Source organism: Oxyura jamaicensis, chromosome 2 (assembly GCF_011077185.1).
Source record: "Oxyura jamaicensis isolate SHBP4307 breed ruddy duck chromosome 2, BPBGC_Ojam_1.0, whole genome shotgun sequence".
NCBI lineage: Eukaryota > Metazoa > Chordata > Aves > Anseriformes > Anatidae > Oxyura > Oxyura jamaicensis.
Window position 1 is genome coordinate 66,009,409 of NC_048894.1, and position 60,441 is coordinate 66,069,849.

Consider the following 60,441-nt stretch of genomic DNA (forward strand, 5'->3'; position numbering starts at 1 on the left):
ACAAAAATAAACAACAAAAATAAACAACAAAAATAAACAACAAAAATCCTCCCCCACCAAACATGCCTTTTGGAACATGCTTACTATATACTCAAATACAATCATTTTCCCTCAGAGATGAGAATATATTTATCACAAGCTACTGCTATGACCTCTAACTGTTCTCCTCCTGCCCATTCTAGCTGTTGTGACGCCAACTTTTTTTTGTCCAACACAATATATGCACTCTGTAGAAGTCAAAGAGCTTGCAGACCTTTTGAATTTTAACAGATAAACAGTGCTATTAGTCAACAAACATTCTATGTTACCAAAAGTTTTGAAATCACAAAGAACTACAAAAATAAGATCTTTATACCAAAGAATTACTTAGGTAAGATACTTTGATAAATCAGGTGAATATCTTACCAAAGTCTTAGCGTTTCCTTTCAGTATTAAGGTGAGACAGCAGAAAGATGCACTGGCACTGTGTGTGAGGAGTATGCTGCAGATCTGTGCTCTGAGAGAATCATAGGTGTCAGAACTTCAGCAATCAAGAGTTCATAAAGTAACTGACGAAGACAGAAAAGGCTTTACAGGCAATGCTGATTTTGAGAGTTCTGTTTCCTGACTCTCACTTTTTATTTCTAACCTTTAAGTAGAACATTGTTCCCTTGAATATTGTGCCAAACTGACTGGGGAAGGGGCAAAAAAATAATTGATTATGTCTTTGATTCAATTCCCGTGGTAGTCCACAAATGACTTGTGGCAACAGAAAGAGCATTCTACTAATTCATAAAGGGGAAAATGCCATCATAATTCCTTACAAAATCACAGAATCACAGAATCACAGAATTTCTAGGTTGGAAGAGACCTCAAGATCATCGAGTCCAACCTCTAACCTAACACTAACAGTCCCCACTAAACCATATCCCTAAGCTCTACATCTAAACGTCTTTTGAAGACTTCCAGGGATGGTGACTCCACCACCTCCCTGGGCAGCCTGTTCCAATGCCTCACAACCCTTTCAGTAAAGAAGCTCTTCCTAACATCTAACCTAAAACTCCCCTGGCGCAACTTTAGCCCATTCCCCCTCGTCCTGTCACCAGGCACGTGGGAGAACAGGCCAACCCCCACCTCTCTACAGCCTCCTTTAAGGTATCTGTAGAGTGCAATAAGGTCGCCCCTGAGCCTCCTCTTCTCCAGGCTGAATAAGCCCAGCTCCTTCAGCCGCTCCTCGTAGGACTTGTTCTCCAGGCCCCTCACCAGCTTCGTCGCCCTTCTTTGGACCCGCTCAAGCACCTCGATGTCTTTCTTGTTGCGAGGGGCCCAAAACTGAACACAGTACTCGAGGTGCGGCCTCACCAGAGCCGAGTACAGGGGGACGATCACCTCCCTAGCCCTGCTGGTCACACTATTTCTGATACAAGCCAGGATGCCATTGGCCTTCTTGGCCACCTGAGCACACTGCTGGCTCATATTCAGCCGACTGTCCACTATCACTCCCAGGTCCTTCTCCGCCTGGCAGCTCTCCAACCACTCATCTCCCAGCCTGTAGCTCTGCTTGGGGTTATTGCGCCCCAGGTGCAGGACCCGGCACTTGGCCTTGTTAAACTTCATGCAGTTGACCTCAGCCCATCGGTGCAGCCTATCCAGATCCTCCTGCAGAGCCTTCCTACCCTCGAGCAGATCGACACACGCACCTAACTTGGTGTCATCTGCAAACTTACTGAGGGTGCACTCAACGCCCTCGTCCAGATCATTGATGAAGATGTTAAAGAGGACCGGCCCCAGCACCGAGCCCTGGGGGACGCCACTAGTGACTGGCCTCCAACTGGACTTGACTCCATTTACCACAACTCTTTGGGCCCGGCTATCCAGCCAGTTTCTAACCCAACGAAGCGTGCGCCAGTTCAAGCCAAGAGCAGCCAGTTTCTTGAGGAGAATGCTGTCGGAGACGGTGTCAAAAGCCTTGCTGAAGTCAAGGTAGACCACATCCACAGCCTTTCCCTCGTCCACCCAGCGCGACACTTTGTCATAGAAGGAGATCAGGTTCGTCAAGCAGGACCTGCCTTCCATAAACCCATGCTGACTGGGCCTGATCGCCTGCTTGCCCTTCAAGTGCCGCATGATGACTCCCAAGAGGATCTGCTCCATGAGCTTCCCTGGTACTGAGGTCAAACTGACAGGCCTGTAGTTTCCCGGGTCAGCCCTCCGGCCCTTCTTGTAGATGGGCGTCACATTCGCTAGCCGCCAGTCAGCTGGGACCTCCCCCGATAGCCAGGACTGCTGATAAATGATGGATAGTGGCTTGGCCAGCTCCTCTGCCAGTTCTCTCAGTACCCTTGGGTGGATCCCATACGGCCCCATCGACTTGTGCACATCCAAGTGCCGTAGCAGGTCACCAACCAGTTCTTCGTGGATGGTGAGGGCCACATCCTGCTCCCCATCCCCTTCCACCAGCTCAGGGTACTGGGAATCCAGAGAACAACCGGTATTGCCGCTAAAGACTGAGGCAAAGAAGGCATTGAGCACCTCCGCCTTTTCCTCATCTCTTGTAACTCAGTTTCCCCCTGCATCCAGTAAAGGATGGAGATTCTCCTTTGTCCTCCTTTTTGTGTTGACGTATTTATAAAAGCGTTTTTTGTTATCTTTAACAGCAGTAGCCAGATTGAGCTCCAGATGAGCTTTGGCCTTCCTAATTTTGTCCTTGCACAGCCTCGCTACATCCTTATAGTCCTCCCTAGTGGCCTGCCCACTTTTCCAAAGATTATAAACCCTCTTTTTTCTCCTAAGCTCAAGCCACAGTTCTCTGTTCAGCCAGGCTGGTCTTCTTCCCCGCTGGCTCATCTTTGGGCACATGGGAACAGACCGCTCCTGTGCCATTAGGATTTGCCTCTTGAAGAGCGCCCAGCCTTCCTGGACCCCTCTGCCCTTCAGAACCGCCTCCCAAGGGACTCTACCAACCAGTGTCCTGAGCAGCCCAAAGTCAGCTCTCCAAAAGTCCAGTACAGTGGTTTTACTGGTTCCCTTCCTGGCCTCGCCAAGAATAGTGAACTCCACCATTTCGTGGTCACTCTGCCCAAGACAACTCCCGACAATCATCATAAAAGCATCATAACAGAAGTCCTTTAAGTTGTAATAAATTGAACATGACATTACATATTATGTTCAAACAGAAAACACATATCCCTAAGGAGCAGGATGGGGGAAGGGGTGGAGGAAGCATCTCAGAGGGAGATCAAGAGGGAAAAGTAACAGTCCCAACCACAAACATCCTGGTTTGAGTGAGCAAACCTTCCTAAATAAAAACTTTATCAAGACTTTGATTTCAGTTACCTGACAACTTTCCTCAGTGGCTCTCACAGTTTATTTTGATTACAACTCCATTTTGCATCATTAAATATACCTTTTAAAACAGCACAAAAATTCAGACCAGAAGCTCTTAGTATTTCAGACTTATGAAAGATGAGGAATCAAATTTTCACCAGGTATATTTGCAAACAAAACGTGTTTTTTGTATTAATATTTACAAACTATTTTAAGTCTGTAGCATTTGTCCAGCTTGCAGATACCAATGGTACAACCCCTCCAATTCATCAGTACTGAGTTCTAAAGGTTTTACTTTAGAACTACTGAAAAACCACTTCTCATCCAGTATTTTTTTTTTCATTCAAGCAAATATTGAATTAAAAGATTAGTATTATATTTTCTTCATTTTTAAGACACAAGGGATCACAAAAACATCCACCGTTTTTAAGATCCAGGGTAGAATTAATGTAGTGAGCATTTTCACGTAACTACAAGTATTGTTACTCTCGTATCAAGTATTCTCTAGGGTAATGAAACATGAAACAAGAATTTACAAATATGGGGAAACAGAAACCACTTCCACAGATTATTATGGTTAGAAAATGGGAAACAATAATTATCACAATTCATCCAGCTCTGTCACTGCTGAAATAAAATACTCCTCTTTGAGGATGTTTAAGTTAAGACCTGAACAGAAACTGGTACATTATTCAATGGGAAGCATTTCATGATTGTTGTCATGATGCTAGAAAAATGATCACTGTTTAGTTTCTATAAAACACAAATTCCATAACACATTACTTACTGTTTTTCAACCAAGATTCAGCATATATGGCAACTTCATACAGGAATCCTCACATGAAAGAAGACAAAATTGAGGTTTTTGCCATGTACAAAAGCTTTATGATAACATAATACAATTAAAAAACAATATACATATATATATACATACACACACATATATATATATATATCATACAACAGATTAGTTAGTAGTAGCATTTGAGGTTTCTGGAGACTGAAGAAATTCATAAGGATCGTGAACCATGTCTTGTTGTTCTCCAACACTCAAATGAGAAGGACTTCCTGAAGCAAATGGGAAAAAAAAATCTAAACCTTAAAAAGTACGGAAAAATGTTATAAACAAATAGCATGGTTATCTAGAATGTTTAATTATATTTAAACAGAGATTTTAAAAAGAAACCACAAGATTATTTAGTAATTTAGATTCTTTTTGAAAAAGCAATTATTATTATTACTTTGAGTTGAAGAATTACACAAGATATAACTTAGTATATCCAAATAACATCACCTACTTTCTTAAAAGTGACACCAAATTGTTGTGTGTTACCCTGTCACCTAGTCGTTAAATTATTCAGTTGGCAATGGAAGGCTATTGCAAAATCCTACCTGTGACTTGTTGTGTATAGGTATGCCACAGTTACATAAATTTATATTGTATAATAAACATAACATATATAACATATTCATTAGTATCTCCTAAGAGCATAAAATGCAAGGGCATATTGTCATCTCCCAATCAGTATCAATTTACTTCATATGCTGTGTTTATGTGGCTAGGTTTTGGTAGCTGTGCAAAAAAAAGCGGTGCAAAAGCTGTAGGAAAAAAGAGTGAGAAGAATGTGAAAAAACAACTATTCAGACATCAAAGTCTATGAAGAAGCAAAGGGAAGAGGTGCTCCAGGCATTGGAGCAGAGATTCCCCTGCAGCCTAAGGAGATGATCATGGTGAACCAGACCCTCTGCAGGCCATGGAGGACCCAACAATGCAGCAGGGTTGGGTCAACTTCTGGCCCTTTAAGAAGTTGCAGTCTGTGAAGAGCCCATGCAAGAGCAGCCTCCTGTCAGGAGCTGCAGCCCTGCCAGAAAACCTGCTCCAGCATGGAACTGTGGCCCATGGAGGATCCCTGGAAAGGACCCACGCTTGAGCAGTTCTTGAAGAACCACAGCCCAAGAGAGGGACCCACGTCAGAGCAGTTTCTGAAAGACTGTATCTCATGGGAGGGACTCTGCACTGAAGAAGGGAAAGACAGCTGAGGAGAAAGGAGTAGAGACATGGACTGACCACAACCCCCATCCCCCTGTGCCATTCTGCAGGGATGAGGAAAAACTGGTGGTGAAGCTGAGCCTGAAAAAGAGGGGAAGGGAGGCTTCATTTTATTTCTCACTATCCTACTCTTTTATTAATTGGCAATAAATTAAATTACCCTTCCCAAAGTCAACTGTTTTGCCTGTTATGGTAATCACTGAGTGATCTCCCTGTCCTTATCTTGACCAATGTGTTTCTTTCATCATAGTTTTCTCCTCATCCTGCTAAGGAAGGAGAATGAGAGATGGGTTTGATAGGTAGTTGGCAACCAGCCAAGGTTAAGCCACCACACTTAATAATTATTTCCATCATGCTTAATATAAGTCTAAAATAAGTAATTACAACTAATGTGCTTAATTCTACAGACCAAAACTATGTCTTCTCAGTTGACTTTGCCATGTGTATTAAAAAAAGTTACCTTGCAGTCTGCATGCTTTATTTTATCAGAGTAGTTTCATGCTAAAGACCTACATAAATTAAAACACAAGTTTTAACTAGTTTAAATTATAATAGAAATACTGTAACTTCTATGATACAGTTAACTTTACCAAGATGATGCTGGTCTCTTTCAGAGGTATTGGAGAGAGAACTCAAATTGGATGAAGGCCGAGATCCCACTCTGTCAGCTTGAGCCTCATGAAGGTCCTGCAGCAGCTTAGTTGTTTCATCCAGGTGTAAATGGTTATCATCATGGTCAAGTTCCTTCTTCACTTTCCCTAAGGACCATCAGTTACCAAACAAAAACCTATAATTAGCATATGTGGATTGACTCATGAATTACCAAGTCATTGTAAATAAATTCTAAAGTAAATTAATGCAAGTGTTCTCTATTACACAAATACCTGAATATTGCATTTTCCTCTGTACTTCTAAAAGGCATCAGCTGCAGTTTTCTGTTTCAAGACATACATGTTGAAATGCATTTGGAGATATTGGAGGATGTAGGAAAGAACAACCATGGGAAATTGAAGTGATTCCTAGTATTTAAACAGCTATAAGAGTTAAATTTGTCTTTGTGATCTGTTAAAATCCAGACATGAAATAATAGGTCTAGTTTGCCCCAAAGGAAGGGAAGCCAGTAGGATTACTTAAATATTTGACCTAAAATACAGTTAAAATAGAACATGATTCAAGGAGGTGAAGAAAACCCCATCACAGAAAGTTTTAAGAACAGTATCTTATCCAGTTGCACTCATTTTACATGAAGCCAAAGAAAACTATGATGAAAACACGCTGTTCATCTGAAGACTTAAAAAATAAACTCTCTCTTCTTTTTGGACTGTCTTCAACACAGACCTTGCCTAACATTGCAAGAATTATGTGAAATAGAATATGTCATAATCTCTCTGCAGAAACTAAATAATTAAACTTCTTGAGTATGTAAAGAAAGACTAAAGCAGCAGCTTTCAATGGAGCAGATTCATAGCAAAATGGACACCCCTAAACATTACCTATAAAACAGGTATTTAATTGTGTTTCTGAACTGCTGTAGTATTAGTGTGTGACAACATAATCCAAGCTTACAATTGCTTTTCAGAGACTACTGCATATATGGGAGAAATCTGTAGCATTTTTCTTTATCTTTCAATCACCTCTCTTATGATTTGTAATAGGTAGTTTAACATCTTTCACATACTGCAAAAGTTATTTCTGATTACATCCTTTAAGACATTTGGCCACCTCAGTACCTCAGTAGCCTGCAGAAATGGGAACATTATTTGTAGTAGCATTTAAAGTAGGAAGCCTATACCAAATGTGGATTTGACACCATATCCCAGACCTTTTTACAGTCACCTTATTTGAAGCTAAAATCTTACCAATACCTGGAGTTTCTTCTGTTTTTTGTTGGTTTGTTTGTTTTGGGACATTCCAATTGGTGATATCTTTGAGAGCTTTGTATATTTACCTACCTACTTCTGAAGTTATTTCAAAAGACAGCATCTGAAGCAATAACCTTTCTGAGCCAAAGCTCCACATTAATTCCTAATACTTAGGATACTATGAACACATACGAACACAGGTAAAGCTATCAAAATATGGAAGTATAAATACTTTGTTTTCTTCAGTGGTACAAGAAAAGTTACCTTTGCTAGCACATGAATGTCTCAAAGGAAAAACAGACTAAGGTTTCATTTATGCTGTACCAGCCCTAGACGTTTAGCTACATTAACTCTAGATTTATTACTACTTTTACAGCACTTTTTCTTCTTAGCAAATCCAGCTGTTATTTTGCCTAAATGGTACAACTAAACCATAATAGATGGGTTACATTTAATTTCTTACCTAATGAACTTAACATGGAAATATCAAGAGATACATCTGAATATGGTTTCATAGAGAGAAAGTCCAAGTCAGAAGCGTTACCATCTCCAGCAGGTTCTCCAACCTAATTAAAACAAACAAACAAAAAAAAACAACATGAAAATAGGCTAACAGTAATGATAAGTTTCATAACAACTAATTGTTTAAGATTAATCCATACTCTCAGAAGTGTGCACCATCAACACTTGAAACTGGAACTTCTATAACCATCTTGGCAAACTTCCATGTCACATGCCAAATGTACCACCAGGACAGGTCCTGTCACATGAATGGCAAAAGGTCCAGAAAGAAACCTCCAAGGCAGTCAAAATATCTTACATCTCAACATCAAGGACTGTTGAAACTAATATTATCAGATCATCTCAAACTGAATTTCTTGCCAAATTCATCCCTATCCAGCAAAAGAACAGTGGGGGAACCACTCCCTCACAAACAACTCCCAGAACCCCTTTTCCCTCAGTGCAACACTAGATGTATTGAAAATTTCATTAACCAATAAAACCTGTAAGGTATGCCTCCCTATTCTAGACAGTATCAGCTGGAGCTGGACACTCTATGCTTTTGGATAATGAAACAGAGCCTGCATTTTGTTTCAACTGCAATACTTCTATTTGCTATTATATGGCAAAAAGCAAGAGATCAAAGTAAGAAACTCATTAAGCTTCAAAATACATTTCATCAGAATTCTTCGAGGTTGCATGGTCCAGCAGGAGGAATTGGACACGCAGGTATATATACGACCTGGTATTTCTTTTTTGTATTTCTAGAAAAGATAACATAGCAGTTTTATGAATTAAAATAACCAGTCACCTTCTAGATAAATAAAAACTCTTCCATAAAACTTAAGTTTCACTAGTCCTTATAATGTAATCCGTATCATTTAAATGTGAATTGCTGTGAAATACAATGCATATCTTATGTTGTCACAAATAATTGGCAAGGTAAAATTAATACCACTTAAAGATATATTTATTGATTAGTAGCTGTTAAAGCCTAGGATATGCATTATTTTCCCCTACTTTCCAACTTACGTTTTCAATGGATTGGGCAAAACTGATAAATACTACTTTTTTCCAGTTTTATGGCAGATTGAACTTCAAATATTCATCATCAGCAGACCAACTATCTTTCAGATTGCTAAGTGATCTTTCTGACACTAGAATTCAGCTACGTGTACTGTGTTTGTTTAATAAACAAGAGAATAGAAAAAAATTGGACTAACACACTAACTAAACTAAACAGTGTCAGATAATCCTTTTTAAATACTGAGCTTATTCTAGATACTGAAATTTTAAACCTCAACCTCAGAGCATGCACGTTCTTCCACTGAAGCACAATGAATGTACTCTGTACTCCCCATTTTCTACAAATCATTTTACCATTATCTGCTTGGAAGAATCTGGGCAGGTATTACGCAACTTGTGTTCTTCTTTTATGAGAACTGGCAGAACCTAAAAAAAAAATAAAAATAAATCATTTTAGATCTTAGCATTTCACAGATTATACTTATGTTTCCTAAAAATACTCTTAGCTTGTGTAATTGACTGGTTTGCCACAATCAGATCCTAAAAAGAAAGAGAATGCTGTCTTGTTTTGTGATGTTTGGATAGATCCTCTAAAAGAAATTAATAAATAAAGACTAGCCCTTCTCTAATGGATGACCACACATGCACATGAACAATTTAGAACTAGCCAGGATTCTAACAGATCATTTTTTCTCACAATAAAAAAAGGTTCATAAATCATAGAATCATAGAATGGCTTGGATTGGAAGGGACCTTAAAGATCACCTAGTTCCAAGCCCTCTGCCATAGGCAGGGGTGCCACCCACTAGATCAGGTTGCCCAGGGCCTCATCCAACCTGTTCTTCAATACCTCCAGGGTTGGGGCATCCACAACTTCTATGGGCAACCTGTTCCAGTGGCTCAGCACCCTCTGAGTGAAATAAATGGAGTGTTATTACACAGAATAGATGATCATTAAATAAATTTGAATGTTCACAGCCCAGACAGTATCATGTTCTCTACTTCAAAGACCAAGACATTTTTTTCAATTAAAAAAAAAAGCATCAGTATAACTTACTCTAACTTCATCCAGTGGTTTTATTGGGATGTTTCGTCTCTGGAGAGAAATAGCAAGAATTACTTTTATTCAACATAAGACAAAAGTTTCACTTTTGTACAACTTCAAGTATATTCAAATTTCTCATACAAAATAAAGCTAGAATCACGTATCAAGTATTTCAAGTATCTGTAACGAAATTACAACATAACTGGTATTGATTTGACATATTTTAGTATTATGCATTTTAACTAATCTTTGAGTCCTCTTATGAGTCCTCACATATTCAAGTGCAGCATTTTAGTCATTACTTCAGTAACTTCTGATTCTAGATCACTTAAGATTGCACTTTCAGAGATAATCATTATTACTCATATGTAGCAGCACAAAATACTCAAGCATAAAACACCATGGCATGTTGCTAATGAAACACATTTAATTGCAGAAAACCTCCTCATATTCATATCAGAACTGGACAGTATTTCTTAGTGTGAAGAACCACTGACCACTTGTTTGAAGTTTCTTAACAGAAAACTTATTCTTTCAATATTCGTACAACAAGGTAGCAAAAATGGTAAGGTGTGTGTTTTATTTTAAAGCTAAGTTACATACTTTGTATACATGCGTTTCCACATGTAGAATATTTAAAATACTATTTTAGAAGACTTTTTTTGAACTAATACTTTACATTTTCTTCCTGCTAGGGAGGTTTCATATACAAACTCTTTTTTCCAGTACAGACTGGAAAAAATACCCAGAAAATGCTGATGGATGTTCCATGTTTTTCATTATATTTTCTCCTTTTACCCCCAAATTAACCACCCTATCCTATATTCTAAGGCTACAAAGGTTTACCATAATTTTATTTTCACAATGTCAGGAAGTTGGAATACCTTCCACCTCTCCTCCCCTTCTTCATTCTTTACTTCTAGAATCAAAATGTCATCATTTTAACCAGCAGGCATTTATTTCAAACTAAGAGTGGTTTTATGAATGAAGGTAAGATGAAACAAGATTCTGCAATTTCTTGTAGTTTATTTTGCCTTAGACTAACATTCCCACTAACGTTCCCAAATGCAAGTATTTCCACTGGTATTATACATACACCTGAGAAAATTTCCTCTTCAGTCTTAGCATAGATCTTTACAGCAAAGTGCTTTTGGAAAAAAGCTAAAAGTTTTTCTTTCAGACATATTATGCAAATTTAAAAGTTAGCACTGTTAGGTAATAGGTATCAGTACAGTGGTATTAATCCATTCTCCAATACTTCAAATAATTAACCCTTCCAAAAAGAATACATTTTGCATTTAAACAAAGAAAAATAAATCCTTAAAACAACTTTTGCATTACAACTCAGAAGCAGAAACTTAAGTCATGAAATTGTGTGACAGGCTGCACACAGCCTCACTTTGTTGGTCTCGCCCCCACACTATGCTGCTCTGCTTGTTCCCTTCTGCAGTCACCTGGTGAACCACACCGGAGAATTGATCTAGCTGAGGAAAAGGTAGAGGAAGATCACTTCTCTGAGGAAAAGGTAGAGGAAGATCACTTCTCTGCTGATTAATTAATCAGTTAGTAATTTGGTTCACCATGTGCTTGTATGAACATCTGAACCTGCACTGCTTAAATTGACACTGGAAAACAATGCTACTCAAAGAATATTAAAAAACACATACAGGCCCATCCTTGTTTTCATGAACCTGTGACATTTCTGCACATCAAGGACATACCTGCTTTAGCTGATAAACAGTTTTGGAATGATCTCCATTAGTGATCTGGTCCAGAAGATCATCTACTATTTTCTTGCTGTAATTTCCAGCATCCTTCACAAATTCTTGTAAGCTAGTAGGAATTGAGATACATCATTACAGAGAATGTTTACTTTCATAAAAGGTAACTTGTATGTTTTTCTCTACCTATGGTTCATTACACCTACATTTTCCTTCTTTTACCCTTTCATGCTTCTTTAGAAAAGCAATTCCGGCGTTCAAGATTTTTTTTAACCCACTACCAATAATATTTCAAGAGAAAATTTGCTGGTAGTTATGAAAAACAAGTTTAGGTATTTATTTCCTTCCTTTAAACAAGAAACAGCAACAACAACAAAAAATCTAAGAAAACAAAACAAACTTCGAATTAATTCTTTCCCTCCAAGGCTGACAATTTAATGAAAAGTGGCATTTTCCTTTTCAGGGAGCTCTGACTGTTTTGAAACTCCCTGGAGAAAAAAAAAAATGTTTTTAAAGTTCATTGAAATCTATTACTTACATATCCAAAACCAGTTGCTCCTGGGTATAAAGCAAATGGCCAAATAACTAGCAACTAATAACATCCCGTGGTCAAAGACCCATAATAACAAGATCTTGAACAGTCTTAAAATAAATGTGCAAATTAGAAAATAAGTAAAAAATACTAGATCCCCCCCCCCCCCAAAAAAAAAAAAAAATAGGATAACAGCTAGAAAAGGAAGAGGATTTGGGGGCTCCCGGATGACATTTATTCCAAACTGATTTTAGTCATAAAATTGCTCTGAAATGTTAGACCTCTTAATAAGGAAGTGTTTACCTTAAGGCACACTGTATCCCAGTTTCATCACCATATGCTGTGTATAGGAGTTCCATTTCGTCTGATTTCAAATCATGAAAAACAGAGTTGTTTTGCATGGAAAGGGCTGTACTAGCACTGGTAAGAAAGGTAACTAGACAGGTAGAATTAAGAGATGACAAATGATTAATGCAAGTGTAAGAGATTACTTGAAAAGGAGATTTTATTTTTCCTGAAATGTACAGAATTGTACAGAAATTGTACAGGAATTGTACAGTACTGCAGTGCTTTTTTCCTCTAATAGAAATCAAATGCAATATCCAAAGGAAACTCTATAAATAATTTTAACCAAATGAAAAATGTACATATTACCACTAGAAAATAAATAAGTTAATTGAGTCCCTCCCTTTCCCCCTAATACCAGCAACCCCAATTTTACCAGATTTTATATTCCTGCACTTCAAAAGAGCAAAGTCACTGAAAAAAAATCAAAGTTTTTCTTCAGCAATCTTCTTCAGTTAAAATTTAACCAGGAAATTTAAAAAACAACACTTGCAAGGTTTATGTGACACGACAGTGTTAAAAACAGTGAGTTAGGCACTATTAGAAACGTCAGTGCTGGAAAAAAAAAACGCACATTTGAGTTTGTCATCACTCTTGTTTGTGAAATTCTTGTCACATGATACAACAAAGCAAATGGCCAAAGGTTTCCTTCTCAACTCTAAATACTGTTGCTCAGGAAAAAATGTTTTCCTCCACAGAAAATGGTATACCTTAACTAAAAAGCTTCCATAGTTCTTTCATTAATCAATAATCTCCTAACTAAATTATGTTTAAATATGCAAAAAAGTCATTATAATTAAAATTACATTCTGCTGCAAATGGAATAATTATATATTATAAAAATAACTAAGTGAACTTTTCTCTCAAAGACAGGTATAATCTGAAATTATCTTTTATCTAGAAATTGCTCAAATAAATCATCACAAAGTCAAAACATTCTTTGGCATTTACCTTTGTTTCTTCGTTCATCTTTAAAGCCCAGTGTAGTGAAACCAGGTAATAATTTGCTCGACAGTGAACTCAGATCCACTGGGTGAGTCTCTTCCTCTAAAAATTTGATTAAAAAGAAGATAATGATTTTTTTAAAAATCTAACGTTTAAAACTTACTTATGTTGAACATTTAGCTGTTGCTATTTGAAAAAGTTGTAGTTACTGTAAAAGCAAAATTATCTTTTACAGTTTATGTTTTTATTAAACATGTAGAATAATTTAGGTTCTCCATTTAAATTTCAAATACGTGCTAAATATGTTTCTATCTCCTACTTAACTAAGTAAGCCAAAGATCTTGTTATTTTACTTGTAAAGCATACAGCATCATATGAAGTTCTTTTGCCAGCTGATTCATAAACATCCAACATTCAGATTTTATGAAAGCAATAAAAACAACATACAAAATAAAAGCAACTACTAATCAGTAGTTTGCCTATAAAACTAAAATAATATAAAAAAACCTTTCTAACATAACTAGCACTATGGCTACAGTGATGTTCTTTTTTCTAAGCTTCTGAGAACTGCTTAATTAAAATGGCTAAAATAATTTGAAATATGTTTCCATGCTAAATAAATAAATAAAACCAAGCCAACTGATCTGTGTTTAGGACACTTCCAGTTACTTTAAAATCTCACTGACTATGTTATGAAATCTAGCAGTAATTATACTCAGTTACCGAATAACAGAAAGCAATTTTATCACTAGAACCTTAGAAAAAAATGAACTACAACAAAATTCAGATTATAATATTAGCTGTAAATCCAGTGTAACTACTATTAATTCTACAATCAAGAAAGACTATGGAGCATAGAAACATCAGGAAGCATTACAGTACTTTATAGTACAAAGTGAACATTTGCTCTCCAAAAATTACCATCACTACCTAAATTTTCAGTAGCATGATTTCAGAGGTATTAATCCCATTCATTTTATTTCATTTGTTCATAAATATGTGCATCATGGCAGCCAAAATGCTCAATTTCATTCCAGACCAATTTAATCCCAAATGAAAAAGAATGCAGACAGTAAAGGAAATACAGGTTTGCATCTCCTAATCAAAAAATCAACAGAAATGTGACTACCCAAAAGGGTTCATGCATTCCTGATACAGGTAAGCTGTAAATCAATTCCAATCTAAAAATGTAAAGAGAAAGGAGTACTAAAATCAACGTGACATATGGTAGCATAAGGACTATGTTATGTCATTCATTACAAACTTTGAAGATTTCTGTATTTTGAGCTCAAAACTAAAAAGAGTGGAAAGTGGAAGATAAATAATTTGTGGTAGTAACACAAACAAAAAACACAGAAAAGATTAAGGAACTACAGAAAAAAATAAGCAAAACTTAATTAACTTAAAACAGAAATTAAACCAATAATTTAGAACAGAAAAGCATTTACTGAATAATCTTTTACCTTTTTTGAATCTGTGCATAGCACATTCATGTACCATTATAGCATTTTCATTCACATTTAAATTCACATTAATTCACATTCACATAAATTCACATTCACATTAAATTTTAATAGTCTAGCTACTTGGAGCAAAAGCCTGTCATCCAAGTTCTCTGTAAAGTTGTAGCAATATATAATTGCTTATAAGGAGATACTATTTTACCACCCTATTAGCATCATTAAAACAGAGCATCTGAAAACTTGACAGGTAAAGAGAAACACCTCTATTTAGTACCTCCAAAATAAGCTGCTGGGGAAAACTTATGGGAGTACAAATTTACTAAAACCAAAACCCAACAACAAAACAAAACAACAACAACAAACAATTCATCTGTACTGCACAGGATCTGCATGTACATTTAAGACTACAAAATCTACTAGAACATTCAATATTAGAAAGGTTTGCTTAGAAGATTACACCATTTACCTTCTGCTTCTGGATCAGATGAATTTACTACACTGAATAATAAAGTTCCATCTCCTCTTTTTTTTAGATAACCGATCTGTAAATACAACCACAAAGACATAGGTGTAATCATTCAAAACTGCCCAGACTCAAAGGAGATGCCTGCTTACACAGAAAATTCAAAAAAAAAAAAAAAAAAAAAAACATTTTTAGCTGTATTCAGATCCTCCGAGCTAGTGTTCTAACTTCTATCTGCAATCTACTTTACTTCTTGTTTTCTAATCTAGACTGAAATACTTCTTTATGTATCTCACCCAAAACTTTCTCTAATTAGAAATACTATCATGAACACACTATCAAACTCTCAAAAAGGAAGAAGCGCTGTGACAGACCTATCAGAGCACACGTGTGATGGTAAGACAGAAAGAGATCTATCTGATCTATTTGTTCTAAAGAACAAACTGACCTGTAAAGATCACAGGTCAGTGAGATCACAGGTCTGTTTATTGCCACAACTGAGGCAACAAACTAAGCTGATGTCAGAAATTGACCACACAACAAATATTGTAACTCTCAGTAAAGACAAAAAGAAATGTATATTCTACCTAAATATTTCCAAGTAAGTTTAACAATATACCTCTGCTGTTTTTTGTTTTTCTTTTTGCTTCCTCTAAAAAGTTGAAAACTCTGTCCATACACAATGCCAAAGCTAATGATGGCATTTAAGAAAAAAGAAGCAACAATGCTGGAAAGAGGTATGAACAAGAATAATACCTTCAAGTGACGGCAAAAGTTAACAATAGGCGAACTCCAAGTACGTGTCAGTGTTGCCTACTGGGGTATGCAGTGTGTTGTCTAGCTGATTAACAGCCCAGAAATGGAGAGCTGTTTTTTTTTTTTTTTTTTTTTTTTTTTTTTTTTTAAAGAAGAACCACTCTTACTTTAGAGGTTTCCAAATAGCCTTCAATCCTAGTGAGTCTTCTTCCTAGCTTCAGAAATATACCAAAGAAGCTACACCTTCTCCCACTGTTCTATGAGGCTTCACTTCCTAATCCAGCTGAGCCTAAAGCGACTACAGTCAACAGCCATGGTTCAAGAAATATATTTAAGCTGGAAAACACAGTACTACCACTAATGCTTCAATGCAAATGTTTCTTCTACAACAGTAGTTAAAAGATCTGGTTGAAAATGCAGGATTTAGTAACATCCTGAATCTTTTTTTTTTTTTTTTTTGATTGCAGTGGTCACTACTGTATGTGACAATGAGAAATCAGGCCAAAGTATAATGGTGTTAATAAGACTCCACATGATGCGGAAACAGTTAACATACATACCTGAACACAGGCATGTAGGGAATGCCTGCAGCATTCACTCCAAACCCTAGCAGGAAGTAACAAATGAAACCACACAGCTAAGAAAAATAGAGCCTATAAACAGATCGTGCTGCAGAAAACATACTAAAACAATCACTGAGCTTTTCCTATTAGTTCCTGGAACAGCATAAAAAAATGTAATACTTTGAATAGTATCAGCATCATGTCCAAAATGATCAAACTTGTGGTAAGCACTGTCCAAAATTCCCACACAGACAACCCACTGCTATTTCCTCTTGGTCACTGAAGGATGTCTGTATTTTGTAATCACACAAGAATGTGTGATAGTTGACAGCAACTACTGGTAGGTACAAGACTAAAAGTGGTTACAGACTTCTCATTGAAAACAGTAAGTTCATACTTAAATACTTCTTAACTCTGTTAGGATCAGGGAGGAATCTTAATAAACCTTAAACCTATGCCAAAGTTTGTTCCTTCTGTTGTTGCAGCATTAAGAGAGTGCCATGTTATTTTAATAACTTTCAATACAAAGGGTTGCAATTAAGGAAACCAGATCAAAGACTGACCAATGTTCACTGTTTTCTGCAGGTAAATTTTTAAAGACGTTCAAAGCATGATACAACTTGAGATCCATTTAGGACACCCTAAAGTGGGCTTCAGTGGGAACTAAGTGATAGACAAATCACACATAGCATATGTTACCCTTCCTAAATGCTACAGTCTCACTGAAGTGCTAAAGTGTATTTTCCAAGATGCAACAATGCAATTAGGCACATCACAGAATTGTGAAGTTGGTCATGAAATAGACCTTGCTGTTGGGAAGATACCGATTGATCCTATCCCGAGCCTCATCTGCTGCATGTTCAACTAGTGCCAGGACATGTTCTTCAGCAGTGCTGTCTGTCAGGCTGCACGCATTTCCCTCAGGTTCAAATATGCAACTAAAGAAAGAAAATAGTAGTTGTAGAAATTAAAAGATAAAACAAAGGGCTAAAATTATGAGTTTGCTAAACAGGTTAGTCCCACTCCTTTCCCAGTGAGAGTCTACTTTAGCATTTCAGTAGAATTATAATCATGCTATGAAACTGAAGTTTTTCAGCAGAAGCTAGCTTATTAACTGTTTCTGTACCTTGATGAAAATAAAGGAAGAAATTCAAAACAGAACTTGGGATTAATTCTTTTTACATTATTACAAGGTGAATGCTATATGCATCCCTGGTCTCCCATATAGACAAATATGCTATTAACACGAATTCCAAAACAGAAAGATGCAGAAAAGAAATTACATGATGAGGGAATGGACAACCTGCAATTCTGTGGGGAAAATATACAAACAAACAAAAAACCTCAACAGATTGCAATTATGAGGATTATGTCATGTAGAATAGGACATTGCTCCCAGTCAATTAGAGATTCCTTTCAACTCCTATGTTTGTTAATATTGGCAACCAGTGTTCATACTCAGTCACACCATTGCTGTTTACCTTTGAGTAGATCACTCTTCATTACAGCACCAGAAAAATAAAACGTAACAAATAAGCACACCTCAAATGGAACAGGACATAAAATCTTCACTATTATATAAAAATAGAGAAAGGCAGTATTACAAGAGGGAATGCGAAAGTACCTATAGGATATATGGCAGTCTTCATTAAATATATAAATAAACCTCTGTACATCAAAATCTTTTAGGGTATTATGTAGAGATTACACACTAAGGGCCAAGCACGTTAGGTACTAGGTAAGTGAATGTAGAGCACCTCTACACAAGATCCATTTCCTTGTTCTGGGTTACCTTCTATTTGCTTAGCTAAGATTTTTCTTTCTATATAGAGATTAAGATCCAATACACAGAAAGTTTTGCTATTAAAGACAATGAAAAGATCACAGGGTCATGAGAAAATTGTTAAAGCTTTTTGTTCCATTGAAACTTAAGGAAAAGGTGATACAGCAGGAAACTCCTCAAAAACAGATACTTTCTATCACTTTACAAAATGCACAATAGACAAGAATTTTAAGAGAATGTTTGGCAGGTACACTGGACAAAATTTTCAACAAATTATATTTTAAGAATCGAAAGTTCACTTTCTAAACTACAGCACAGAGGTCTAAATTAACACTTTTTGAAAATATCGATTTCAGCTCTTTGCTTTTAACTGCGAATTGTGAAGACAAAAATATCTCCTACTATGTCTGATTCACTACCCAAAGTTCTTAGTGTACATCGAAAAGAATATTTATCACACTGATGCCAAAATACAATTGGTTTAAAGGTCAAATTAATTATCAAAGAAATAGTTCTGAGTACTAAAATTACAAAAACACTGAAAAGAACAGGAAGGTAAATTTATAGCAAAACTGATCCCAAAGAAACTGGAATGCAGGATACAATTCAGTCATACATTTCACATATTCTTGACTATGTGATTGCACATTAAGGTTGATTTTAAAGACAAAGCAGTACTGTGTTGCTTGGCAGTCTCAATTTCCTTTTCTGTTAGCTCTCTTTACTTGAAGACAAGCACACCAAAAGCAGCAAAGTACAAATGTACTTCTATAAGGTAGTTTACTTAAGAAGTAATCAGAAAAGGAAACCTATTGTTCTGGGTATCATACAAACCAAATAATGGTATCAAAAAAATAAATACACCTGTATGAAGTCCCATTTTACAGAAAGGTACATTCAATTAATTCCTGTATGTAAGCTATTAAATAAAATACACTTTGATCATTGCCTGTTATACAGCAACAGGTGTGTTTCTGTACGCTGACATCAGAATAGCCCCAGAATTACTCAGTTTAAAAATATTTTTAAAGATACATATTGCTGTCTCCTATTGCCACAAAAAAAAAAAAAAAAACAAGAAAATAATTTTCTTCCCTCAGATTATTATATAGGATTACAAAAATGTTCTTGTTAAAGTAAACATGTGACTGTTTAGAACTCTAGAACTTTTTTGTAACAAAAATGTGAGAGAACTTGAAATAAGAAACTACTTTTTTCCTCTGGATGTTTAAGAAAGAAGACTGCAGGACATAGCTCCATAATCAAATTATTTGATACATAATTAGCAGTGCTCTGTTACAGTTTGATTTTTATACAATTTTTCAATTAAATTCCAGTTCATGTAACGCTCTACAATCTATCCTAGGACATCTATGTAAGACGACATTCACTAAACAACGTAATTTCCTTCTAAATCAGGGTTTCTGGTACAATCTCCTCATAAAATAGAAAATAAAAACCTATTCAGTTTGTCCAAAATTAGGTTTTAGCAGTAAAGACATGATTTTGTGACAAGGGGGTACCTGTTGCTAGAAGACAGCTATTTACACTACCAATGTATTTTACAAAGAAGCTTAGTAAGATTTCACTGGGAAGAGGTTATCATCTGCTTTAGAAATAATCTTCAGTACACCTATACCCTGCCAGATAAAACTAAAGTTAAATAAAATTGTTTACTGATCTGGCCCACTTTGCCCTCTCACAAAGATACTGTTCAGATTTTGATACACACCAACACTCTTTTTCTTTTTAAAATGAACAGTGATTTTCCATCAAGTTTGACATTAACCACAAGATCAAAGCAAAAAAAATCAAAGTTATGACAAAACATGAAAGATTTATGTCTATGTTAAAAACCCTGCTTATTTACTGCAGGTGTAAAGAAGGATAAAATATTAATATATACACATTAACTGTAAGCTAGTGTTCAAAAGAATATGCAATAATTCTTTGAATTGCTTGTTTCAAGTTGGAATTTACTGGATTATTAAACTACCTCTAAGAAATAATAAATAAATTAAATTGCTCATTTATCCTACGGACCACAAGGAAAAAGGACACAAGGAGTCTATTCTCACTCAATTCTTTGCTGCTGTCTGATATTATAAAAACTGCAACAGACCAGTAAGCATGCCCGTTAAAACCTTTACCTAATAACTTCTTTACTTTGCTTTTTAGATTTCTTGGTAGTCTCTACTTGTACAGGAACAACTTCAGGGACAGGTTCCTCAACTGATGTGTCTTCATCACCCAAAAGAGCTGCCTGCTGAGAAAAATCCATGTCCTGCATAAACGACATGCTGCGCTTCAAAGCTAACAGCCGTTCCTAGAATCAGAAAGGACAGAGCAGCAGGGACTTAACCTTTCCCTCATAGCCAAGATGCTATGATAATGGGATGGGATGGGAATGGCCATGGTCTCATTTTGTTCTTAATGCCTCATTTCCAATGGTGATGCAACATGATTTGGTCATGGTAGCATGGCATCAAAATTTCTGCAGCCCAACTATCAAGAGAAAAACAAAAACCCATGCATGTGCAAAGACAGCTGCCGATTTTACACAATTCGTACCATAACAGACCTGCAACACAAACACGTTCACACACACACACACACACACACACACACAAGGAGCTCACAAAAATAATTCAATTTTACAGACTAAAAACTGCATTTGAATAAAAAAATGTGTCGGTTTGCACATGCAGATCTGTGAAATACCTGAAACCTCCCATATGCCCACCATCTTTAAAAAAAAGGGCAGAAATAAAACTTAAATAGTATCTTATTTTCAAAGTTGAACCCTGAAGCAATGTTTTATAGTTGGATTTTAGGCACTTAGATTTTAGGCACTTCCACTGATGTCTGTGGAATTAGCTCCTACAGACTTCAGTGGTGCAGATGAGGCTGATAAATAAAGGTGTGTTTATAATACAAATGTTGTCAAGCCTCTAAATATAGCAGCATAAATAGGTACTGCTATAATTAATGGCAGATGGATTAAATAACAACAATGTTATTAATTAGGTTCATTTTTTTAGAATGACCAAAAAACCAACAACCCCGAAACAAAGTATTTCTGCTTTTTTTTTAATAGGTCTCTTACTTTGCTCATCATCTTAAAGCCTGTGTGCAGAATCTTCTTGGCTAGCTTGTAGTAAACGGTATCTGGTCTGTTGTACGTCATTGCATTATCACACATAAGTTTAAAATCTGCCTGTAGAATGCAAAACAAAAAGCTGTTAAAATTTCAAACTCCTTTGTTAAATGTCTGCAAGTTACTTATAGGAAATCTAAGCCATGTTTTACTCACTTTGCTGGATTTTTCTGAGGAAGGGAAAAAAAAAAAAAAAAAAAAAAAAAACAAGCTAATGCTCGCAGCCAAGGCTATTGTTACATCAATACCACTCTAGAAAATAACACTGAAGGCAGTTGATGGAATTTCATGAACTGGTTAAATAAAACTCCTTTCCTTCCAAGAGCTGACATCGTGAAAAATAAATAAATAAATAAATCAAACTGTACTGTTTGTAAAACAACAATGCATTCAATAAAGTATTACAGAAATGCCAATACCCAAAATAGCTAAAACAAGTTGCCAATAACTTTACCACAAGGGGGAGGAGGGAAAAGAAGGAGGGGGTGTGGGAAGAGCAGCTAAAGGTTCCTTAAAACAACTTAATCTTTTGTAATATTCTTACTCATGTTTACATCAAAGTGCATGAATTCTATATAACTTCAGAGTATGCTCTTGGTTTCCGTGGTAATTTGCAGTAGACTAGTAGAATAGGAAACTGGGAAATAGAGAACTTCCACAGTGATAAATAAAGCAACAAACCCATTCTAATACAAAGAATATACTGAGTTCTGAGCATATGAATGCTAAAATAATTTAAGAAAGGCCTCTAAAGTTAATCTTTGATTTCTTCCTGAAGTGTTCTGAAATAACTAAATCTCTATCAATTCACCTTGAATTCAGTAACTGATTTGTATTCATTTGCTGCAATTTTTTCCTTCATAGTACCAAAATCCATGGGGTGTTTTATTATCATGGAATATCCAGGAGCAATGGCATCCGTGACTGGAAAAGCAAAAAATCCATGAGGATCTTTCCTAAAAGTAATAAAATAATAATTAAAAAAAAAACTTTTAGATTTATGTAAGCAAACAAAATGGTCATTGTTTCTATACTACATTAAAGGCTTAAAATGGGCAGTCTTTTAAAAATGACGGAAAACACTCTCCCAAAACAGAAAAATACTTGAAAAGTTCCCTGATGCAGGAGAAAATTTTGATTATGCATGCGTGGAATTTCTGAAAGAGATTCAGCTAGTTCTTGAATTACATAATTATTTCTTGTATGCTTTCTCTATCTCTATTTACACTCCAAACTGGGTCTTTTGGCTTCGCTGAGTGAAGAGGCTTCACCTCTTTCAATCTTCTTGTTCATAAGATCCTCTAAAAATAACTGCAGCATTTACTATTTTACATTAGTTCTAAATTCAGCTTCTTGCTATATATAAAAAAAAAAAAGCAAAATCAAAGATTTTTGTAATTTTCTTTTCACAGATATGAGCTACAGGGTTAACATAAGAAAAAAAAGAAATAAAATAAAATAAAAAGCTTCTCCAAATCAGAAGATTATCAAGCAAGCAGGTATATATTTGCTTTGGCATCTGTCAGAGGACATAGAATAAAACACAACTTCTTAAGAACAATTCAATCTTTAAGCTATTACAATTCATAACTATTTTTTTTTATTCCCTAAATTCAGTCTTCAGTATTTATTAAATCTTCAGTTGCAACATACCCCTACACCCAAAACATACCATACCATACCCAGTCAGTGTTGGTAACAATATTCATCAACTAATCTTTAAAAATTAACAAGTCTGATGCAGTTGCAAGTTAACAAACAAATTACAGCTACTACAGTCATTTAGGCATTATTTGTGAACAGAAAACCAGGATAAGTTTTAAAGTAACATGTATGTGCTAGGCTCCGTCAATATCACTAGAGATACAATATGCTTAATACCTTTGAAGCTGGCGAAGGAAGTGTTCTAGTAATTGCTGGATTGGTGTGCTCTCATTTTCAGCTGCAGTTTAAGATGGAAACATGGATAAGTGCAGTAAAACAGAGAATACAATAATAATAAAAAAAAGCCAGACAAAACTGTAACTACAAGTGCAACTTGTACTGGTTTAGAGATAAATGAGACATGGATTTCAGTGACAGAAGAAGCACATCAGATAATCTATTTATAAGCATATAGTAAGGATTTATTCATCTTTATTACTTAATCAGTTTTAAATATAATAAATTAAAAACTAATAGATATGAAATTAGATGCAATGCTATGTCTATTAATATTTTTTTTAAAAACAAAGTGAACATAAGGTGTTATCTATTTTTACAGAAAAGAAAAAAGAAACTTTTGCTGCTCAAGTAGTGCAGTTGGGAAATCCATATTCTGACATTTTACCACTGCAATTTTAATAGTTCCTTTGCCATAACACCCAATGCAATTAGCACATCTGAGAATCAGTCTGATCTTTTCAGTCGAAATGAAGAGTGACACACAGATGCAGACTTCCCGGAAAGATAGGTATAGATTAAAATATTATCTAACGTACAGATTAAATGAAAATGCTACAAATGTTAGCTACCTGGTCCATGTACATACTCAAGAGAGACTGGCTCTCATGTGAAGTTTGAAAAATTAAAGAAGCATCCTGAAATGTAGAATTACAGCTCCAACTCTTCATCATGAAAATGGAGAAACATTTCCCTTCTTAACCAAAACAGCTAAGACAATTTATAAGCTTTCACACCTGTCTTTTTCCAAGCAGATGAAAATAGAACCCTAATTAATATAGGTGGCGGTTTCTAGCCTGACAGCTTTTCAAGACTCGAGACTACCCAGAGACATAAAGCTTTGATCAGAAAGTGTCAGTAATCCCTATCAGGGCACCTTTCTAGTCGATGGACAAATTCCTAATTTAATATTAGAAGTCATTATAAGAAGTCATAATTGTAGTAGCCATAATTAAAAATTCCTCAACAAATGGCTTGACCTGTTAATGGGCAGTGTTTTGAAAATAAGACAATACATTCCTAGACACAATTTTTTACTACTAAGTTCCAATTCAAGACAGATATGTACTAAGATCATGATGTATCTGAACATTCTTTGTAAGAAAAAGCTTCCACTGAAAAGTGTTGAAAACCTGAAGGGATTAAACATGCAGAAATTACCATGCACAACTGACATAAATGTTGGCTAGTGATGAGACTTAAACAAAACTGGTATGGAATTGTAGGGACTATGGTCTTTAGAGACATCCTATCACAACTTATCTGACATACTTTTGATGAAAAAAGTAATACTCTAAACTTAAATATTTATATACTTACATACTATATTAATATACTCTGATGCTTAAAACTCCACACAGATTTTTTAAAAAAGACTATAACAGCTAAACAGTCTACAAGATTTTTCTCTTGAACTGAGCAAAGCTTAATTTCAGACATTATGACCATTGCTCTGTAAACGCCAAGGAAATGCTAAGGAGGAGGAATTGTGGAACACTATGCACAATAACACTTTATTCTACCTAGTAATAGGAGCCTGAAACAGATGTCTTCAGCATGTTCAATCTATGAAAACATACCTAATAAAACGCAGCAGCATCAAGAGGAATATTGATTTTTCAGACAGTGTTTTCAACATTCAGAAGTTTCTGCTAAGTCTCTAGAGTTCAGAAAAATGTCATGGAAATTTTACATTCTGGTACCTTGGCAAAAGCTTGATTACTTTGTTGTCAGTGTTTTTAAAAGCACTCAAGATGATTTAAGTTTTCAGACTGCTCACCTGGCTGATTTCTGCATGCTCTGACAGGACGATCTGGAGGAGGTTCAACCTCCACTTTTTTTCCAGGATCAAAGTCATCAGTTTCTCCTTCAGTGTCACACTGTTCTTTCTCCCTTTTCCTCTTTTTCTCTTCCTAGTACAGAGGGAAGAAAACAGGTCTTAAAACATACTTGGAATGTGCTATTCTACACACAAAAAGATAAAGACAGTAACTTTTCATTTGGAATATTAAAGGTATATCTAATCTGTAACATGTAATAATACTGTTTAAACAATAGCATCACTTCCACTGCCACTTGTCAATTTTATTTCTCTGATTAAGTAATGCTGTTTACCTTTTTCCTCTTTGTATTTAATACACTACTGTTCTCTCATTAGTTCCTAAAAAAAAAATGTTAAACTCTGAAGCTATTTACATGCAAAATTGCATGTTAATACCCACATCAGAGAGTAAACACAGCTAATTTCTGATTCAGTAAAGAACAGTCTGTAGATCTGCTTTCATCTGTGTGTGTTTTGTTGTTTGATGCGTTAAACAGGAATCAATAAAATACGTGATAATTCAGTAGCAGTATAAAAGAGCCACAAGAAATGCTCTGACAGGGGTGGCAATTACTGATCTCTTCCTGAGCTTCAAAGTAAAGATATGCTCGAGTCATTCTTACAGTAACTACTCCTGTTTGCATAGAAAAGCATACTTCGATTAACCTTGTTTAGACTACAGTTTTATTACTGATCTACCCATTAGTTTCTTTTGTATGCACCAGTAATGAAGTTTTGGAGAAAAAAAAACAAAACAGAACAAACAAACAAAACACCACACCCAAGAAAAAGAACAATTTTGCAAAAGAAAAACAATTTTATCTGATGCGATAAACTATTGTCCTTGCATTAAGCATGGTTCTTTAGGTGTATTTCAACTCCCAGACCTATACGTAACTGAAATGTTTGAAAACGTTTCTACAAATAAAGTTCTCCTCTCTCTGTGCTGTGTTCAAGAGATTCTGAGCAATCCTACAAAATACATCACCTTCAAGTAAACTAAGTCCAACAAATCAATTTGAAATAACACTTTAGCCATAAACACAAAGGAGTACAGAAAAAACGTCAGATGAGAATAAAATGACAGCATAGAACTTAGCAGAGGTCAAAGTACGATTAGCACACAAAATCAGTATTATTAAAACAAAACTGTAGTGTCAGTGCCTTCCTGCCAATTTCAACCTCGCTCTTCAACATGAGTCATGTCCTTAGGCATAACTAAGGTGATCACAGTTTCTACTAACAAAGCCCCAAAGCCACAAATGCAGGTTATTCTAAACAAGAGATGGTAACACTATTGTATTACAGTACTCAACAGAGCACATTTTAAAAAGCTCCTTTGAGTAAATATGTAAGTTTCAATGTCCAATATCTTGTAATGTCTTAGGGACCGAAGTTCATTCTGGATTTATTTGAAAGAACAAAAATACCCTCTTCAAAGGGTAGTAAAGCATGTTTCTGATCTGGGTGAAATATGAAACATCAGATTTAAGAACAGAAATATTTATATCTAGAGACAAAACAAACGGATAGGAGAAAAAGCAGTTAAAAGAAACAAGTTTTTACATTATTCAACAAGTCATCATTTAGATATCATTTTTCTAAATGGAAGAAATGCACAAAGTCCCATACAGGGGTTTTCTACAGTTCTGAAGTGTGAACATTTTATGATTTGATTTTGCCTGAAGAAGTTTCCAAACAATGACATTCCTACAATACCAATTAAAAAAAAAAGTGTTTCTGTACATTGAACCAGACTTTACATCTGATAAGTGAGCATGTCTGAATTCAGGCATGTATGAACTCTAAAAGTAACAGCTTACCTTTCTCTTTCTTCTTTCTTCATCATCAAGATGCTTTTCCTTTTCTTTCTCAGACTTTTTTTTCTTTTTTTTTTTCTTCTCTTTATGTCGTTCTCGCTCATGATCTGATCTGTCATCATAGTAACTAGAATCATGCCCTGACCCAGAAAGTTCAGTCACTTCACTGCCTCCAACTTTAAGTACCAGTTTTAAAGGTTTTTCCAAAGGCTTGTCTATGTAATCTAAATTAAAAAGAAATAATAATAATAATAATAATAATAATAATAATAAAACAAAACCAAAAACAAACAAACAAAAAACCAAAGTGATGGCAATTAAAGTCTTATTAGGAATGCTTCTTCTGGAAGTGTTTTTACAAGAATCTGCTATGGTTTGAAAATGCACACAATACGTTCAGAGATAAATGCAATTGCGAAGGCTAGCAAATCCACATTAAGCAGCTGGTGTTCACACATTTAGTATCATGACTTCCAAAATCCCAGAAAATAGAAGGAACTAACTCCTTGGCCCTCCATAAAAATATCAGAGATGCAACTATAGCTCTTGCATCCTATCCTAAGTCCAAGTGTCAGTACTTGCAAAACACAAACTACTTCTAAGCTTATAGCACCTGACAACCAATGGTAACAGTAATTATTTCACTTGATTTTTTCCCTGTCAGCATTCCAACTGTTTGCTAGAAGCATTTCTTGTATCTGCTAAATGACTAATCTTTCAACACGTCCTCCTACGAAGTAAAACCTCAATTGTTGCATGAGAATCCTAAATACATCTAAAAACGTTCCCTGCGTTGCACAGCATGACAAACACTTGTCAGAACAAGGTGAAAACACGTATCACTCAAACACTGATATACTAATGGGAATCCCTCAATAAGAGACGTACAAACCACGAAGACACCCGGTCTCAAATACACCATGACACTCCGCGCCAGCGTCCCAGCGCCTGCGCTCTGTGTTCTCAGCTCCTCTCCCGAGCCGCCTTCACGCGAGAAGGCCATCTGCTTCAACCCTGTCTCTCTTGCCGAGGCGGGTCCCTGCTCTCAGGGAAACGCTCCACTCAGCACTGCCGTTTCTCCCCACCCAGCGGTTCACCCCTGGAACGCTCACCCACTGAAGGCAGCTCGCGCACGCAAACAAAGTCTTCTCCCTTCAGGCACTCCGCTGCGACCCATCCTACTAAGGGATGCCGAACCCTACCGACAGCCACGGGGATAGAGACGCGTCCTCAGGTACAAGGGGGCGTCCCCCGCTCTCCACCGCTCCCCCCACCCCCCGAGTTCTTACCGCTGTACGTGGTGGCAGAGGCCGAGCGCCATTCCGCCTTCTCTGCCTTGTGTTTCTTGTGCTTCTTTCCCATAGTAGAGCCTACCCCATCAACCGCAAGTTCCTTTCTCCCCGCCGGAAGCACTCAAGGCGGAAGAATTCTCTCCCCCTCCCCCCCTTCCCTTTCTGTGAAGGAAGATCCCGGTCAAGGGGAAAGAGGCGGAGCTTCTCTCACTAGCCCGCCGTTTTGGAAGAAGGTTGTAGTGGTGACCTGGCCTGTCGGGTTTTCTTCGTTTGTGAGTAAGCTGCTCTTTTGCTCTTTGCGTGGCAAAAGTGCAGCCCTCACAGGGGGGGCTAGAGAAGCTGCTTAGTCCTCCTGCTCCCCTTGCGAACTCCTATTCCCTGCCTGCAGCGCACCGTTTTCGGGGCCCCACCTGACGTGAGGTGACTTCCTTTCCCCGCTTGTAACGCTAGCCAAGGGAGGAGCAGGCCGTTCGCGCTCATGACTGCGTTCGCGACGAGTCTTATGTCCCCTGGCCGTTGCTGGTATCTGCCGAAAAACGGAAGGGAGGCGCTGGTGACTGTGGTTGCTAGTCACCGCGGTGGGCTGGGAGACACATGGTTGGGGCACAGCGTTCCTGTGCGAGGAAGGGCTATTGGTGCCGCTGGTCGTATAATGGTCGCTAAAAGTCTGTTTCTTGTTCTTGTAGTTTTCCCTTAGGAGTGAGAAGGATGGACGAAACTGCTGGGGATTTGAAACAAGAGCTCCCAAACATGTGCGATAATGTTCAAATACACGTGGAAGTTCATCAGAATTCAATAAGGTCTCTCTGGCCCTTTAGTCTCTGGCAACCTAGAGTGAATTTTTAGTTTCAATAATAGTAGTGAAAAAGGCATGTGCACATAAAAACAGTAAAGGAAACATTGAAATGGAATGAACTATGTTGGAAACGATCTCTGGAAACTGTCTCTTTCCAGCTTACTGCTGAAGGGAGGGCCAATTAGATCAGATTATACAGGGTCTTGGTTAATCATGTTTTGAGATTACACAGTCTTTCTTGACGTCTGATCCAGTGTTTGACCCACCTCCCTCATGCTGGGAAGAACATTTTCTTGTTTGCTTGCTGCAGCTTATGTCTGTTGCCTTTTGTCATTGTGCTGTGCACCTACAAGAGTCTTGCTTTGTGTTCTCTTTACACAACCATGAGTTTCCCCACAGCTGAGATAGCTGGAGGTTGAACAAACCCATTTCTCTCAGTTTTTCTTTGTGTATTGTGTGATCAAGTCTTACAGTTCTGTTGGTGGCCATCATTTGGACTTGTTCCAGAGTATATATCTCTTTTACAAGTAGAGCCCAGAACTAGACACCGTATCTACATGCGGTCTCATAGGCAGCCAATGAGAAGGAAACAATCTCTTCCCTTAATATTTAGTCTGCACTCTTGGTAGCAGAACCTTTTAAAATAACGGTTGGCCTTCTTTGTGGCAGGTATACCACTGTGTACTTTGTGGCAGTGTATACAACTGACTCACTACCAACTTGTTGCCCCCCTAGTGCCTACACATCTTTTTGTGCAAAGCTGCTTTATAACTATTTGACCTCTGTTCTGTACTGCTGTCTGGGTGATAGATACAGAGGCAGAATTTCACATTTACTTCTGTTGAACTTCAAGAGGTTCATGCCAAACTATTACGTTAGCCTGCAGAAGTCTCTATCTGAATGGCAACCTTGATCTCTTGCATACTGATAGTCCTTTCTGCTCTGGTGTCATCCATAAACTTCCTTCAGCTGCATTCTGTTCTGTTGTCCAGGGAGTTATCGAAGATGTGAAAACAGTGTTGGTCCTAATTCCGTCACCCCCTTCCTGCCTCATGTATTTACTTGCAGCTCCACTTGGACTACTAATTGTTCCAAGCAGGACAGTCCAACCACCTTGTTATCCATTCATCCACTCCTTATCATACTAATTTGGGTATCAGGATACTATGGGTGAGTTATGTTGAAGGTCTTGTAAAGGTCAAGGTATAAAATATCCACTATCATCAGGCTTGAAAAGACAAGATATTGCGTTGAAGTTGCAAACTTAAGTTAACATCTTTCTGGAATCTTAAAATGCTATGCCTTTTCCCTTAGTTTTACTGGAGTTCTTCATATAGCACCCAGGGCTATCAGTTGTCCTTAGGAGTGAAAGCATAACTTGAGTTTCCAAGCTAACTAAGCTCAGTCTAGTACCTTGGCTATGAGTTTCACTATTATTCCTAATGATTCACAACATAACTGATTTCTGTTCTTGAAATCTTTTAGTTTTGTCATTCCAGATCCCTTGATATGATTACAAGCAGATCAAATACTCTTCCCTCACCTGTGCCTTTTAATGCCAAAGTATCAAACTCATTGCTTGTGCAAACAAACTGAATTTGATAATTTGTTTCTGTTATAGTGGTGGGTGTTGTTTTTGTTTGTTTGTTTGTTTTTAAACAGAGGCTGTTTTCTGTGTAGGCTTAGTTTATTAAATAAAACATTCTGATATTAGTTGCCTTATAAATGTCAGTGCCATAAATAATGCTGTTTCTTTCTTATTAGCACGGCGAAGAAAGAAGATATCAGGATGAGTGTCCTAAAACTGTTGAACAGACATAACATTGTGTTTGGTGATTACAAGTGGACAGAGTTTGACGATGGTTTCCTTAACAGCAATGTGCAGTCTGTGTCAATTGTAGATACAGAGCTGAAACTAAAAGAAAGACAGGTATTTATAATCAAGAATGTACAGCCTTGTTCATAGGTATGTGAAATAGTAGGTAGACTTGTGATAGTCTAAGCAAGGTCATATTCCATAAGCAAGGTCTGTAGGAAGAGTGTCTTTTACTAGACCAACAGGTATAAATGGGAAAATGTAGCTATGTTTTTGGGCTTACACCCCATAGTAGGAAGAAACAATAGGCTTCAACGCTGAATGCCAGCTGAGTACTGTAACTTTATGTTCTAATTCACTTTGAAGTGAGAAATATCATAGAATCGTGGAATCAGAGAATGGTTTGGGTTGGAAGCGGCCCTTAATGATTATCTGGTTCCAACCTTCCTGCCATGGGCAGGAACACCTAGACCAGGCTTCTCAAAGGCCTATCCAGCCTGACCTTTAATACTTCCCAGGAAGAAATATCCACAACTTCTCTGGGCAACCTGTTTCATTGCCTCACCAACCACTGAGTAAACAATTGCTTCTTAGTTTAAAGCTGTTACTCCTCATCCTAACACTACACCCCCTGATAAAGAATCCAGCTTTCCTATAAGACACTCTTAGGTACTGGAAGGCCATTATAAAGTCTCTATGGAGCCTTCTCTTCTGCAGCCTGAACAAACCCAACATCTTTAGCCTGTCTTCATAGCAGAGGTGCTCCAGCCCTCATCATATCATCCTAATGGCCCTCTAGACTTTCTCAAACAAGTCCATGTCCTTATGTTGAACACAGTATGAACGCAGCTGAACACAGTAATATGATTTATTAAAAGTCTTTTTATATCTATTCTAGCCTATTGACTTGAGCAAAAGTAGTCTTTCTATTCACGTTTTTCATCTGAATGAAGAAGGGCCAAGCTCTGAAAACCTGGAAGAAGATAATGAGGATATCGTTGCAGCTAACCACTGGGTGCTACCTGCAGGTACCCACCCATCTGATAATTTGGGAAGGTCCACAGAGATTACAATGAAAGAAAATCTTGGAAAGGCTAAAAGTGTTTATAGGGCTACCATTTGAAGTTATTATGTGTATCAACTGTAATAACTTTTTCCTTTATGGGTGGAGCTAATATATATGGCCTTTCTTTTTTATGGTTTTGACTGAGCTACAGGTTGTTCCACAAAATATCAATTCTACAATATTTGTGGTTGGAAGTCACTGATCTTGTGAAATAAATCCTGAAAACGCATAGTCAAAATCACAAACATGCAAATCTTTAACTCTACAGGCAGCATTCCGAACTTTTATTTGTATACCTGCAAGAAACTCATAATTTTAAATATTGGCTTTCCAGAGCCCACTACAGGCTTCCAGCCTCCAAGACAGTGATGCTCTTAAATTTTCAGACTTCAGTGTCTGTAAAAAGCTTTACCGGAAACACAACAGAACAGGCACAGGAATGGAAGTGACTTTGAACTCAGTTCTTTGTAGGTGTCTGATTCTTTCATCCGTTGCTTTTCTTTTTCCTTTCTCTTTTTTTTTTTTTTTCTTCCCCTGTGTAAATTGATGTTTGAACTAATTTTAGTGTGCTTTCTAGACGCCTGTTTTGAAAACCAGGTAGTCTGGGGAAAAAATCTGAGCTTTTAAACAAATGATACTATCCTGAATTTCTTTTGAGAACTTAATACAACTGTTCATATACTATCAACCTGTTGCAATGAAAATCACAACAAGTTTTTGTTTAGATATGTAGTCATCCTAATACTGTTGGTGCTATTGTCAATGACTGTATCATTTTTTCAGTAAACTTGCAGATTACTTTTCTCTGTTCCTAAAGAAAATTTTCCTAGAGAGGGAAATGTGAAGCTTACTTCACATGTATGAAGTATGCTTTTCCCCTAGATAGGAACAAACAAGCTGAAGAGATCTAGAGTCCTCAAAGTGTTCTCTGGAAAGAAGAGTAAGGCCTTCCTCTGCAACAAAGCATGTCCTGCCTTTTAGTGCTGCCTAATGCTTGGGGAAGTTGCATTCTGTATCTGGAAAGAGAACTACAAGTGTGATCTTGAGTTCGAGGAGTGATTTTGTGACATTTCTTGCTCCTTTTATGTTGTGGATAGCTGAAGTATTCAGAACATTTCTCTTTGGGAAGAATTCTGTCTGGTACTTTGACATAATTCTCATATTATTGTGGTTTATAATTCATCACGGTCTTTTTTTGCTTTCTTCTGCTGCAAGGTAAAAGCTAACTGCTAGAAATGATTGATACCCCAAAATCACAACTTTATTTTTTTTATACGTTATTCAACTACATGCTTCTTTATTTTCTTCCTTTACATGCTCATGTAAAATAAATAAATAAATAGCTGAGTATAACTTTGGGAGTAGAACCTTCTCCCAGGCCAACTTCTTGCAGCTCTTTAACTTGGGAAAATATAGCCAGCTACCTCTCCAGTTCAGGATGGAATAAATATTTGAATAGACAAAATTAAATACTGTTTTTTTTTTTTTTTTTTTTTTTTTTTTTTTATTTCTTGTTAAGGTTTTATAGAAAACTGATAGAAGGTTGAAGAAGATTAATTTCTGCTCACAATTATTCAAGGAACTACAAGCTGTAAAACTACTAAATTTGTCTGTTAAAAAGTAGAGTTTGCTTTTTGAGAAAAATCATACATGTATTTTTTTCCATATACTTTCATTGTTCTTATAGCTCTATTCTCAACTAATATTAAGGATCAAGAACAATTTGAAAACTGCTTTGCACTGCAATGATAGATTACAAGTTCTCAGATTGATTTACCTTAAACAGGTGTGTAATGTATTGCTTCCACAGCTGAATTCCATGGCCTTTGGGAAAGTCTTATATATGACACTGAAGTAAAATCACATGTAAGTTGAAAATTAATAACAATTAAAATTGCTTGAGGAGAAGTAAGAGTTGAAGTGTAGCCTGTTTGAAGTTGCTGCATCCTTTTTAGAAGTTATTTGGAAATAACAAACTTCAGAAAGAATTCTTATGTCTGCTTATTAGAATTCTATGTTATGAAGGATAGTATAGTGTTAGCCAAAAGCTTTTTGCAAAGCTTTACGTTGTAGTCAAAATTTCTGTGTAATTTCTGGTACTTCCATGCTTTTCTGATGAATGCTTAACAAAGGAAGATGGAGCTGATGTTTTGAGACTAAACATCGTATCTCAAGAAGTGTATGAGTAGGTATGACTGTGAAGTCTGCTTTGCAAAAAAAATCTCAGTTTCCATGTTAAAAGCTTCAGTGAAGGCCATTCCACAAATTATAATTAATTTATTCAGACATGTTAGCTTATTCAAAACAAAACAGGTAAAATCAGAAGTTTAACCTCTGGAGGTGTTGTTTTGGTAGCTACTTACAAATTCTTAGAATAATTTCACTTTTGTTTTAGACATGTTCAGCAGCCTGCCTTGAAGGAAGTAATTAATGTTCTCTGTAATGGAGTAGAAATTCACTTGATTATAACACTGCACATTTTTAATTGGCTGATTAATTGTATGCTTACCTAGAAGGGGAGAAGAAAATTGGTGGAAAAATTAACTCCAAAGATGCCTAGAAAAATGTATGAAGCATTCTTTGAAATCAGTTCTGAATTGTGAAGATCCTAAGAGATCTGTTGTGTAATAGGTGTGAGTTTTTTAATGAAAAGGAAATTTGGTGACTTCTTATCACTGGAAGAGAATAGCGTTTCTCTCAGCTATATTCTCAGTGCTTCCCTTCTACTGGCATTCTTGTTATCCGTGCAGTTAACTAATTGAGGAAGCACAATCACAAAACGTCCAACTTACTGTGTGATCGGCTGATTGCCACCTGGTTTTGTCCCAGGAATTGGTTCAGTGTGACTTCAGCCAATGGTCATGCAACAAAACTGGTAGGTGCAGTTAGGTGGAGGAAAATGGGAGTTGGTCTGTGTGCTTCTGGCAGCAGTGAGATGATTGGTTTAGTGGTAATGTAAATCTGCAATGTTACTGTTCATACAAACGCACATTGAATGATTTGACTAGAGCAAGTGCACTCCCACTTGAGTGCTGGTAAGGGATCCAGAAGAAACAACACTGTTCCATGGGGTCATTTTCTAGCTTGAAGATTCTGTGCTTTCATTAGAGGTTGTGATGATAACTCCAAGAATCTGTAGAACTGTAACCTGAAATTAAATAATTGTGATGTGAGTAAAAGTCACAAGTGATTCAGTTGCTCTTATGACAGCATTCATAAGTTGTTTATTATGCCTATTTAAAAGAAAAAATGCTTCTATGTCAAGTTTTTGGACACACGTAGCTGATTTATTAGCTTGTTTATAACACCATAGATACAGTATTTTCACTTAAAGCTTTATAATCATAAACTCTATAACAAAGCAAAACATTCTAGTACTTGTTCATTTGTAAGGTAAACATAATTAACATATCAGCATTTGTCTGATTTATGGAACTGCTTTCCAAATCATCTGTGAAATGACAAGACTACATAGACTTACTGATGTAATAAATAACTGTGAGTAGAACACTGACTGTAAGTGTATGTTGGTAGAAAGAGAAGTGCTAGCTTTTAAGGACTAAAACTGGAACTAGTTAACTTCTGTAAAAGTTGCTGTGATGAATGGTCACTTAAACTATGGAACTGGCTGGTTATGTTTGGACTTTGCAGACTCTGAAATGGTTCCTGTTAAGTTTTAAAGTATTGGATTGATGGAGTGATGCTATTGGCAAATATGCTGAGTGAGGTTCAGGGTGTTTTTTGTTGTTTTGTTTTGTTTCTTCTCCTTAATTGCTCCATTCTGTGGCATGGGTTATTTCAGGAATACTATTTATTGTCTTATTTATGTTAAATGGTGCACAACACAGGTAATGATAATAGAAAATAAAGTGATATCAGGTGTTAGAGGTAATAATCAGTATACATTCACACCTCAGGTTCATATTCATTTCATGGAAAGAGTTCTCTACTGGCTTACTCTAGATAATGAAGTAATTTTGTATTTAGAAATAAGCATTCAAGGAAGGTACATGCAACTTCACTTTTTTGGAACCCACAAACCGATCTACACATTACTTACAGTAGCCGATAGAAATGCTTCAGTAGGAAGCAACTAAATGTGACAGTAAATGCTTTGTTTGATAGGTAGACTACAGCAGACTAAACAGATGTGTACCTGTAATAAAAGTTAATCAGGAACCAGAGTCTGATTCTCTGACTCTCTGTGCTTGGGCAGCTCGTGAATTAAGCACGCACTAGAAGTGGGAGGGTAGAAAATGAAAATAATGTAGCTGCCATAAAAGCATTTAATTTATTCATGTAAAAGCTCTAGACTCCATTTGTGCTCAGTAAATGCTATTCTTTTTCCTGAGGGTAGGGAGAAAATGAATTTCCAACCTTCACAGAAGGAAACTGTGACTTGGTCTGAGAGACTTAAACCCAATGAAATTTTTGTTGTTTTTGTTTTGCTTTTGTTTGAGTACATGATAGAGATAACTAGGAGACTGTCCATTTGTAATTGTATTTGCTGATACATCTCTAATTTGTGTCTTTTTTTTCCACCCCCAACACTGGTCTTCAATTAGTTACTTGATTATGTGACAACAACATTACTATTTTCTGACAGAAATGTTGACAGCAACCTGATATCATGGAACAGAGTTGTTTTGCTGCATGGTAAGAATTATCTGTCTTAAAACAAGCTGCTTCATTAGCCATCTGTTTTTACTTTCCTTCTGAAGAACTTGTATAGCACTTCTGTGTAGCAAAATTACATACGTGTCCTTGTGTTATAGCAGCTGTGCTTTTGGAAGCATTATAATGCAGTAGAAATTTAGATGAAAAGTAATGTCATAATCAAATCAGTACTCACATTTACTAGGTTTTGCAGGAACTTTATTGTTAATGCATTATAAATTTTATAGTTCATGTTTTTAATTGTTAAGTGATATTATTACTTTTGTATAAAGTGCAAAAAATGCTGTAGCTACTGAGCACATTAGGAACCAGTTTAGTTACAGTTCTTCCACAATATTAAAATTCATTAATTATGGCTTCCTTACGAATACTTTTGAGGAAACTGCAAAATTGATCCAAGTGTTCTATTATTAACAGTATATTCTATTGTCCAGTATAAAGGCAGTACCCTCACTTATTTAGTTAGCACTTATTCATTTAAGTTGTAGTGTTCAATCACTCCTATTTTACTGTGGAAGTTGTACCATAAATGAGATGGACATCAACTGAATTCATTTTGTTGTAAATTGCAGCATGTTATTGATTAATTGCAATTTTGTCATCCAGACTGGTATTCAAAAAACTAAAGGTCATAGTGGAAATGTTTGTTATGAGTCTATTTGTTTATGAGTGTATTTGTTACGATTCTACTTAAGTTATAATATTTAATGCATCTAGTTCAATTAACTATTTAAAATCAAGATTTTCTTCCTTGGTTATTTATCAGTTTAGAAGCTGCAGGATGTCTTTGTTTGGAAAGCTATTTTAGACTGTTGACAATATATCTATAATAGATATATTTAATTTTGGTAATGAGCTCTTTATTGTGATCACAATTAAGTTAATACTGGGAAATCTAAAACTCTTGTAGTGAAAATACAACATTTATGATATAATAGTTGTACTGACTTTGAATGGAAGTACTGTCAGGTGGTTGCTGTCATCCATTTGTTTAGCATCCACAAATCAATCTCCATACATTCATGTTCTGTTTAAATATGTTTGTCTGTTTGGAGAAAATCTCTGTGGGTCTTCTATAGGGTCTCAAGCTATATCCAAAAGGTTTGTCCTGTAGCACACTTACTAAGATGCTCTGGGCTACTCCAGTATGTAGATTCTGGTAAAGTGAACAGCTGATCGATCATACTGGGCGTAATGGGTTTCTGTTTTTGCATGTTAGAAGGGTATGTTTTAGGAAGATAAAAGTTTAAGCAAAGCACAGATTTTTTGAGAATGATAATAAGCGTAAGCCTTGCTAGGGTGAAACGCTTTTCTCTTGTAGAATTTGATTATTTTAATTCTATGGTGTACGAGCTGTTATAGGTATCATATACATAGCATGTTATACATATGTTATATATAATCATAATTTACAATATACAAATTAAAAGCTGACAACAGAGCACAGCTCTAAAATTGTAGAGAGTAAGCAAACTTCTCAAAAGACCCTGATGTTCCCATTCCTGTCTGCTGTAATTCTACAACTAGTGTTGTAATGAAATACAGTAATCAAAAAGATGTAAGGTGTCATCAACAATCTGTTGCAGATTCTGTGTAATATATTGTATGAATTTGATTTTAATTCAGGCCCTCCTGGAACTGGTAAAACCTCTCTCTGTAAAGCATTGGCTCAGAAGCTGACAATACGATTGTCGTACAGGTGATCTTTTTGGAATTTCTTCACTTTAATTTATTGTTTTTAAATGTTATTTTTTAATAGCCCAAAGAAGTTTAATATTTGATTTCAAGTAACTGGTGCCAAGCGCTAAGGTTCGTAACTCTAACCTGGCAGTAAAATTAATCTGGTATAAAAAAGAAACTAGCTATGGTGCTATAAATCCTTTTAAAATGTCTAATTATTTGAGCCAAGTTACAAAAACCAAATTCAAGTGGCAGTATTGTCATTTCTTTGCGCTTATATTGTACGTTTGTGAAGAATAAAGGATCACAGGTTATTTTGCCGGCTATTTGAATCTTCATGATTAATAAAACTAGTTTTTAGTAGGTAGTGATCTTGGTGCCAGTTTATTTCATACTTGAATTGTCTGAATGTCACAGTCAGCAGAGGTCAGTCTATGTATCAGACAAGTAGAGGAGTTAACCATAAACTTGTTGGCAACAAATAGCTAAATAAAGAAGTGGTAAATAAGCTTCATGCTTTTATACATGTTCTTACTTGCTATACTAAACAAAATCTTACAAGAATGATGCCATTAACATGGAAACAGTTTCCTAAACTATATGGAAATAGCAACCAAAACTGTTCTAATGAAGGAATCCTGATAGCAATTTAATGTGAAAAATTCTAGTGCGATATGTTTCTGGAAGTTATTAAAAAACAAAATGGGTGTTAAGTTTTTAGAACTAAGTAATTTAAAGTACTAATTCACAAAATTCCAGGCTTGAAAAGGAGAGAGTGAGACTTATGGGAGTTACTGATATCACTGACTTTTATTTACAATGCAACAGAATTAATGCTTCTTTTTTTCCCTTCCTATTTTAGGTATAAGTATGGACAGTTAATTGAGATAAACAGCCATAGCCTTTTCTCTAAATGGTTTTCTGAGGTAGGTATTGATGTAGCTTATTAAGTACACTCTGATTTATTATAAACTACACTGTAATCTGTTGAGCTTGGTTTGTAAAAAAAAGTTTTTGCATCAGAAGTTATTCAGGATACTTAATGTGTTTGAAAACACTTGAATAGAAACTATGATAGTGTCTTACTTAGAAGAACAATAATAAAAAGCCTACAGAATTTTCCATTCTTAAATTTGGAATGACTTGGAAAGTGGTATGATATGTAATTAGTTAAACGTATGTATATGGTCTCCTTCTAGAGTGGCAAGCTCGTAACCAAGATGTTCCAGAAGATTCAGGAGTTAATTGATGACAAAGATGCTCTTGTATTTGTATTGATTGATGAGGTATGATTCTAATAGTATTGATGTACGTTAATACTTAGCAGAAAGTAAATTATGGGTAGGAAAGTGATAATACTCAAAGTGTAATAAAACCATATTTAGGCTTTTTTTAATAAGTTACATAATTTTTGCAGAGGGGTAAATTTTAATCTCAACTGGCAGATTTGAGAGATTTGGAAAGGACACAATGTGATTTAACAGACAAATTCCAGTTGAAAATTAAGCAAAACCTTTTTTGGTGCCATCTACCTTGCTGCTGTGTCTTTATAAATGGAATATTTGTTTTAAGCTTCTAAATAGCCTGGATTTGTACTAACAGTGCTCTTAGTAGAGTTTTAAAGTTCTAAAAAGAATTAATTTGATTTCAGTTAATTGTCTCATTTCTCTGCACGGTCTTGTACACATAAGCAATTTAGTATGTAAGTACTTTATTAGCTTTCTTATATTGGAATTCCTATGGGGAAGCTTGTTTTAAATTTGATTTATTTGTCTTGTTGTTTTTATTTCCCAGAAATTACTGAAAACAGTAATTTTTCATTTACTTAATTTACTGAAAACAGACCTTGCTGTCTGAACAGGGATTTCACTTACTACATTTTGCTTCCTTGACATTCTTTTCTCTCTCTCTCCCTAAATTCCCACTTAACAAAAGATTTTGAAGGTGAAATTTCAGATACTATTCTCAAGAACCTGGAGATGTATTGTATTATTTGCTCGTTGCCAGCATTCCAGATATGCAATGTTTAGTGTGGGTGTTTTTTTGGTTTGTTTTGGTTTTGAAGGTGGAAAGCCTCACAGCAGCTCGCAGTGCCTTCAAGGCAGGCACAGAGCCTTCAGATGCTATTCGAGTGGTGAATGCTGTACTGACACAAATAGATCAGATTAAAAGGTAAACTGTTGTTATTGCAACAGCGAAAGGTAACTGACAACTTCATGATTCCTGCTAAATCTTAATTCCCAGTTAGAGTACAAATCCTGATTCGTTAATGAACTATTATTCGTTAATGGTGCTAATTATGAAAATAAATTAGAGTAATCCACTAGAATATTTTGCATGTGAGTAGGTGAACAAATGTGGATTTGCTAATCTACAGATAATATAATTCCATTAAAGCTGGGGAGAGTTATAGCACATATGGTCATAGTAAGTGCTTTGGAGGGGTAAGAATAAGATCAATGAAGAATGCATTCATTAATAACAGCTCCTAGATGTTAGTCTCAAGCAGATGTGTACAACATTTGGCTTAGAATCAATCACTAATATTACTTGGTCCACTTCACATGCTGGATTTAGTGCAGCACACCTCTTGTTTTTTTTTCTTGCCACTTCCCTCACTTCTTGGCTCCGTTTGCAGAAAGAAAGGTGCCCTGGTATTTTTGGCCCTGTCTTGCTGCTAATTAAAGGCATACAGTTCACAGGCTTCATCTAAATATAGCCGTGATTATAATTTTTGTTTCAGTATATGTTAGAGTGAGTTGTTACCTCAGTTGAAGCTCATTCTAACATACACAGTAGAATGGATCACATTAGCAGTTAAATTAAATACTTTCTACTGAATTGAAACCGAGAACATATAGATAAAAGATTCAAATTTACAAGCCTTTGTTTTGTAAACCTATTCATGGCAGAAACTATACTGGTAGACTCTCTTCATAATAAATAGTTCTATCACTAATAGTTATATCACTTCTAAAATAAGGTTAAAAACTACGGATGCTTGAGAAATAGCTGAAAGAAAGAGACAATGCATTGAAATAGATTGGTGATAGCTGACTTGAGAGCATTGTATCATTTAATATAGTTGCTAGCTGACAAAAGTGATGTGACTGCTTATTGCATGAGATGGCTTGAGTTGTAAGAAGGATGGCATCAATTTGTCAATGCCAAGAGGAGATAATTCTTGAGCATGTAACCTAAAAATCTGCTTTTATCTTGAAGGTATCCCAATGTAGTTATCCTGACTACTTCAAATATTACGGAGAAAATTGACATGGCCTTTGTAGACAGGGCTGACATAAAGCAATATATTGGCCCTCCATCCACTGCAGCAATATTCAGAATATATCTTTCTTGCTTGGAAGAGCTGATGAAGGTAATATTTTGAAAGCAGAGCTGTAAAACATCATATTTTAATAAAGATAATATATTCATCAACCTTCCTAAATAACAAAACCACAAAAAATGATACCTTCTCTGTATTTTGACTCTTACTGTAAAATTTAATTATGAATGTATTTTTAAGGCTTCATAAAACAGTGTGTAATTTTTTTTTCTAGTGTCAAATAATATACCCTAGACAGCAGCTCTTGACGCTCAGAGAGTTAGAGATGATTGGCTTCGTAGAAAATAATGTGTCAAGGTTAAGCCTTGTATTAAAAGAAATCTCAAGGTAATATTTTATGAAATTCTACTTGATATATATATATATAAAGGAGTTGTGGAATTATGTCTCAAAATAATTGAATTTGATAATAGCTACATTTCTGAAATGTCTCAGTTGTGTTTTTTTTTGTTTAGTTTTTTAATACTAAACAAATGTTGGGGTTAGTAAAAACAACAACAACAACAAAAACCAACCTCCCAGCAGACAATAAGTGGGAGCAATCGGGATTGGCAAACATTTTTTGGCCTCAAACCTGGCTTTATTTAGTGCTACTTCTGGTTTCTGCTCTGACCTTTAAAGTTCTTTAAATTGCTGCCTGAATTAATGAGATGCCTGAGATTTCGGTGGATATTGTGAATTGAAATGCAGTTTATTGGAAATAGCCTTGGCCTTATTTCCTGCCAAGAAAGTGTCTTGGAATACCTTGCAATCTACTAGATAGCAAGATTTAAGTGGTCAGGAAAAAAAAGGGAATGAAGTGTAAGTGGAGACTGTTACAGTTATCTGAGTATGCTAGTAAAGCAAATGTTTTCTCTACAGCAGCATAGCAATTCTTGAAACAATAAAACCATATTAACAATATCAAGCAATATTTTTTTCCAAAGTGCTGGTCTCTATGAACAAAGTAAAATAACATTAAAGTCAAAAAAAAAAGTGTTTTGTTGTTGTTGTTCTTCCCCTTTCCATTCCTGAAGTATATGTAATTTCTACTTAAATTTCTACATACACAGAGGGGGGCTAGGAGGAGACTGAGGCATATATCAAGTAGGTGAAGTAGAATGTGTATGTAAATGGTGGGAATCAATGGGCTGCATTAGCAGTGAGGTCCAGCCTTCAAAATAAATTTATCAAGTCCTTCCAAGTGTGTATAGAAGGTTATATCTATACTATACGCTTTCAGTGTAGACATTCCCCCCAAAAATTCATGAGATACATCATAGTGATGGGAAAAGCATGATGTAAGCTTTAGGCAGGCAAATAAAGGGTATTATTTCTCTATCCTTGTTTGCTTCTTTGTGCCATGTGGCCTCCCACACATTTGTCTGTTCATGTCCAGCTTCTGCTAAAAAAGCTGCAATTAAACTCCTTAATACTAGGTATTTTGATTTGAGGTTTTTTTTTGAGGAACTTATGGGGCAAGCACAAATAAAGGAAATTTCATATTTTAAGAGTAGATATGTAGCATTTAAGCAGTGCTTGTGTCTGTTTTATTATAGAAGAAGTGAAGGTCTTAGTGGCCGGGTCCTGAGAAAGCTTCCTTTCCTAGCACATGCACTTTATATTCAAGTAAGTCTATTCTGCTCTGTATATCTTGTTTTGGGTTTGATTTAGAGACAGGTGGGAAGACATTTGGACACTAGCCTGAAGTAAAAGATTGGTCCTAAAACATTTTGGTAATCTAAAGTACACTATTTTTACCAAGTTCTAGAACGAAACGGTCTGTGCAGCCCATAATTTAAAAGGAGATCAAAAAAGGCTGATTTCACAACTGGTATGATGTGACAGAACACTGATATTTCTTCTCTGAGGCTTTGTTGCTGAAATAAAACCCTGTCACGTCATAGATAATGCGTATTTGTTCAAACATTTGAAGTAAATCCACAGTAATATTGATTGACTCAGGACTTTGCATAGCTTGACTTTGACTGTAGAGTGCTAGTTCGTTTAAAATAAAACTTCAGTTTTTTATTTTTTAGAATTTTGAGCATTTTGTAACATGGAAGTCAAATAGTTCCCTTTCAAATACTGTGCTTTGTATGTAAACTTTTATGCATGCCTATTGCTGTGGTGGGTCTAACAGATTTTTTTATTATTATTTTTATTTTTATTTTTTTGTTTTCCAGTCCCCCAGTGTTACAATGAAAACATTTCTTCAGGCTCTTTCACTTGTAGTAGACAAGCAATTTGAAGAAAGAAGGAAACTTACAGACTCTGTGTGATAGTTTAGTGTTTTATACTTTTCTGCATTATTACCTATGAAAAGTACATCTTGCAGAGAAACTGTGCAGCTGTTACAGATACGTAAAACAGATTGTCAACACCTTAAAAAACCTGGAATGCCTAATCTAGTTTTTCAAAACGTTCATTAATAAACAGTTTTTACAGCACACTTTGCAAAAGCTTTATTTCAAATGCAGTGAGACAATTGGAAGCTGACTTTCAGGAAGAGATTTTACATTACTTGGAGTTATTAAAAGTGAGCAGACTTCCGTTCCTAATTTCTTAACTTTCTGTGCATGTATCAGTTCTTTTATTTCCAGTTTCTTTCAAATTTTAAAAGCAATAGAATTTCAGTCTTTGATGTGTGCACTAATGCACTGATAATTACTACTGAAATAATGAAACTAGAAAAGACCTAAAGTGCTCACTTTAGCCCAGCCCTTTTATACTGACATGTTTTTACCCTGAAATTTATAATACATCACGTTTTTTTATTATTATTATTTATACCAGCTTCGAAAGTTTAAGTTCGAGATCATTTAAATGGATTTTTACAATACTGCTTTTTTTGTGTTGCTGCAAATAGACCATATCTTGCTGAAAAGCAACTAAAATATGCAACAAAGTTTCTTCAGAATGAATGAAGGTTCTTTTTTGTTTGTTTGGTTTGTTTTTTTAAATGTAGATATGACATCAAAGTTACAAATAATCTGTGGGGTGGTAAATATTTTGTAGTGGGGAAAAAACAAACAAACGTATCCAGTCTCTAAAGGGCCAGAGACAACTTTTATGTAGTAATTACATATCCTATATAATACTGATTACAAAAGTGACAATTCTTTTTCTTTTACTATTACAAGCATTTCATCTTCAGTCAGTTCAAAGAATGAAATGGAAGGGAATTTCCACATTAGCAGTTGAATTTTCCTTAAACAAAGATAAAATAGTGAGCTTTAAGTAGATGGCTATGCAGTTAATGCACACCTCCTAACCATTAGTATTAGAAATATTCTAATGATGCTATGTTTCCTTATTTCTTTTATACCTTTTAAAGTCAATGTTACAGTATACTTTCATGAGATTAAAGATTTGGTCATGAGCTATTTTCATTGAGTTTTCAGTGTGTCAAGAACCGTATGTTCTTCTGACTTGGTATCAGTTTAGTGGTGATACTGGTGGTAGGGGGAGGGCTGTACCAGATGATCTTGGAGGTCTTTCCCAACCTTAATGATTATGATTCTATGATCCTATATATACAGATTGCTTCTAATTCTTAAAGCCGCTAGATGGCAAGCATGAATCCTTAAGTTTTAGCAGTCATCTAAATGCTGACTGAAACTCTCAAAAGCCAAAATGAGCAAGAGTTGGCTGCAGTGAAAATACCCTATTTAAAATAGTAATTTTAATGTATTGTAACAACTTAAATCTTTAGAGTTAGCCTTAGAGAAACGGCTATTATGGTGATGCAATGAAAACTCAATAACCAAAGTTTATTAAGCAGGTATTCTTTATTAGGGTGCCGGGGGTGGGAGAGGGAAATTGTTATGCCTAACACACACACCAAGGGTTACTGGCAGTGTGCTTATATTAGTGGGACCAATACATATTAATTAATTTCCTGTAAGCCTCTTGCATGTTTATCAGGTCTCTGAAAGATCATTAACGTAAGTTCTCACACGTATTCGCATGCGTACTGGAGTCTTTGGGTGGTCCTCCAGCGCACTCTGGTGATTTTTTGTTGAAGGCCAGAAGTCTTCCTCGCTGCTTATCTTCTGGCCTTTCCTGTTTTTGACAGACTTCAGCAGTCAAGCCAGTTCTTGTTGGTTCCATTATCTATGCATATAGTCTTTTACTCCCTTATCTCTGGGGCCATCCTGTCCTTGTGGTTAACGTACAATTATGTTAGCTAAGACCTACAGAATCAACATCCTTTATCTTGTTCCCTGTCTCAATGGGATATAGAATGTTTCAAAAAATGCCTACAGAAGCACTGTAATTACAGAATTTTTATGAAAATAAGTTGTTGCAGAACTTGATTCAAAGTTGAAAAAGTTTACCCAACGTGGCAGAAGTTACTTGGTATGGAATTTTAAGCATCTAATTCCCAGGGAAGTAGCTCTTGAAAAACCTGAGATATATGTCACTTTAAGTTTATATGATGAAAAACAAGGTTGCCTATGACTTCCACCATGTGTGCCTTTAAGGTGTGGTGAGGGAGGGCTGGGGAACTGTCAAAAGTGCACCAACAGTGTCTAATGCCATTTGTTTTTGCTCCAGTACTCTACTAAGAATCCCCTTTTTGTGAACACCAGGGGCAAGTGATGTTCCATGTAAAGCTAATGCATCCTAGTACCTTCTGCTCTGCTCACAGAGCCTATGTATGTCTTGTGTTGCACTTAAATGACCCAGTGCTGTTTTCAGTACATCACAGGTGCTGCTGAGCACCTGGCCACAGACCTGCAAAGAAATGTGCTCAGAGGATCTGAGTGCCTTACGTAGAGCATGGTGGAGCTTAGGAACATACTCGGAGGCCCCTAGTGTACATTCAAAAGCACTCCTAGGCAACTGGAGAGCACAGCAAGTTAGGTAGACATGCCAGTATGCTTCAGATGGCTCTTACAATACCTCTTAGGCACACTGTGAGGCACTTGGAAGGCCATGGTGCAGACCTTCAGAGGACATGGCAAAAATCACTGCAGAACACACTGATGGTAGGCAGTTGGAGGGGAGACAGTACAAGGCAGAACTCCCTGGTAAACCTCATTTGGTGTCTGTTACCATAAAAGCGGGTTGAAATTCTTTCAGACTCAGTTTGGAGTTTTAGAAAGCAGGCATTCTTTCATTCCAGCACTGGGCACACAGGGGATCATGCCACTTAGTGTGCATGCTGAGTTGCTCAACTACAAGGGTTATATGTAATCAGAACATATATACGCATTTGATTTCCAATAAATAATTAACAATCATACAGTTTCCCAGACCTCAAAATATGTAAATGTCCCTGATGCATGCACAATTGTTTCTACTGGTAGTCTTTTGGGGTCTTCTGGTGTTCATTGGTAATCTTCTTCACTGTGTTTGCTACTTGAACCCAGTCCTTACCCATGTTCAGGTTATTGGGTTCTTTCTTATCTGTTTCATTTTAAGTATGTATACTGAGCTTAGTCATTCAAGTCATTAGTCATCCAAGGACACCATGAGTTCTTACTCAGCATCCTCAAAGTGAGTCATCTAGTCCTAACTTTACAGAATTGTATCTCATTTTCTTCCAGGTAAAGCTGACTAATTATTGAGTAAGGTAACATCAGGGATACAAAGGTTTTTAAACTTCCTTCTATCTAACTAAACATACTAAAGGTTTGACCTATCTGCTCATAAAGCAATTCAAATTTGGCTCCACTGATCTATTGGAGGAAACCATGTATCTTTCTTGTTCCTTGTCATGACAGCTCATCTCAGGTTTAGAATCAGCCCATCCTGAGTTGAAAAGGACTCACATGGGTCATTGAGGCCAAATCCCAACTCCACACAGGGCAAACCTAAGAGGCACAAAAAGAGACCTAAGAGCAGTGTGGCAAATGCTTCTTGCACACTTTTGTGTCCAATTATCCCTGAGCCCAACTGAAACACCAGTGCTGGGAAAGCTATGGCATTTAAGGCTAAGCGAATGCAGATATCTTACGGAAACTGGGAGGGCTGATGTGTCTGAGGGCATGTTGCTCTGTCTTTGTCTCTGCTTTGTCTTTTGCCCTGGCATCACGGCGCAAGCCCAAGCCTGCCAGAGGGCTGTCACTGGCATGGGCTAAGCCAGATGCTCTGTGCAAGAATGGCTGAGCCAGTGCTGAGGAAGAGCAGTAGCCATTGTCCAGCCATAGCTAGCGCTCCCTGACAGAAAGGGTCAAGCAACTCTAGGTTCCTAAAGTGAGGACCAAGGCTCTTTGGTGTTAGGACCTGTACAGCACGCATGTGCCCACCTGCCTGCTCAAGAAGATGCTGGAGAAGAGAAGGAAAGGTGTCTCTCTCACCCATACAGCAGCACTCTGCCCTCTGCAAGGCACCAGCGATAAGCTGCAGGGTGCAGCTGTACAAGCTGCCTGCCATTGGAATTTGCATGCAGCTGTGCACTCAACAGCTCTAAAGGCTCTGAGGAATGCTGCTACACCATGCCCCACTGGAACAGCAGGTCATTGCCTGAGCACTTGATTTGGTGCCACTGGGAACCCTACTGGTACACTGGTGCTGGACAAGCTGCTTTGTGGCACAGTAGACAAGCTCCAGCATGAGACAGGGAAAGCAGGTTGATCTTGCAGGTTTTAGCTCACACAGGGAGCATGTTGTATATCAACCACAAGGACAGGACTGAGGCAGGGAGTATGAGGACGGGACGACCCTAAAAGGGAAGAAAAGAGTTCATACACACAGATAATAGAACCAGCAAGAGCTGGCTTGGACTGCTGAAGTCTGTAAAAGAAAGGAAGGGTCAGAAGTTTAGCAGTGAGGAAGACTTCTGGCCTTCATCAAAAGACCACCAGAGTACCCCCAGACAACCACCTGAGGACTCTAGTACACATGCGAATAAGGGCGGGAATCTATGCTAATTATCATAGAGTCATAGAATCATAGAATATCCCGAGTTGGAAGGGACCCATAAGGATCATCAAGTCCAACTCCTGGCACCGCACAGGTCTACCCAAAAGTTTAGACCATGTGACTAAGTGCACAGTCCAGTTGCTTCTTAAATTCAGACAGGCTTGGTGCAGTGCCTACTTCACTGGGGAGCCTGCTCCAGTGTGCGACCACCCTCTTGGTGAAGAACCTCTTCCTGACGTCCAGCCTAAACCTCCTCTGCCTCAGCTTAACACCGTTCCCACAGGTCCTATCGCTGGTGTTTATGGAGAATAGGTCAGTGCCTACCCCTCCACTCCCCTTCATGAGGAAGTTGTAGACTACGATGAGGTCTTCCCTCAGCCTCCTCTTCTCCAGGCTGAACAGCCTGATGAATTTGGTTTTTCACTGGAAGAGGTTGGGGGAGGGGTTGGGTTCAAGGCACATTGAGCCTGAGCCCTGTGAGAGGACGGCTCACACACTCTGCACTGTTCCTAATCCAGTGGAATTTCAGGCCCACAAAACACTTGACGCAACTTGAAAATGCTGTTTGAGTGCAAAGCAGGGAATTTTGCAGGACAGTCGCCTGTTTTGCTGTGCATCTGTGCTCCTGACTCCTGAAAGAAGGGCGTGGGAAAGGAATTTGCAGGTGGCTTTGCGCTGTTTCACACATCCCTGAATTAGAGATAATGAGGAAACATGCAGTAGAAACAAAAACTTGAGCAAGGTTGAGATAAAGTAAATTGGCTACAGTGTTAAAGATGAGCTTTGGGCAGTGGCCAATTGCTGGCTGACTCGAGGCGCGTGTCTGAGGGTCTCTAACCAATTGTATGACAGAATCGGGCATGTGGACAGCGCATGGGGTTACAGGGAAAGTATATGTAGTAGTGAAAAGGGGCAATAAATGTCTCCTGTTCACGAGCCATCTGGAGTCCATGTCTTGCATCCCTTCAAATGGTGACCCTGGCGTGATAGGGGAGGAGCAGCAGTACACAAGCGTCTGAAGGGAACCCAGCTGAACCAAGCTCACAGCCGGACTGCAGCTTCAACCCCGGGACATCACCTGAAGGACAGGTAAGCTACTGGGCAGTAATCATGGGGGCTAGCTTTTCGGCAGAGGAGGAGCCTAAAATGAAACTACTAATGCAACTCCTAATGGAAAGGGGAGTAAAATATAATCCGTTTAAGATAAAGCTATTATTGAAATTTTTGCAAAAAAAAAGAAAAAAAAAAGGGTTCCCCTCAATGGCTTCCACAGTATTTGGTGTAAAAACATGGGACAAAGTGGGGGAAAAATATGGGAAGCAGTATCCAATGGGGATACTAATGCTCCTGAGGTGATGACTACATGACAGCTGGTGACTGAGACTTTAAGATCGTGGCAGGCAGAAAAGAAAGTACAGAACGCCGCTGCCCAGGCAATAACGGCAGCCAAGCTGAGATCAGAGCCTTCACGGTCACCAGAGCGGTGTAATTTGATAGACCTGGCCGATGACAAGGAAGAGGGCTGCGGACCGCCGCCGCAGAGCCCCTCCCCGCTGCCCCCTGTTATAAATTTGCTCTCAATTAATTGACAGAGAGGGTCGTGTCCAATAATGGAAATGATTTTATTAAGTAAGCAGCCAACAAGCAAAACAGCGCTGGGCGGCCAGGGAGTCTCAGGCTCTACCAACGGCGCGCACCCACCCTCCCCCAGAATCTTCCTTTTATCTCCTGGTGGTTCCGGTATACGTGACACATCCTGGTATGTTCTGCGGCTGCTCATGCTGTTGCCAGGGGGTCGTCTCGGTCCCTTTGGTGGTCGTGAAGATGAAGGCCATAGTCTTCCTCTGCATTGTGACTCAACTTCTTTTCCCTTATCTGGTCATGTTGGCCCAGCATGAAGCAGGTAGGCAGGATGCTGCCAAACTAGTTAACAACAGTGACTTTAAGCAGAAGATGAAAGATGGGGGGGAAGGGGAGGTAGGAGGGGGGGGGCCTCCTCCTTGCTGGTTTCAAGCGAATCCTTTATGTACTCTTTTGTTACATTAAGTAAGGAATTTCATAATGTCCAGCCAGGCGCTTCACAGTTTCTTATCACCCAGGAACCTTCACTACCCCCACTCTTCGAACAGAACAATGACAATGAACAAACATTTATTGTATATTACACCCCCCTCGGCTCCCGCCTTGCCTACCCCCGATAATGCCTCCCTGGGGGCCCGAGTTTTCGACCCGCGGGAACGACGGGAGCTAGTGGGCCGGGAAGCGCTAAAGGATGGAGCCCCGTCGACAGTTTCGGCAGTGTTTGATTTAAAAACTTGGGAAAATGCTGGGACAACTATATGGGACGCTGCCTCGGGGGGAGATACAACAGCTGCTGAGGTGATGACGACTTGGCGCTTAGCAACTGAGACACTGAGATCATGGCAAGCGGAAAAAAGGGTACAGACAGCGGCCGCACAGGCTACGCATACGGGTGAAATAAAAAGCGGTGACTGCGTACCGCCAGAGAAAGCAAACCTGATAGACGTGGGAATAGTGGCAGAGACAATATCCCATCCCACGGCGGCCACTCTGCGCTCGACGCCATTACGGCCATCAGCGCCGCCAGTGCCGCCGCCCGCCCCGCCGCCGGCGTTTCTCCGGTTTGAGCGCCCGCACACACGCATCGGGCGCTGCCATGTTCCGCCTGCTTCTGCGCCCGGGCCCGCCTCCCCGCGGGCCCCCGCTCGCCGGCACCCGCCGCAGCCGCCAGCGCCGCCGCCGTCGCTCCCCCACCATTCCCCTCCCCACCCCCGGGCCGGTCTCCCCTCAGTCCACCGGCCCCTCTGCTGGCGCTGCGGGCCGCCGCTGGCTTCTCGGCCAAGGATGTGGGTGGATGACCTGAAAAGGCAGCCACAGACCACAGCAGTGGACACAAGAAACTCTAAATCCCAGCAGCTGAAAAAAAAAGTTTTCAAAGAATATGGTGCTGTAGGGGTTTCATTCCATGTTGAAATTTCATTAGTATCTCTAGGAATCTTCTACCTGGCTGTATCAAGTGGTGTGGATATGACTGCATTTGTCCTCAAACTTGGTTTCAGTGAGTCATTGCTGCAATCTAAATGGGCTGCTGGTACAGGCACACTTGGGTTGGCATATGCTATTCAAAATTGCTTGCTCTAGTACGAATCAGCATTACTATAGTTTCTGTGCCATTTATTGTCCGATAGTGCTGGAAGATTGTTTTCTTTAAACATCCTACCCCAAAAAACAACTTATGTTTTTTACAAAAACAAACAAAACAAAACAAAAAACTAGTACCTTTGAATATTGGATTGGACTTGCAATATGCTGTAGGTGTTGCTCATTGCATTGAGAGGGCACATTTGAGACACATCCCAAAGGAAAACCTGTTTCTAAAATTTAAAGAGCTGTTATTTTTGGTAGAGCAGTGATTGCACCTGAACTGTATTATTCACATGCAGAGCCACAACATGTATTTTTGCAGAGGGTAAAGCACACGCTGACCAGCTAATATGACCCTGACTGCCCTGCTGAATCGCGAAAACTGACTCCACCATCAGTACGATTGTAAAGTAGGTATGTTTATTCAGCACTGGGCAGCACGGGGGGTAGTCCCACCAAAGTCGTGCGCGCAACAATTCGCTCACTTGCATTCTCTTTTATCCCCTAAAATATTACATATGCATTAAGTTTCGCAACACACCTATATATATTCACTTCCTAGCTCCACCTAGCCCCGCTTCGTATGCTAATTATCTTACCAGTCCTTCTGTGCTTGCGTAGTGCTTTCTGGTGGTCGTCCAGGTGGTTGTCGGGATGAAGTAAGATGTCTTCATCAGAGCTGAACTTTTCACCTTATCTTCTTGCGCATGTTCTCTGAGCCCTCGGTCTCAGTCCAATCCGTAAGGTTGGTTTGTCTCCGTTCCCAGGGTCCAAGGGCCCCCTGTTATCTAGGCACCTTGCAAGTGTGACCTTCTTTTAGTCCTCCTCCTTACTCCTTATCATAAAACTGTGCATTGTTCTCATGCTGTATTTGCACGTACATTTTGTATTTTCCCAGTGCAGCACAAGCAATGAGTGTTGTCTATATATTTATTCTTAATCAGTCACTCTCTAATTTCTAATCCCATGTTTCACTGGTGCCTAAGATGCTGGAGCAAGCATGGTTATCCCATGCCTTTTTCCATCAATCCACCAAAGTCTTGGCAAAACAATTCACTATATTGATCACTGACACCTAATTGATTGTCCAAACATGTCCTGACTATCAACGACATGTTTTGATCCCGTCTTTAACGGTAAACCATAGAGGTCTACGGTCCTTACAGTTATGGCAGACCGACGTAATGCATATTCCAGAATTTGGTTGCTTGAAATATGTTCACGTATTGGTAGATACTTTCTCTTATGCTATTTGGGTGACAGTTGCGATGGGTGAAACTAGTCGCCATGTCCAGGCTCACTTCCATGTTGCTTTTGCAGCGCTAGGCATCCCAAAGGAAATAAAACCCGATAATGGCCCCACCTATGGTAGTCACTCCCTTCAAACCTTTTTTCAAACTTGGGGTATCCGACATATCACAGGAATTCCTCATTCCCCCACAGGTCAAGCCATTGTTGAGCACACACATCACACCTTGAAAACACTGCTAAATAAACAAAAAGGGGGAGACACCCAGGAAACACCACAGAACAGGTTGGGAAAGGCACTTTACATAATGAATCACCTATCATTACCCTTTCCTCACGAAGGGGTACTGCACATAGTAAAACATTACAAAAGTATGAATTCTGTGCTGTCATGGGTGCCACAATCAGAGCAGGCCTTAGTGATGGTAAAAAAAAAAAAAAAAAAAAAAAAAAAAACGGGTCTTTGGGAGGGACCTCAGCTTCTAATAACTTGGGGTCAAGAGTATGCTTGTGTCTCCACAGGTCACGAACCAAGATGGATACCAGCAAGGGGGTAAGGCCATGGTTGGCCTCCTCCTCACTATTGCCGCTGTCATCAGTTATTGCCAGCCCTGGGTCTCCATCCAACCATGCCGCAACATCGGGGTCACCCTCGCCAACATGACAGGATAAGAAGCGATGTGGCTGTCCCTGGCTAGTGCTAATGACCCGTTTACAATATGTCTGGTGGGGATCCCGGCAGATAACAAAGACTGGACTGTCTACTTGCTGTGAGTGCCCCTAGAGCCACAAGAATTAGATATCCTGGGAAGTGTAACAGCCACAGCATGTGTAAGGTTCAATTACATGGGCAAAAACCATGAAACAAATCTCAACACCACACTCACTCCTTATTACAAGGCATCTCTTTGGTGTAATTATACAAAACTATAACAGCATCATTCCTTGCTCAGGAGCTGCTCTGCTCGGCTGTGGGATCGACTGTGGAACTGATGCCCCTAGGTGCACCCCAAGTATTTTCCTCGGAGGAGTCTCCACTCTCAGCCACTCACCACGGGAGTAGACAAGGACCTCCTGAAGTTGCGGACAAATTATTTTAAGTGATATTTTCTTGTGGTATGAATGAAAAGTGCAAGAGGCATTTTTGCGTGATTGTGTGATTGTGCTGTGTGAGTGAGAAGCAGTATCGCGGCGAAGCACCATCCCTAGTGCTTAGTGGTTTGTTAACTGATGTAGATTCTAGTAGGCACGCTACTTTACAATCGTAATTCTGCATGTGATTTTTCACCCTGTTGCTTATTGTACCTTGCTTATTGCAAGGTCTTCAGTGCTTGATAGAAAAATCTATAGAAAGTGTTTGGTTGGTTGAAAATAACAAAGGGGGAATTGTGGGAAAGGAATTTGCAGGTGGCTTTGTGCTGTTTCACATGTCCCTGAATTAGAGATAATGAGGAAACAAGTGGTAGAAACAAAAACTTGAGCAAGGTTGAGATAAAGTAAATTGGCTACAGTGTTAAAGATGAGCTTTGGGCAGTGGCCAATTGCTGGCTGACTCGAGGCGCGTGTCTGAGGGTCTCTAACCAATTGTATGACAGAATTGGACACGTGGACAGCGTGTGGGGCTACAGGGAAAGTATATGTAGTAGTGAAAAAGGGCAATAAATGTCTCCTGTTCACGAGCCATCTGGAGTCCATGTCTTGCATCCCTTCAGAAGGGAACACTAAATAGGCTAGAGATTGCATCAGGAAGAACACAGACATGTAGCAAGTAGCAAACTTGAGCAATGCTAGTATCACCGTTCCCTCCTGGGCTCCCTGTATCCATGAGCATCCTGCTGCAAGGAAAATACCTGTCCTGTAGAGATGTCGCTTAATGGGGCCAGTAAGGAGAATGATGCCCAGGGATTGCCTCTGAAACAAACTCCTAAATACAACCCAAAGGCAACACTTAAACCAACCCCTATCCCAAACTCTAACACAATGCCTAACCAATCCCTAATCCAAGCCCTATCCTAACCCATTACATAACCCCTAACCAACCCCCTAAATAAACCCCAAAGGCACCACTTAACACAACCCCTAACCCAACCCCAAACTAACTGCCAACCCAACCCATAAACCTATCAGTAACCAAAAATAATAGCACACCACAGACCCAACCCCTAATATATCCACTACCCCAAGCCCTAATATAACATCTAACCCAAACCCTAACACAAACCCTAAATGTGTCCCCAAGCCAGCCCATACACCAAACAGTAACCAAAAATAAATGCGCACCAATAAACCCAATCCCTAACATAACCACTACCCCAAGCCCTAATACAACACCTAACCCAAACCCTAACTCAACCCTTAACCTATGCTCTAACCCCTAACCCAACCTCTATACCAGCCCCCAACACTAATCGCCAACCAAACCCCTAACACAACACCTAACAAAACCCCTTAACCTAATCCCTGTCACAATATCTAACCCAACCCCTAAAAAACATCTAACCCATCCCCCAACCCAGCCACCAACCAAGCCCCCAAATAAAACCCAAAGGCAACACTTAACCCAATCCCTACCAAAAACTCTAACCCAAGCCCAAACCTAACCCCAACCCCTAACCAACCACAACCCAACCCATAAACTAAACCATAACCAAAAATAAATGCACACCAATAAACCCAACCCCTAACATAACTACTACCCCAAGCCCTAATATAACATCTAACCCAACCTCTATACCAGCCCCAACCCTACCCACCAGTCCTACCCCTCAATAAATGCCAAACTCAACCCTTAAACATACCCCTAACCAAAACCTAAACCAACATCTAATGCAATCCCCACCCCAAATCATAACATAACCCCTAACCCAACCCCTAATCCAAACCCTAACCCAGACCCTAATCCAACCCCGAACCCAACCCCTAACATATCTGCTATCTCAAAACCTAAATAAACTCCAAAGGCAGCCCCTAACAAAAAATAAAAGCACACCACAAACCCAACCCCTAACAAAACATCTACCCCAAGCCATAACCCAACCCCTATCCCAAAACATAAACCAACCTCTAACCCAATCCCTACCCTAAGCCATAACATAACCTCTAACCCAACCCCTAATTCAACCCCTAACCCAGACCCTAATCCAACCCCTAACCCAGACCTTAATCCAACCCCTAACCCAATCCCTAACATAACCGCTAACCCAATCCCTAAATAAACCCCAAACCTAACCCTTAACCCAACCCCTATCCCAAACCCTAACCCAACCCCTAAACCAGCCCCCAACTCAACCCCCAAACAAATCCCTAACAGAACCCCTAACCCAAACCCTAACCCAAGCCCCAAACAAACCCCAAACCAACCCCTAACACAACCCCTCACTGTTGCATTAAGGGGTGTAGCTGATTAACCATTATGGGTCTGGTACATGGGTCCAGTCCTATTCAGGGTACTGAAGTATCATGACCATGGATTCACCAACACTGTAACTCACCCTCACTCTAGTTGTGTTCAATGCGAACTATCACAGCTAGGAACAATGCAATTAAATAAAATTTATTACAGGAACAGGTACACAGGTTCTTTGGATTGCTGGTGATAAATACTGTCTGCAAAAGCAAGCTAGCATGCATGAAATACACAGGTGCACAGCCTGGAAATTAATGCATTAAAAGGCAGAAAGACTCTATAGAGATTTCTAAGTTTCTGTGGAGACACCCAGTATAACCAAGTGTTCACATCTCACCCAAAGGCATCCCAGTGAGGGGGGAAGAGAGGCTCAGCCTGTCGACTGATCCTAGATGTCAGGAGGTTCTCGTGGTGATATATTCCCTCGTGATAGTATCTCCCCTGATGATGGTATCTTCCCTAACATCCCCTCTCTCTTAAGCCAATTTATATTATTTTCTATCTTTTAGGTGAAGCTTGAGTGACTCTAGTCAAGCATATCTTAGTTATGATTGGTGAAAAGTTTTATCATTTTTTTTTAAAGATATAGGCTCCAAGGTCTCACCTTGGAGGCATGTAGCTTTTGGGATGGAGGTGTGTTTTGGTATTACAATGATACTATAGTGAGCAAAAGATCACTAGAATAAAGCATTTTGTCAAAAAAATGACAGGTCATTGGCTCAGGGTAGCAAAAGTGCAGTTTATCGGTCGCAGTGTGCACAAGAACAATCAAGTCCCCATGTGGTCACAGAGCGTAGCCACAGTGTCTCCACTCTGTGCTCCATACTGTTCCTTAGAGTTACCACACCAGGTTCCCCTAGTGCAGTAACATCTAAGATTGGAAGCCTAGGGAACACTCAGGTAATGCAGCTACGCCCTACCCTGAAAGCTTCTTCAATGCTGTACATTTTCTTTAAAATGTGAACATTCATTTAATTTTCCTGGTTACCTTCAGCAATTACTCCACACTCACCCAACCCCTGCATAACCCAACCTAACCCAACCCCTAAATAAACTCCAAAGGCAACATTAAAACAACCCCTATTCCAAACCCTAACCCAAACCGTAAACGAGACCCCAACCCAAGCCCCAGCCAAACCCCTAAGCCAAATCCTAACACAACCCCTAAACCAACCACTAACCTAACCCATAATGAACTGCCAATCCAAACCATAAACGAACCAGTAACCAAAAACAAATTGCACCACAAAACCAACCCCTAACATATCCACTACCCCAAGCCCTAATATAACATCTAACCCACCCCCCTAAGCCAAACCCTAACCCAACCCTAAATCCAACCTCTATACCAGCCCCCAACCCCTGGACCCTTGATCCCAGACCCTCAACCCCGAGCCCCTCCCTGGAGGTGATCCTGAGTTCCGGACCCAAGCCCTGACCCCAAGCCCCTACCCTGGAGCTGACACTGAACCCCGACCCTGGAGTTGACCCCAGACCCTTGACCCCAAACCCTCAACACTAAGCCCCTACCTGGAGGTGACCCCAAGGCCCCCAGTCCAGAGTTAAACCAGAGCTCCAGACCTGAGCCCCCAACACCAGAGCTGACCCCGAGCCCCAACCCCAACCCCAGAGTTAACCCCGAGCCCCTGACCCTGGAGTTGAACCCAAGCCCCCGACCCCAGAGCTGACCCAGAACCCCCATCCCCAGAGCTGATGCCAGACCCGGAACTAACCCCAAGCCCCAAGCCCGAGTCCCCAAACTGAGCCCCCAACCCCAGACCCTCAACCCAGGACCTGACCCCAGAGCCCCTAATCCAGACTTGTCTCCAAGCCGTGAACCCAGAACCAACCCTGAGGTCCAATCCTGAGTCCCAGCCCTGAGCCCTAGCTCTGGACCCTTGACCCCAGACCCTCAACTCTGAGCCCCAGACCCAGAGGTAACCCCAAGCTCTGGACCTGAGCTCACAACCCTGAGCGCCCAACCCCCAGCCCCTGACTCTGGAGCTGAGCACAGACCCTCAACCCCAGAACCCCCACACTGGAGCAAAATGCGAGCCTCGGACAGGAGCCCTGGACCCTGGAGCTGACCTTGAGCCCCACTCTGACCTCGAGCCCCTGACCCCAAGCCCCCAACTCCAGAGATGACCCCAACCCTGGAGTTGACCCTAACTCCGAGCCCCAACCCCAGGTCCCAGCCCTGAGCCCCAACTCTGGACCCTTGATCCTGGAGCTGACCCCGAGCCCCCGACCCCTAGACCAGACCCCGGACCTGGAGCTAACCCTATGCCCCAACCCTGAGCCCCAACCCCGGACCCTTGACCACCAACCCTTGACCCCTGACCCTCGACCCCAAGCCCCAGCCCTGGACCCTTGACAACAGACAACCCCAAACCCAGAGTTGACCCCGAGCCCTGGACTGGAGCTCCGGACCCCACATCTGACCTAGAGCCCCCAAACCCAGAGCTGATGCCGGACCCGGAACTAACCCTGAGCCTGAACCCCAGACCCTCAACCCAGGACCTGACTCTGAGCCCCTAATCCTGACCTCACCCCTGAGCCCAAGCTCCGAGACATAGCCCCGGACCCTTGACCCAGGATCTGACCCCAAGCCCCTAATCCAGACCTGAGTCTGAGCCCAAGCTCCAAGCTATAGCCCCAGACCCTCAACCCCAGACCCTTGACCTCAGACCCTCGACCCTGAGCCCCAGACCTGGAGGTAACGCTGAGCCCAGGACCTGAGCCTACGACCCCCAACCCCTGAACCTGGAGCTGATCCCAGACCCTTGACCCCAGAGCCAACTGCAAGTCCTGGACATGAGCCCTGGACCGCAGAGCTGACCCCGAACCCAGATCTGACCTCGAACCCCTGACCCCAAGCTCCCAACTCCAGCGATGACCCTGACCCTGGAGGTGACCCTGACTCCAAGCCCCAACCCCGAGCACCAGCCCCGGATCCCCCACCCTGGACCCTTGACCCCAGAGCCCCAACCCCAGGGCTGACCTCAAGCCCCTGACCCCTGGAACAGACACCGGACCCAGAGCTAACCCCAAGTCCCAACCCTGAGCCCCAATCCTGGGCCCTCAACCCCAAACATGGAGTTAACTTCGTGCCCTGGTCTGGAGCTCCTGACCCCAGAGATGACCCAAAGCCCTGTCCCCAGAGATCACCCAGAGCTCCTGAATCTGGACCTGAGCTCCAGCCCTGAGTCCCAGCCCCAAGCCCCAGCCCTGAGCCCTCAACCCTGAGGTGACCCAAGCCCTGGACCTGAGGCCCCGACCCTGAGCCCCTGACTCTGGAGCTGATCCCAGACCCTCGACCCCAGGGCCCCCACACCGTAGCTAACTGCAAGCCCTGGACACAAGCCCTGTACCCCGGTGCTGATCCCAAGCCCCCAGCCCCAAACCCCTGACTCCAAAGATTACCCCAGCCCTGGAGTTGACCATGACTCTGAGCTCCAGCCCCGAACCCCAGCCCTTGACCCTCAACCCCAGAGCCCCCACACTGGAGCTGATCCCAATGTCCAGAACAGACCCCAGACCCAGAGCTAACCCCAAGCCCCAACCCTGAGCCCCAACCCCAGACCCTTGACCACCAAACCTTGACCCCTGACCCTCAACCCTGAGCCCCAGCCCCAGCCCCTTGACCCTGAACCTGGAGTTGACCCAGAGGTGACCCCTAGTCCTGGACCCAAGCCTGAGCCTGACCCCGAGTCCTAGACCCAGACGTGAGCCCAAGCCTTGGAACTTGACCCAACCCCAAGCCCCGGACCCTGGCCCAAGCCCCTGACCTGGACCAGGACCCGAGCTCCATACACCAAGCCCTGACCCTGAGCCCCCGGCCCCAAGCCCTGGGGTCCAGCCCCAAACCCAACCTGAATTCTCATACCTGGAACAGGAACTGACCCTGAGCTACGGACCCAGACTGGGGCCTGGACACTGAGCCCCAGACCCAGACCCGGACCCGGACCCAACCCTGAGACCTGTACCCAGAACAGG

At 39.3% G+C, this 60,441-nt stretch overlaps 2 protein-coding genes across 13 annotated transcripts; one reads left to right on the forward strand and one right to left on the reverse strand.

Moving 5' to 3' along the window:
• Positions 1-3,327: 3,327 nt before the first annotated feature.
• Positions 3,328-28,542, reverse strand: BRD9 (bromodomain containing 9). Of its 7 annotated transcripts, none has more exons than XM_035318664.1 (17): positions 28,391-28,542; positions 27,105-27,325; positions 25,240-25,372; positions 23,400-23,460; positions 22,330-22,474; positions 21,468-21,578; positions 20,512-20,624; positions 17,384-17,516; positions 15,263-15,338; positions 13,340-13,435; positions 12,347-12,479; positions 11,512-11,623; positions 9,803-9,841; positions 9,100-9,171; positions 7,682-7,784; positions 5,947-6,114; positions 3,328-4,374 (listed from the first exon to the last, which is right to left on the reverse strand). In XM_035318664.1, the coding sequence occupies exons 1-17, from the start codon at positions 28,461-28,463 to the stop codon at positions 4,274-4,276; spliced, it is 1,890 nt and encodes a 629-aa protein (XP_035174555.1). In that variant the 5' UTR covers positions 28,464-28,542; the 3' UTR covers positions 3,328-4,273. The 7 variants fall into 7 exon arrangements, 6 of the variants coding, with proteins under 6 accessions (XP_035174555.1, XP_035174554.1, XP_035174553.1 ...); XM_035318663.1 differs by having other exon boundaries at positions 20,512-20,627; XM_035318662.1 differs by having other exon boundaries at positions 20,512-20,687.
• A 1-nt stretch (position 28,543) lies between these two features.
• On the forward strand, positions 28,544-45,139 carry TRIP13 (thyroid hormone receptor interactor 13). 6 transcript variants are annotated; one of them, XM_035318669.1, is made up of 14 exons: positions 28,544-28,665; positions 29,091-29,193; positions 30,954-31,119; positions 31,904-32,033; positions 33,882-33,937; positions 36,637-36,727; positions 38,375-38,447; positions 39,291-39,354; positions 39,628-39,714; positions 40,494-40,600; positions 41,651-41,804; positions 41,989-42,101; positions 43,313-43,382; positions 43,940-45,139. In XM_035318669.1, exons 2-14 carry the CDS (start codon positions 29,102-29,104, stop codon positions 44,033-44,035), a joined length of 1,299 nt encoding a protein of 432 aa, XP_035174560.1. In that variant the 5' UTR covers positions 28,544-28,665; positions 29,091-29,101; the 3' UTR covers positions 44,036-45,139. The 6 variants fall into 6 exon arrangements, with proteins under 6 accessions (XP_035174560.1, XP_035174564.1, XP_035174565.1 ...); XM_035318673.1 differs by having other exon boundaries at positions 28,569-28,626; positions 29,080-29,193; XM_035318674.1 differs by having other exon boundaries at positions 28,571-28,669; positions 29,080-29,193.
• The last annotated feature ends 15,302 nt before the right edge of the window (positions 45,140-60,441 follow it).

Bases quoted from the DNA above. Each gene is read 5' to 3' on its own strand.
- BRD9 (XM_035318662.1), bottom strand. From the start codon at position 28,463: ATGGGAAAGAAGCACAAGAAACACAAGGCAGAGAAGGCGGAATGGCGC. The intron at 25,373-27,104 runs GTAAGCTGTTAC...CCTCTGTACTAG, and splicing joins AAGAAAGAAGAAAGAGAAAG to GAAGAGAAAAAGAGGAAAAG. The intron at 6,115-7,681 runs GTAAGAAATTAA...GATGGTCCTTAG, and splicing joins TTCCATGTTAAGTTCATTAG to GGAAAGTGAAGAAGGAACTT.
- TRIP13 (XM_035318669.1), top strand. From the start codon at position 29,102: ATGGACGAAACTGCTGGGGATTTGAAACAAGAGCTCCCAAACATGTGC. The intron at 38,448-39,290 runs GTGATCTTTTTG...TTCCTATTTTAG, and splicing joins ACAATACGATTGTCGTACAG to GTATAAGTATGGACAGTTAA. The intron at 39,715-40,493 runs GTATGATTCTAA...TTGGTTTTGAAG, and splicing joins TATTTGTATTGATTGATGAG to GTGGAAAGCCTCACAGCAGC.